The sequence below is a fragment of the Ruditapes philippinarum genome, unplaced genomic scaffold (assembly GCF_026571515.1).
Source record: "Ruditapes philippinarum isolate M1 unplaced genomic scaffold, ASM2657151v2 ctg4621_1_1_1_1, whole genome shotgun sequence".
Lineage (NCBI taxonomy): Eukaryota > Metazoa > Mollusca > Bivalvia > Venerida > Veneridae > Ruditapes > Ruditapes philippinarum.
In genome coordinates, this window is record NW_026852407.1 from 1 (window position 1) to 72,089 (window position 72,089).

Genomic DNA, 72,089 nt, shown 5'->3' on the forward strand with positions numbered 1-72,089 from the left:
ACATAAAATAAAAATTAGGTAAAGTATGATATCGTTTTATTGTTGTCCCTAATAATTAGAATAACTAAGGGGTCTAGCACAAAGCCGGGGACCCCAGCAGTGATATATTTACTTTCAGAATAGAAGGAACTAACAAAGCCCTTTTCATTTAGATTACTTAGATAATTATTAATACATTTTAGAATCTGACCATTAATTCCGTATTGTTTTAATTTGAATATTAGTCCTTCGTGCTATACTCTATCGAAGGCTTTTGAAATATCACAAAAAACATACATGTTGGGATTTTACTATTAAAAGAATAACAAATTTGATGGTAGATGTCCAGTTATTGATACACAGTCGAATGCTCTAGCAAAAATCCAGACTGATTTTCGTAAATTTATTTATTTGCGTGTAAATGGTTATAGATGTGTTAAACATAACTCTTTCCATATTTTTTCCAGTACAACTAATTAATGTAATCGGTCTATTGTTCGAAGGGATATTTTTATTACCTTTTTTAAAAAGCGGCTTGACAACAGCTGATTTCCAAGAGGCCGGATATATACCTTCAGACAGTGAACGGTTTAATAGAATATTAAGAGGCTTGCAAATAGAGGTTTACATTCTTTTAGCATACGATGACTTACTTCATCTGGGCCTGATGACTTATTAATTACAAGGGATGATAATATATCTCAAAAATTTGAAAAGATTGTAAGACATTATTCGTTTTAGTAATAAAGTTTGGAAGACTTGCATTAGCGGCCTCAATTGTTGATATAGAAACAACATAATCATTCAAACATAGCTTTTTCAGTATCGGAAGAATAGATAAAATCATTTCCATTAATTTCATTATTTAAGGGGGGTATAAGTAAAAACTTTCATTAATGCTTTATACGGATAGCTACAATATCGAGTTTTCTTAAGCAACCTCTGAGTGCTGTTATAAAAATACCGATCTCCGCGCGGTAAGCACTTAAATCATTCATTACCTAAACGGATACAGGCTTAATACTAGTAAGATTCTTTGTTCATAGATTCTTAGGGTAACTAGTTTTATGGGGCGTTTCTTTACACGCGAGCAACTGGGCCGACGATGAGCCCGGGGCGGTACCTATATAGGTCGGAGTCGTTTTTGCCTAGAAATGACGAAGACAGTATTTTAATTAATAACAAATTTATTACGTCCAAAGTATCGCATAAGAATGATGCATGTATTATTACAAATAATTTTAACACAAAAGTTTATAATGCATATCAATTAATACATAATGATAATGTCAAGTTACATGTATCTTATACCATGTTAACAGATCCTACTAACCTCCTACAAATGTAAACTTAAACATACTGTAACATAATGCCTTGTATCGAAAATGAAATTAAAAGACCATTACTTTACTACTAAAACTCTAAAGCATGACAATTTTGTTTGTTTTATGCCAGATATAAATACCAGATACAGATACCACCATTATTAAATAAATAAAATCAACTAACTTTAGATATGCAATGCACAGTCAGAATTTTAATGACGTTGAAAACTTTTAATAGATAGATGGTCCCTTTTTACAGCCTAAAAGATTCCGACAGCACATGAGGACAGACAGTTGTGTTCATTCTGAAACCACAAGACCAATAATCTGAATTTCTTTTTCACAACTCTGTACCACTTTAAAGATAGTGCAAGACCCATCAAATTGTTTTTCAGCTCGTTCAATAAATCCATTATTGAACCTATATTCATCTGTTAAATAATAATATCATTTTTAAACTTATCTATTTTGGCATATGAAATCAAATTTTCCTTCCATTTGGTAATTTTCACAAAATTTGTTTTCACATAAAAAAGACAATTTAACTTAAGCTAGTCTTTTATATCACGGATCGTAATTATAGATCACTGTCAATGATAAATAATTCGAACATGGATTTTTACCTCGTTGGGTTTGAAATCAATAGTTCTCTCATTGATTTTAAATCACCCCCTTTATGTGTCAGTTTACCAAAGTTGCCTTGGTGCGTCGTTAAACAAAACAAAACAAACACACAAAACAAAACAAGTTGAAACTTTGCGTAAGTGAAAAAGTAAAAAGAATTGAAGAAATATTTTGTTATTGAAAACAGATATACTTTTTGAAAAAAGTTGAATTTCAAACCTGATACTTAAATTAATCAACATTGAAAGGTAATGTTTATCAATCATTAAATTTTTTATTGTAGTTAAATTTGTTTTAAAATGTTTTATATATTTATTTCATATTTTGCATAATAATTCGTTCTGAGGCATTTCGGACTTTTATTACAGTCATTAGGTTTTCTATTATAGTCATAAGGTTTTTAACATTTATTTATATGATCATTTTTATTTTTTTTTGTTTATTGTTCCGTATTGTACTGTACCATGAAAATTGCTTGAACCACGACAGCAACGATTTATGCCTTTGTCTCAAGAGAAGAACCCGTCCAGCCAGCACATTTTTGTAGTCAGATCAGGTTATATACTACAGCTGCTGGCTAAGTGTTTATCTTTAAATGCCAAAATTTATAATAGATGGTTCCGCTGTTTGGGCTTCTGCTTGTATCTCCCATCTCCCTTGGGTATCTTTTCGACTGAACCCGACATTTAAAAAAAAATAGTCCCTATATAAATACTGAAAGACCCCGTTTTGTTTTTGTTTTTCGATGGATAATTCAATTTCAGTATCAGTTTTAATAATATGCGATATAAAAACTTACTTTCAAAACAATCAGCATTGTCAAAAATGTAGTATTGATGTTGTATTCAGATTGAATAATTTGCTGATTATATAAAATACTAGTAATGTATTCTAGAACACTTACAATTTGAAACATATCACAGTGCAGGCTTTTAATAACATTTGTTCTCTTTGATAATACAAAATACCTCTTTACAGTAAACGAATTTTCATTGCACAACTTGCACACCAAAATAATAATTTCAATCTCTTTAACGTCATCAATAAATATGATATAGACTTCACATCATCTTAACTTTTCACCGATCAATCTAGTGTCTGTGTCACGTTATCTGAAAATGTATTTCTTAAGTCAAGCTAACTTCATGTGGGTGTGTTCCAAAAGTATTGTCTCAGAGTTTAAAACTCGTTCTTATGAGCAATGCAACAACTTAAATCATTATACATATGAACAATTGTATTATAAAAGATCAACAAACTTAAGTATATTAACTCTTTGTAATTCCCATGTACAATTATAGATAATTGGGTTAAAGTCAGGTATCACATGAGACCTGTTATGCAGTTGCGACCGCAAAATGCAAGTGACGTAAATATATATCATAATGTAATATATTGATATATTTTTATAGTCCATGATAATCATAAATCTTAAGATATTTTGCAGCGTTTCTCATAGTTTTAAAATATGATTAGCATCTACTACGTACATATTATGCATTAACTTAATAATTTATTTGCTGATGGTGATTTATTTGTTGTTCAACATGTTTAAGCAACAACCACCGACACAAAAACTATTTAGCTCCGACAACGGAAAGTGTTTTAAAGTGTCACTGCGAACTCTTTTAGTCCTTAGTGGTCTTACACCCGGTTTAAAGGTCGTTGACTTCTAACCACTTACCCCTCACCGCTGTGGGTTCGAATCCCGAAATGTACGGGGTCTTTGGATTCTTTCATGTGAGGATTCAGTTAGCTTACAGAGCGCCGGTGGTTCAACTTAGGTGCCCGTTCGTGTCTGAAATAATGTACGGAAGGGCACCTGAGGATTTCCTCCACCAGTAATGCTGGAACGTCACCACATGACCTACACTGTGTTGATGTGAGGTAAAACCAAGTCAAACAAACAAACACCCGGTTTTCATCTCATTAAACGGTAGGCCTTAAATCATATCAAATTAAAAAAATTAATCACGTGTCATCACAGCTTGCATATTTTTCATTTTAAAAATGTAGCAACTATTTGCAACAACAACCATCACATTATCGCACGTTATACCGTCTCAAAATAATGTCATCCATACTCAATACACAGCCTGTGCTGCATAAACCACTTCTGGAATACATCATCCAACACTAAGTTGTTAGTCAAGATTATATGCATTAGGTCTTGGTCTTCAATTCATGAAGTGAAATTTAACATTGGACCCATGTGATCTCTCTTTGATACAAATACTTAATATAACTGAAACTGTATTGTAAAACAAACTGAAGCCATGGATTAATGTAATCGAGGCAGTTTTAAAACACTTTCGGATAATTCTTCTATGTATGTTTTCGTTAAAATTGTATATCTTGAACTTTTATCTTGAAATAAAACTACATATACTGCTAAAATGATTTTAACCTATGATAGATAACATGTGTTCAGATAATGCAAGACCAAAGATGATACAGAATATTTGCCTTGACATCTTAATGCTGTGATTGTCATTAACGTTACGTTCCATTTTAATTTGTATAGGCTAATGATGGCAAGCAAATACTATCCACAACAGAAATATTCAGGCAACTTAAACAACGATGGTAAGAATTTCACCACAGATGAAACAAATCAAATCCTTGACGAAGTAAACCAAATTTATAATGAACCTTCAGATAAAGAATTTTGTCTTCCCTCTGCTCAAAAAGGCAATTATGAGAAAGAATTAGAGGAGGAAATACAAAAACTAGATGATGAAGAACAAAGAAGCTGTGCAAGTTGTTCGACACATACCAGAATAACGAGTACAACAATGTTTAAAGCCGGACAACATATTGCTAAACCTGGAGATTATTTAAAAAAATATATTGAAGTTTTCAGGAAGTAGGTATCCCCATATGATCACCACATGATTGTGAAATGTGTTGAAAGTGTTTCAGAGAATAGAGCTAAACTGAAGTTAATTCATTTCAAGAAATCAGACGAGAAAGAAATCAAGATAACTGAATCAACAGAAACCTTTGATTTAAGATACGACGAAGTATACCTTGTTGAATATCGTTTTCCTCTATATTCTCCCAATGAAATTATTAAACGAGCCGAATCAATGCTGCCTAAAGAATGTTCGGAAGACGCCAAATTTAAAAAATATAACTTGCTTACTGGAAATTGCGAACATTTTGCAGTATGGTGCGTAACTGGTCGTAAAGAAAGTATCCAGATTCAGGGTTTGTTCGAAAAAATTAAAGATGGGGCAACATATATTTTCGGACCTACCAGTGCAGTTTCAAAAGGGGTGCAAAAGATTATTCTGAATAGTGTAGATGAAATTGCGGCTGAATTAAAGAAAGCTGTTCCAAGTATTGTTGTTTCTGGGATAGCTGCTGTGTACCTTATTTATTGCGTCATTATGACAGCTGTCAATATCAAATATTATACGGTAGACAAAACGCTTTGTTGGTCTTGTCTAAAGAAGAAGTTGCTAAAATTATGGCTGTCGCTCGTGGTATTTGGAATCACTTCTGGGATTCAACTTATAATTTATACTTTTGCCTTACCATTGATTTCAAGTCCATTAAGAATTCCATTTATGATACTTATTATACTTTTATCTGTCGGACTCCAAATGTCAGTACCTTCACTTATACGCCCTTTACAATCTCCAATATTTGGACATGATATATTCCTGAAAAGTACTGATGAAATAAATGTGGGCGATTTACTGGAGTTGAAGTATTTCAAACTTCCTCACATTATACTTGTGACAGAAGTTCACAGCGAGAAAGTGAGGGCTATCCATTATGCAGCACCGAGCCATCCCTTTGCAAGACGAATAGTTAAGGAAGAGTATTTCAGCATCAACAGTTCTAGTGTCAAAAAGAAATATATGCTGTCAAAATGTTATCCACCCAATGTCGTTGTTGAACGCGCTCGAAAAAGGCTCGGAGAGACAAAATTCAACATGTGGTCAAATAGATCATCTCATCTCTGTAACTGGGCAAAAGTTGATCTACGAGCTGAGTCTGTTTCAGGTGTAGATGATCATTCACTCGACAGACCAAAGTCAAACAACAAAAGCTCATTGAAAGTTTGCAACAGAGAAGTTCACTTGGTAGATGAACTTGAAGAGGGAGACGTAGTGATACTTGACAAGATAAACATGCTTCCATTTTGGGTTTCAGACAAGTTTCCATTTATGTCCCCATTTATGGTTCCATTTATACTTATGAATACATATGTTCAGGGAATTGTTTTGGATATAAAGGGCAATAGAGAGGAAAGCATTACTCTTGAACTCTTGATTCACATAGGTGTACAAGTGTGCAGGGTACGGGTTCATATTGATCTTAAAACGGAACGACTTTTTGTATGTAAATATTTGGAGGGACATTGTAAATCCATGAGAGACAGAGTCACAGCGGCGTTAGAAATGGCAAACAAATGGCAAATATTCTTTACAAACAAAGCATTTGTCGAGGCTTGTGTCATGCGTCACCCGGAATAAATTTACGACTTTCTCAGAAATTGAACATTGAAATAGATTATATAAAATCATCTTTCTAATTTAATCAGACACAGGACAATTAAAAAATTCTAGAAAATAGAAATGATTTAATCTTTTATATATTTTAGATTGATCAAACAAGGAATAAATGACAATCCAATTGTCATACATGTTAAACTACAATGAACGCAAGTTATATCTGTTACAGCGTTTTCAATTTCCTGAGATTTTTCACGAAAAAACAGTGATCTAAGACAGCAATTATTAATACTAATATCAGTTTATACTATAATTATTGTAAAAACAGCCTCGTGTGTTTTCATTCAAAATAAGAAAAAAAACGTACTACCTTTCGTAAAGACATAGAATGTAAGTCGGATGATAATGTTTCCATTTAAAATGCGTTTGCCACTTTAATTAATCATCTGTAAGCCAACGTCAGACGACGCTGGCTATTTCCAAGACAACAAAAAACAAGGATTTTGTAGGGAAACAGAGAAGGAAGACGCAATGATATTTCACATGTCTAATGAGAGAGGATTATTTTCTGAATATCACGTGTAATATAGTAAAAGACTGTTTTATTGTACGACAAGAGAAAATGATAACTACTTCTCGCAAACGTAGAATAAAATCATAGCAGCAAATATATTATTAACATTTTTTCACGTATAACAGATAATAATAGAGTTTTAATTATTAAATGTGTTTGATTTAATGAGTATATGTAACCTTACATATTTTTGGAAATTAAACCATTTAAGCAATGCATGATATATATATATATATTTAAATCATAGTTAGATAATGATTTTATTTATAAATGTTTTCACCTTTATTCATTGAAAAGATAATCATGTACTTGGTTAGTCAGTGTGACTACGGAAGCTCCTCGAATATGACAAAAGAGTCGTTCACTTCAGAATGGGAACCTGAAAAAGGAGGATATAATGGTAATGAATATGTTAATTTATCATTTATATCATGGGCTATAGAGAAATACAGGTTGCAGTAACATTATTGTAAATATAAAATTTAATTATTTATTAAATGACAGGAGGAATTGAAAAATGTTTCTCATATAGTTTAAATAAATAAATAAAAAAGGAACAAAATGTATCATGTTTTAACGTTTTATTGATATAAGAATTTTATTTACCGTTATTGTGTTTTTCATGTAATAAATATATAATAAAAAACTAATATACGTTCTCATTGATGGAAGCTAATCATTCATGGTATTATTATCCGAGTGTATTGTCAACTGCGCTGAAACTAAAGCTCTTGTGTTCCAGTGCCTGTATTGCCATTTTTGTTTTTCATTATTTTCCTTTTTTTAGAATATCTTAGTGGTCCTTATGAGATAGAAAAAAAATGTTAAATCTTATTGTATAAATATTTTAGTCATTTATAGGCTCAATTCTATTAACAATTATTGAATCTGATATTTTCAAAGCGTATTTATATAAAAACTGGACGGTCAAAGTACTTTTTAATTTACAAGATCAACAAAACTTCGGACTGCTCCTGAATTTTGTAGAACGAAGCCAAGAATAGTCAGTCACGCACTCACAATTGGCGATATTGGGTAACATTTTTGATTGATACATATTTCAACCACTCTGACAAGGAACAATCATATAGCACAGTTCAGTTCAGTTTATTAAGCAAATCGGCAGAATAGCATGCCTTTGGTTAATTAAACATTTACAAAGTGAATAATATGACCAAGTCAACATAAACAGATATACAGATGATGCTGCATATTAAAGACGCCGGGAAATGACGTGAACAGTCACAGGTAAGGTACAAAACCAGCCTTGACATATGTTCTCCATTACGGTCGAATATCCGAATCACTGATCATTCGCTAATCTTCATTTTTGGTATATGCTCGTTATTCAATAATAAAGCTGCATATTTTATTGAAAATGGTTGGTATACTTAAAAATGATTAAAGACAAAGACAGAGGTAACAACAAACAAACATATTTTATTTTAATTTATACTAAAAAAACAAGTTTCAAAGAAATTTTATCAAAATTAACTCTTTTTCCCTACTGGTAGCCAAATTTTTAGTCGAAGTACAAGAAGTCTTTAGCTGAAAAATAAGATCGACAAACAACGTTCAAAATCACAGTGGCAAGTAAATCATGTTTGGACCACCCACCCCTACTGCCCTGGGAACCCATACATACAACCCGAAAAAAATAAATAATCACACTTTTAAACTTACTATAAGTACCAAAAAAATACCACCGATAAATTATTATATAAAAAATTTTTCCATATGCTCAAAATAAGTATATGAAAGGTGAAAAGCCACTATATTTCATCTTGCCAAACAATGTGAACACGGTAAAACGTCGTTTCGGCGACTGGGGCGCATTCCGGCGGGAATTTGCTGCATCATTTCATTTAACATCAATAATAAAGAACTTGATTCCACATGCTTATCTAATTCAAGTCATACGATATCACTTCATTCCGATTTTTTGTTCCGCGTATTTAAATGTCGCGCCATTTTTGCAGTACCTACCGGTTGAAATATAGCGACTGATTTCGGACGAGCCAAATTGGACGTCAGCAGATCGAAGCATAAAACACAGGTATAAACCCAACATGGCAACGACAATCAAAAATTACCGTGAAATAGGAAAAAAATCTTATAGAATATTGATATTCGTTAGACTTGAATAAGTAAGCTGTGGGAATTCAGGTTCTTTTTATTGTATTGTTTTATGTTTTATTCATGCAGCTATAAATTGCCGTTTCGTAATGCTTGCCTTCAGTTCGCCGGAATTATCGACTTGAGTTTTTTCCCGTTGTTCCACATGTTTCAAAATGAACATATAAGTAAGGTTAAGCTATAATTCATAGTGGAAACTTTTTTTTATATAATACCCATTTCATCGTGTTTCGTCTTTTTCGTACCTCTATACGTAAGTCCTAAAGTGGAATATTTAAATTTGTTCAGGTTGTAGTAGCGTGTCCAGGGGAGATAGGTCGGGGTGGTCCAAACACGATACTACCACTGTGCGTTAAATGGCGATAAAATTATTTATTTTATTCAAAAACACACAAACAATTCTAGGAGACGGAAAAGTCAAACCATCCCACCTAAATTCTGCTCCTTATGGCGAATCTATATTGGACAAGGCTTTGTTTAATATAAGCTGTCGTCATTTTAAAAAGTTAGCCAGTCAAGACTGTTTAAAGAAAACGAGTTTGGGAATCAAGAAAAAAGTCACATATTACAGGGAATCTAGATCTCTTAAAACAGTCTTCCTTACCAGTCATTGGTTTATAAATAAACATATACATGTATAGCCAAGTAGTGATTTATTCCTATGAAATATGTACATGTTATGTATGCCCTTTTAGGATAAGAGAGAAAATTAATTAAATATACTATTTCTGAAATTGCATTGTAAAAAGATAAAAATAAAATACATTACAATGTAGAAAATTTACCGAAGTACGTAGAGTTCTTGTTGTTTAGAGGATACAATCATTATCATTCCCACGTTCACTTTTTACTGGGGCATGGCACGTTGCTAGGCCCATTTATTAGTGACATAAGAACTTAACAGGCTCCATACAAGGACAGGAGGATACAATTGGACATCTGCAACTCAACAGAATCATCAATCTTTCATCTACAAAAACTAATCAATACGTTCGCCTGAATTTGTTTACTTGTGCTTAAACGCCTATTGCTGTGACATTGTTACATTAGGACATAGTATAGTCAAGTAAATTCATTGGATGAGTGAACGGTTTCCAATGCTTTTTTAAAAAAATTTGTAATATCAGACGAGGTTGCAAGTTAACGTAATGTGAATGAATCAAGTGGATGTTTTTCCCTGACAGTTTTTCATTCGATTTATGTAATATTTAAGAGCGGAGGGTAAATTTTAAGACTACTAAAGCCCTACACATAACAAACGTTACCTTGTTTATGTAACATTACAAATAAGGGGAGCGTACAAAGTCGTTACAAGCAGCTAAGAGGCGAATTGGAGGTCGATTAACAGTCATTTTGGTGCCTCGTGAGACTGGGAGTCCCCATTAGCAGACTAATTTATAGCATTGCTCGGGGGACTAAAAGCGCCGCATATGATAGGGGAGTCCGTTTAATTAAGCTGGTCGTTATGCAGTAAATCGATTATATTTTCACGGGAGAAAATAATGTGTTTGATTCAAAGATGGGATTCATTGGATTGTTATAATACACATATTAAAGAAAGGAAAACTTATTTAATGGAATGTTTCATGAAACTTAAATAATTGCGACATCTTATTGTTATCCACATTCAAAAAGCGGCTAGAAATTAGGAAAACATGGAATTGTTGAAAGGCTCTGTCTCATATGGTACGCCATCGCGCACCTGCTGAATGCTCTCCACTCGGACCATTTTTTTGCAGAGAAATCCGTCGAATCGAAGTAAAATACAATTTCATTATGTAGAATAGTAAGAGTATTAGAGAATCATGTAGCGCACCAAAGAATGGCTATTGTACTTGAGATAATAGTCAAAAAAGTTTATAGATTTATTGCCTGGTTTAGGCCTGAAAAAAGGGATAAGTGTTTTTTGTCGGGGTTTTTTTCTGAATGCTCCCACTCGGACTTTTCGCAAAATGTTTACGAAATAAGGTTGAAAACCTTCTTGAAAATTATTTTCAAAGTACCGGAGCATTAACCGAGTCATGTTTACACATTTTTCTAAATTGGTTTCAAATATTTCTAATCAAAACGTATTGTTTAATTATTTTTAAAAGATTAAACAATTTTATTAAACACAGGATTGCATATTTGTTTACAATTAACTCATAAGCACTTGATGGCAAAATTTTATTTTGATCTTCCACCCGTTGTGACCGACTATTCGCAATGGATTTTATTAACTTATTTATAACACAAACACTTAAATGCCATTTGTTTTAGTTGGTTTGTAGGGATCAACGCTGGTTTCCTGGTAGCTAGACGAGATTGACCCCTATAGCTTTCAGTTTACTGCAAACTTGAGTTGCAAGCACTAACACCATCTGCTTCCCAAAATCTTCTTAGCCCAAGTTGGCATGTCCGCCCGTTCGCTTTTTATGTCCGGAATATAAGTTTGAAACAACAAGAGGTATCAACATGACACTTTGTAAGTAGATAGATCTCATTGAGTACGTGTGCAGTGCACGAGAACTGTAACTCTGTCTTGCCTAATTTTTGAAAAATTGCCTTTTGTTTATTTTTTGTCCGGGACATAACTCTAAACCTATAAGAGGTATTAACATGAAACTTCGTAGGTAGATAGATTTCATTGAGTGGGTATGCAGTGCACAAGAACCGTAACTCTGCCTTGCCTTATACTTGAATTATTGCCCTTTGTTTATTTTTACACTTTGAACTTTGTCAGGGACATAGGACTTTTGTCTAAAACTGTAAGAGGCATCAACATGAAACTTTGCAGATAGATAGATCTCATTGAGAATTTAACTTTATAGATCTTGCTACCTTTTTTATATTCAAATACAGTGCGGTAAATGGAAATAAAGGTCTCTCAGCTAAGATACAACAAATAATAGCCCGTCAAGAGAACTCAGGAACACACTAACTAACTAACTAACTAACTAACTAACTAACTAACTAACTACTAAATAACTAACTAATAATCATACTTTAAATTAATTTACATGCAGTAAAATAAACCATTTATTATGGTAGAAAATCATTGAAGAGTAGGCATGACGTCTTTTAGAGAGTATCATGAATAAAGTAACATTTTATATGAACAAAAAAGTTTTACTCTTTCCTAGTTACTGTAGCACAAAAGCGCTGAAAACTGTTTCCTTGAACGGCTTTCAGCGTTATTAGTTCTTGCTGATGAATGGCTGTCGTTGTTATCATTAAAAAGAGGCGAACGTTACTAAAATTTTGATGACACTCACATTTAAATACCCTATAACTTTAAACATAAAAGCATTTTTGTAGGTATGGTTTTGAATATTTAATGACGAAATGTTTACGTTTAAGAATCGTGTGATAAAAGGATTTTTATTATTTTGAGAAAATATAAGTTTTTGTGACTTAAAAAGAAAAATGCCGCATATCATCGGCTAGTGACGTTATTTTCTGTCAAAATTCACGTCCAGTAAAGCTTGCACAGGGCCTAAACTTTGTTAGCATGCTCCCTTGGATGTTGACTATGAATCCATAACATTTATTTACTCGAACACGGTTGGGATATGTTAAAAATAGATAAATACTTACGTCCGTCAATTGTGTATGTATATACTGGTACAGCTGTCGACATTTGAACTGCTGTCTGCTCATTTGATTGTACGGTATGATGTTATAGTAATCGACACACTATAGAATGGACAGCGGCAGCCGGAAAATATAGCAATCTTTAAACAGAAGCTTCAGAGCAATTACGTCACGTTGAGAGAATCATCGTTCACTCAAGTTACTATTACGTCACAACAGTAAATGATATAGCCCTGGTTAAAGTGGACACGCCTTTTATCCTGAATAGTGACGTCAGTACCGTCTGTCTACCGGACAGAGAACCTCAAGCTGGACAGTACGGATTTGTTACGGGATGGGGAGAGGTTTTAGGTAGGCAATTTATTTAATTTCAGAAAAAAAAAGAAATTTGATAAAACATATTACAATTACAAAACCGGAAAATCAGCTACGCAAGTTTTTTTATAATTGCTTAAATAGATTACATTTAATGTGTATCATCAAATCGATAAATGACATGTGGTTTTAAGACGGGATCCACCGAGGCCCAAAGGTCTAAAAACATAATTATTAAAGTTTGAAATTCTTTCATTTATCAACTAGAGGGTGGGCCGTAAAAAAATATGTAAAAGATAAAAAAGAAATTAACTTGGAATCAAATTGAAAATAGATAACCAGTGCATTTTTATGCCCATTTCTAGTTAAAGGGTATAAAGCTATTATCAATGATATATTTTTATAAAGTTTATAGACAGTAACATTATATTGTTTGCACGGTAATCACGTATTTCAATTCCATTCAAACTATACTGTTAGTAAACCTCTAAATGCCTTTCATGGGAGGGTCTGTGGACTACTAGTGCTTAAGGTGGGTGCCTCTCAAACCAGGGATCATGGGTTCGAGCCCTACTCAGGTCACAATCATGTTTCCTTAAATGACACCAGGTCTAGTTAATTCCAGGAAGCGGACTCGAAAGTGATAAATATAAGTTGCAAGAACTTGTTTCGTAATCGAGCTAAAATAAATATGTTTATATGTTTAATAATGCCTTTCCTGTCTTTAAGGAAATTTTATGTAAGCGAAACTGGATTGCCGAATGGTATATTCTCCAATCGAGCATTCCTACAATGTATATAACTGCTTTAAAAGAACATCATTTTGAAACAGTGTCGAATTACACTCACTTAGACGATATTGTCTTAACGAGCAAGACGCAAACAAAAGTATTGCCTGAAAATATTAAAATAAAACAAATATCTCATATATGGAATCAAAAGACTGGTTAATTGAAAACTGAAAGTAAATGGGAAACCTTACTTCATTGTACTTAATATGGAGTTACCATGGAGTAAAATATGGTGCCACGTTTATGATTATTTTTCTTCATGCAAAGCTGTACAATTTCAGTGGAATTTTTTTACACAATTTTATTTATACAGAACACAAGCTGTCTCTTATGAATTTATTTGACGGTAAATGTTGTATATGTAAATCTCACAGAAAAAAAAATTTGTTTCATCTCTTCTGGGAATTTGATTTTTCAAAGAATGTTTGGACATATGTAATTCAAAAATTTAAGTCCGCTAAAATCTTGTAAAATGATTTTTCAAATTTTCAATCTACTGCACTTTTTGGATCTTTTGAATACGCAATTAATGTAGAAATAAAGACGATTCAGTGACAGAATTTTTAAAATATTTGTAATTTGTATGAATATTACCTTTAATGTATGGAAGGTAACTCAAATGAAATTATAGATTTAATTCATAAAGAGTTAACTTGTCATTTTTCGTTTTTTCGGACAAGTAAATGATACCTTTGCGAAATGTATATTTTTCACATTATCTGTACTGCTTCTTATTTTGTAAGAAATCAAATATATACTTGTATTATTGTATTGCTGATAGGAGGATGCCCCTCGACCCCTAGTATGACAATGACGGAGAAAATAAATGGGGGTACCCCTTAACTGGGCGCCCGAAACTGAAAAAAAAAATAATGCCTTTCCTTTTTAGATAATTTTGCATAATTTGAACTATTTTTCATGACAAACAGATTCAGCAAATAATCTAAAAGTTTGCACATAATTTATTGGTCTAAATCTTTATCAAATGGTACAAAAATTTCGGAAAAGAATGTTTCCAGTCCGGTCACGTCAAATAGCCTCATTGGAGTTTCTTTTATACCAATTGTATCACAGTTTGGGGACCTTTCAGTTGAAAATGTGTCCGAGTTAAATCGTATACATATACATGCACCGTGCGTTAACTGGAGTGCAGGTATTAGTTACCCGCACTCCAGAGTATGCCCATTGATTGGCTCTTTTTTGCTGGGGTTTACTTATTGTGACTGAAGAGAAAGGGAAAGCGACAGAAATGTCATATTTAGATGCTCGTTCATTGGTTACTTTTCTCCGGTGTTTCATATTGTGACAACAGGGAACGTGTTTTTATGTTCGACTATGATACAAACGAGAAAGAACATCAAAACACTCGGCAATCTGATTAGTACTCGGGGGGCTACGCCCCCTCGTACAAATCAGATAGCCTCGTGTTTCGATGCTCTTTCTCTTACATGGACCATTGAATTGAAAATAATTAATGAAATCAACTTATACAGAACCGCTTTTGATTATTTATGTCATACTGTAAAGATTCAACATTAAGAACTTCATTCGAATGTTATCAATAATTGTTTTATAATTCTAAAGGGCAGTACCATTTCAATTCCTTTAAATATATTTAAGGAACGTGTTGCCCGGATGTTCTCAAGCAAGTCATGTTACCTATTGTCCCAAGAAGCGTTTGTATTCAACCTGATCACCTAGGAAACCAGGTGACTGACGAAATGTTCTGTGCCGGATATGAACAGGGTGGTCAAGACGCTTGCCAGGTGAGATTTACTCATTTGTATAACTGGGGCACGTTATTAAACTGAGTTCATTAAACTAAAACAGAATGAAGTTTTAATGTCTCCAAATTCTAAATAAATCACCATGCTATATCAAAATATTGAGTTCTGCTTCAAACGGTGCCATGGGGCTTGAAACAAAGCTTGCACTAACCATCGCACTCTATGGACAGACTCAAACAAACCGACATTGCAATATTGTCAGTTATTTTGCCATGTTGGGCGATCTTTTATGTTTACATTATTTTTATTTTTAAGATTCACCTCAAAAGCTTGAATACTTATTAAATATTTGAAGTGATAATACATGTTGATATTGATAATTTAATTAATTCCAATTCGTTATGAGCTTCGCCAATGTATCACATTAATAATAAAATTAATGTAAATTATAAACTAAATTTATATATCCTTCTCAGAGACTACTTAAGGTGACAACAGACCCTTTCCGTGGTACTCACATAAATGTCATTTAAACCAAGTTATTTTAGTAATAATTGTTATTCATTTAATCTTTGTGCATTAAATGTCGTTGATCATCATAAAAAATAACATATTTGAAAAAAAATGCCTTTGTAAATGATTGATTTTGAATAAAAATCCTAAAATTTTAAATCGTCATATCAAAGTCATTTTTTATTTTTTTGTCATCAAACTTTTGGAAAATAACCATACTTATATTATCTGGGGAACTGTGTCTCAAATTTTTTATATCTTTTCTCAAAAAAATATATCGTAACGTCAAACAAAATATGCGACTTTTTTCAACATACATATTACGTAATTAAAGATAATTAAGTCGCTGATTGAGCAAACAAAAATCCCTGACACGGTTCCCTCCGTAAATGAATTTCCTTTCATGTGCTTTAAACCGCATGTTAATTGCTTGATTATTAAAAAAGTTATGCCGATTCAAAGTTAGTCCGACTCGCATCAAACGAAGTGTCATAAATCGGTTGTTCTCTCTCGGATCCCTACGTTTCACGCTAAATAATTGCATAATACACAAATATCGCACAAGTTGCGGTAACATACTCTAACAACATTTTATGACCCAGTGACATCTGACCAATTAAAAAGCTGCTGATTAATATCAGTTTATAGCCGAAATTTCTTCAATTCTTAACATGATTTACTGTTCGTCTGGTATCTGTCGCACATGTCACGTGACTATCGGTAAAATTTGAGGCACTCAGTGGGGGCAAATGGAACGCATTTGCGCACCGCTAGCGGGGTATTTAATTGTTTCCTACGAGTATTTGAAGTTTATTATTATTATCATCAGCATTATTATTGTATTATACCAGTGTCACTCTGCCTGTGTATTCGTGTATGAAATTCCGTTAAAATATAAAATAAAATAACAAAAAACTGAGCTTCTGACAGTCTTTTAAAGTCCATGGTAGATGTACAAATAAGAACGGGATAGTATATATTTTTTCCACCAAATTGATAATGCTTCACATATTTTAATAGAAATAAAAGGCATTACTCGATCATTATGATGTGGCCTTCTTGACTTCTATTATCATGAATATCGTCTATGCACGGCATAGAGATCCAGTTTCTACCGGGATAGACAATAAATTTCATACTTTGTCCCAGATTTATTAGTACTGTGTCGGATTTACTGGCGAATAATTTATTTTCACTAAGAATATATTTTAATATCTTTTTTTATTCATAGAGAAATAATCATCCTGAGACAATCTAAAATGGTTTAGAAATATGTCAGGGACACCTTACCACAAGTCATATATAAGCGTTCACATAAAAAATGTTGTCTGTTTTTGTTGTTGTTTTACTTCACATTGTTAGAAAACGAGGTTGAATGTAAAGTAAGCCCTTGAATCCGTACAAAAGTCTATCAACTCAATGTTATATATATCAGATTAACGGGATAGACAAATTATTTTCACACATTATGGATATTTTAGCAACTACATTTTTAATCAACCCCGTGGTCGTGCGATTTGCCGCTATGCTTAATTATTTATGTTTCATACATTATGTTACGTACATTGGCCGACAATTTCTTAATTCATAAAAAAGGCTAACTGTTGAGATATTCATAAAAGATGTACGGTAGATGAACGATACATGTATTACGAGAAGTATGGACCAGTATGGACCTGTAATTCACGGATATATGGAACTACCGATTTCCCTCATTGATGCCTCAACAGGGGGCGGAGCGTTATCGATAATCGACAGGTTACGCGAATAGCAGATACAAATAGTATAGGTACCGTTTTAAATCGTTTAAAAACACATTTTTTGGACTAACTGCTTCCAAAATTAAATCACGAATGTGTTCAGAAAAGCTTGATAAATCTACTTAGCAAAAAATCTCATTTTAGGTATTTTCAGTGATAATTGACTCCGTTGTCACCTTAAAGCAGGAAACGTCCGTGGCCGAGTGGTGAAGGTAGTTGACTTTAAACCACTTGTTCCTCACCGCTGTAGGTTCGAATCGTGCCGGGGACTTTTGATTTTATGTCAGGAAGCTTTCCAGCTAGCTTATGGATCGTCGTTGCCTGCTCGTGCCTGAAACATATGCACGGAGGGGAACTTGAGGTATTCCTCCACCAGTTAAGTTGGAAACTCGAATCTCGCCATATGACCTGTATGGTGTTGATGAGATGATACCCACTCCCCCACTCAAAAAAGAAAAGAAAAGAATAGTAATTACTATAATATTAAAAAAACAGAAGTGTTCTTAATAATACGGCGCGATGATTTTAGATCTTAATAGTTTAACTGTTTTGCAGGGTGACAGTGGGGGACCTTTCGTTGTAAAAGAGGCAAATGTTTGGCATATTCACGGAATAACATCATTTGCGTCCCTTTGTGCAGGTAATTTTCATTGTTTATAACATTGTAAAAACAAAACAAAAAAACAGGCGTCGGTGTAGTGGGGTGTGGCGGGTGCTGGAATTTTTTGTTGAAGGTTTTGGGAAGATTTAGGCCGTTTTGACAACGTTTTGTACCTTTAGATTTACAACTGAAATGTCAATAATAAAAATATAAGATTTTGCTTAATTAGATATATTTTTATTATAATTATAAAACAACTCATTAAGACCCACTGTTCTGTTTTCATTTTCAGCACCAAAATCTCCAGGTGTTTATACGAAAGTGTTCAGTTACATCAGTTGGATCAGAGAGAAGATTGCAGCTAATTTTTGAAATGAAACTAGTTTACATTGCATAAACCATTTTGACATAAATGTACTTAATACTTTATCTTAATTAAATTGCCCGCCCAATCGGAACATCTCGGCTATTATCGATAATAACCTCGGAGTTAATGCGGATTGAAAGTAGTTCTACCACGTGGTCTAGATGTTTAAAAAACAGAGTGTCCAGTCAATTGATTTATACGATTGTACATGTTTGACATACAAATTTCGATTTTGCTAAAATTATGACTGAACATATGTCTGACAATCACAATCAATTCAAAAATGCCACTAATGTACAATTATAATCAAATCCAAATTAATGTAAACAGGTAGACATTTTGTACTTTATGATTCTTTAACCATAATAATAAATATGTAATGTGCTATTTACGGTTTTATCTGTAATTTCATTTACTTAAGGTGGACTTATACTCGATTCATTGTTATAAATTTTGTTTTCAAGTCCTAGCATTAAAGATATATGAGCCGCGTCACGACAAAACCAACGTAATGTCTGATCAGGATCCATGCTGTTGGCTTACAAACCCTATTACAAGTAGAGAAACTGATAGCTAACAGCATAAGTCCTGATCATATTATGTTTGAAAATATTGATGATTTTGCTACACTGTCTTTTTGTAAATATAAATTCAATATGTTTTGACTTAACACAGTAGGTATTTATGTTTTAAACTCTACACACTAGGAGGCTGCAATGTCAATATATAATAGTGTCATTAAAATAAACTGGCAGTTTTTTTAAGAAAAGATAGTTATAATGCAAACAAATGTTTGTATACGGCCATATGAAAATAAAAAAAATTAAACAACGAATTCGTTACACAGCAAACTTCGAGAAAACTTCATAAATGTACAGTAGCTGTGTAAATAAGCTACATAAAACATGATTATCAAAAGCTACGTTACTTCAAGACGTTTTTGATGAATTCTGTTCTGTTAATAGACAAAATGAATATATCTTTTTTAACAGTAACACGTAGGTTTTATAAATATAAGTGTGGGTCAATTTAGATGCACCCCATGCCGCCGGTCTAAACAGAAACTTAAAAATGGATGTAAAGTGAATGAAATAGTTAGTTATACACCACTAGGCAACAAATAGCAAGAATCTTTGGCATCCAATTACCATTTTCAAACGTGATTTGAAAATGAGAAAGATCTGAGCTAGATGGATTCCACTAACATCAATATAATTATAATGAATGCCTTTCCATTAAACTTAGATTTTGATATATACGTATTCTTACTTATTTTCGATAAAGTAGGTATTCCATTCAAGCTTTAAATACCTTTATCTTCTGTAATACATAAATCATTTCAAATAAAGTTATAAATTGTCAATCCAGTCCTCAGAATCATTACACGTGATCATGAGTTTATTTCCTTGACAACTATATTTGGAAAATTGTATCCTCTCTTTGAACTAGTTCAACATTTGTCTTTTGTTTTAATTATAATGCAATAAATTTACCAATCTGACATGACAGCTTTTGTTTACGTGTAACAGTGATATATAACAATTAACAAAGTTTTTTTTGGACAACTTTATTTCTGGCAATCTAAAGTGATACAACAGAAACAACACAGTATGGTTATTATTTCCTAATATTTCTATATGCGATGTCTATCGTAGAATAAATACTGCATTTTCTTTAATAAAGAATTTATTATGAAAACTGAAGATTTTTCTTTTTTTTAAACAATCATTGTCTCTAAAGTTGGCATTACACCCCGTCCGTGCCTTGTCCTTGTGCCCTGTCCTGTTTTTGTTTGGTGTTTGCTGGGCAGCCTGATGGTGTTCCAATGTGACTGGTTTGTGTTTGGAATGCGTTCATTGGATGCCGCCTTTACAATGTCATGTTAATCTTGTTTTTTTTAAGGTAAATGAGAAACAATAAGTCTTCTTTCGCAGGTTTTCTATTTTATCACTTCAAACTGCTTTCGTTTTGTCCATTTCTTCTGTCCATCTGCAGAATGTATTTAATGATAACACATAAACGTAAAATTATATAAAGCATATCATCTTGGTCTATAAAATTGCAAAAACAATGTTATATAGAACTGGTTATATTCTGTTTATATAGCTGTATTTAACTATAGCATGACTAAAAGTGATAAGTCTAGCCAAGCCATCCTGAACATTTGTGTATTAGCATATTAGCATAGAGCGTTAAAGACTGCTAATATACTTTAAATATTGACTTGATACATGTATATCCTGAAACATCGATAAATCACGGTTTCAAAAACTGAAAAAGTGGTTTTTGACCATAACAACATGAAGCATATTAAGTGTTAAATTGGTGATATGTACTATCTTAGGATGCCATACAATCTATCACTAGTATTAATTACGCATGAAATCTTGAAAACTAATTACAGATATGGAATAATTTGTATAAAAAGTTTCATTACTAATAGACAAGCACTTCACAAAGGTGCATATATGTTGTTACGTCTCTTAGAGTAATTCTGACATATTGAGCTTCCACAGGATGAAATGCAATGAATTCATCGGGGCCTATTGGACCAGGTTGGTATGCTACTACTGTCCAATCACCGTAAGTTATTGCTACAGATACCTCAACATTTTGCGCTCTTTCCACTACAATAAGAAATTGTACTTAAACCCAGAGCAGTGGCAAAAACAATACATTGTATAGCAATGACATTTAGGCTATCTTGAGAAGTTTATGGGAACTTTGGTATAAGCATTCAAGCGACCTTCGACTTCGGACTCTTTAAAACAAATAATTATGGTGTTTCATAAGTGAAGTTGGTATGATCGACAATATTTTTGCTTTTTATCAATAATGATTTAGTTGGACAATTGAATAACATTCATAGCACATATGAACATGTTAAATAATCAGTGAAAGCTACCTACCACAGCAGTCCAGCCTGTTCTGAATGAAAACGTGACCTAAGCAATATACATCAAGAAGGTTGACTTCCCACCAGGGGTTTAATTGGTATTGTGTATGGAAACAATGGTTGCTACTTTGAATGCCATCCCCGTTATCACCATCATTGCCTTTGTCTGCGCTCTCGTGTGCGAGATAAGTGCTGCTTTGAGCCGAAGGTTTTTCAAGAGCCCGGTTGACGTAAGCTGAAGCAAACAAATGCCATTACACTTAATTGATATTAATGACCTTTCAATGATGCTGGATGAAAGTTTTGTCAATTTATTTATATATTCATTACTTTTTTAAAAGATTCAAAAAAGGTCTTATAACTACATGTCTAGCTTTCAAACAAATTAAAATTCTTAAGTGATAATTAATATTGATCTATCAATGATGCTGGCTTAAAGTTTTGTTAATTTATTTGTGTATTCATTATTCTTTAAACGATACAAAAAGGTCTTGTAACTACATGTCTAGCTTTCAAATAAATTAGAATTCTTAAGTGATAATTAATATTGATCTATCAATGATGCTGGCTTATAGTTTTGTAAATTTATTTATCTATTTATTATTCTCAAGTTATACAAAAAGGTCTTGTAACTACATGTCTAGCTTTCAAATAAATTAGAATTCTTAAGTGATAATTAATATTGATCTATTCAATGATGCTGGATTAAAGTTTTGTTAATTTATTTGTGTATTCATTATTCTTTAAAGGATACAAAAAAGATCTTGTAACTACAATGTGCATGTCTTGCTTTCAAACAAATTACTATTCTTAAAGTTCTTGTAACACAAAATTTTTATGGTTTTATATTAAATAAATTATGATCAAATGAAGATTTATCAACATTGTAAGTTCTAACAAGCATTATTTGTAAAGTTATCACCGAATTTACATTTTCAGGGAGGTAATTGGAAATTAATTTTCTCTAAAGTCTAAAACAAATTTTCAATATGAAATGAATGCATATATTTTAATGATTGCATATAATGTTGAAAAAATATTTGCAGCACATATTTTACATATTCTTGGATGTTTGGAAATTATTTTAGAAGCATAATTATATACATATATAAAATTTCACTTAAGGGAGGTAATAACCTTAATTACAACAGTGATAATTAATATTGATCTTTCTTCAATGATGCTGAATGGTAGCTTTGTTAATTTAATTATCTATTCATTTCACTTTAAACGATACAACTACATGTTTAGCTTTCAAAGAAATTAATATTCTTGAAGAAATCGTTGTTTTTCAAGATAAAAAAAACACTCGAGTATGCATTATTTACGTAATTGTCGATGGCAAGTCTCGCAGAATTGTCCAGTATATTGTCCTGTACAAGTACATGTTACATGATTTATTTCATCGATGCATGTCCCGTTGTTCAAACATGGCAAAGATACACATTCATCAATATCTGTTAAACAACACAATTGAATGGTAAGATATTGTAATTGTAATTATATTTCAAAACAAATGTATCTTGAAAAGGTATAATTACTCATGTATTAATAGTATTAGTATGTTGTATACGATTAAAAGCAATTTGTCAGAATTTGTTCGAGAAGTGTGAAAAGTTATCATACACTTCTAAGAAAAGAATAAGAAGGTGCATTCCTTAATATTGCCTATCTCTTAAAGAAAATTACCTGATAATGGTAGCTGAAGGTACAGTACAGTATTTGGTTTCTTTCAAGAATGTTTCCATGTATTTGTTTGGTTGGGGGGGGGGGAATTTAATCAGTGACATTGACTTTATCAGAGTTAAATCCCATTTCAAACGGACATTAGAATTATTAGGTTACATATTATGAGCACCTTTAATTGTTTTTTTTTATCAATAATGATGTAAAGGTTTCTTTGATGTGATCGTATCTATAAACCGAGACATTTTATGCCCAAAAAACACATCAAAAGTACAAGTAGTCTTTAGGCAGCTTATTCTTAGAGCACAAATATCTGGAGAAGGAGAAACCCCTTATCGACAAAAACAATCAAATGGGCCAAATCAAATCTGTAGACTAAGTTTCAGTATACGTGTTCATTAGAAAATTTAAAATCACACTTTTAACAATGGCTTAAGCAGTTTTAAAAGATCAACAAAATCAAAAATAAAAATAAATGATCCTTAACGACTCCAGAAAAATATAACAACACGGGGCAACCATCACAGCTGCCACAAAACACTAAAAAAGACAGCTGCAAGATTAACGATTATTTAATTAAAATTAACTAATCTGTCAATAATTTCTTACTAATAATCGTCTATGATTTAACCGAAAATTTAAATACATTTAAATACAAGTTTGACCTGAAACTCATTTCAAATTAAAAACAAACCACGTATCAACGTTTACAAAAGAAACGACAAAATGCTATCACACAGAGCCACCGCAAACGTATACAATCAGACATTCTGGGGACTTGTGAACAAGAAATTTTGACTCTGGTGTGTTCATAAATGGTTCTTTGGCTTTACTTTTGGTCCTGAATGTTGGCACATTTTTGAAGCTGTCCTAGACATAATTTGTGAAACTCTCCGGCACGGTTTGACGAAGATCTAATCAAACCTGTGATCCATAGACAGTTCAAAGGCAAATTGTAGAAAACAGACAATCGACAAAAACCGGGTAACCGATCGAACTTATCACTTCAACCATGAAGACTGTATCAATTTTTTAACACTTATTCATATATAGTGCTAAGCAATCAAGAGAGTTTTATACTCTTAGTTGAATATGTGTCAAGTGCGTCTAAAGCCTAGGTCACAAATTCAAATAAATTTTGTTTACAAATTCGCAGTCACCAAAGCATTTGACGAACATTTTACTTTGCAATATTTTGTTATTGTTTTTTTTTTGTCAAAATACATTCTACAAGTTTAATAAAACATATTTCATTTCAGTTAGATTTTTGACAAATCGTTTGTTTAAGTGATTTTGTGAGTATATCAAAGTTAGATCATCACTTCAATTTTGTTGTGTCTTAAATTGATGCGTTCATTGAAGGTCACTGTCTTGTTTGTGCCAAATTCATCCATGCGGTCAAAGAAAAGTTGGTGGGGGCAATCATTCAATTTGACCAATCCGGTTTTTGACTATCATCGTACTTTTTAAGTTTTGATTGACATTATCAGGACAATCATTCTGACAAAAAGTTAATTTAGATCAAGAATAATGTTATAATTCAAGAGTTTCAAAATGTATTCTTGTAATTTGATCTGGGTCCAGGTTATAAAGAATTTTTCTAAGGTATTTAATGGGTCGATTGGTCAGAAACAAGCACAGTATATATTTCAACCTAAGAAAATTCTGAGATTCGAGACACTACTCAGATAAGCGTTTCAAACCACGAGGTCTTGTGACTTGGTTTTTACGTCAAATGACCATTGTATAATCTGGATCTTGAATCATTAAGACTGTTTTTTATGTTCCTTTCTTTTTTAAACTGAGATTTTGTCTACTGGGAAAAGTTTGGATATAGCCATCAGGACAGTTCCGATAGGAGGAAATGAAGAAGGAACAATAACATAGTGTCAAACCTTCTAAGGCACAGTCCCAAATAAATAAAGAGGATAGTTCATGCTCATACATTATCGAATACATACCAAAGGGCAATCACTAAAAACACAAAGCCAAAACAGGAGCGGTATTCTGCCATGAGGTTTTAAAATTGATATCTTTTAGCGTTTTAGCGTTGTTAACTTAACAAAAAGAATTCAAAAAGAAAACAACTAAGATGAGAAACTAATGGAGTGCAGAGAAAGTGATGTTTTGCTTTGCATCAACACCTTTTTGAGTTACGGCCCTTGCAAATTAAAAACAAAATGGACAGTTGTTATTTTTGGCAACTTGGCAACTGCATTGCTACTAAAGAATTTTCAAAATAGTATCTCTAAAATGTTAGAAGTTAAGTCCGGACAACGAATATGCAAGAAAAGAAACAACTGGCAATGCTTTTAAATAATGAAATTTAATATATTATTTTTCTGCGCTTCCCTCTATTTAAAGGAGATTTACCAATTTACAAACGCAAAATTGTGAAGTGAAGAGTTACAATTCTTGTAAACTGTTCACCTCTTCAGTTTTGTCTATCCGCGTATCAAGTTTAAAGCAGAAATCGTTAGTACTTTCTTGTTAGTCTTCGGAAAAATAAGAAAGGGCAATATTCCAAAAAATATTCTGAAAATAAGTTATCATAATTCTTATGCACATAATTACTCCTCATTGAGATCTACTTTTCAACCAGATTTCAAACTGAGTACCAACATTCCAAATTATGCGCTCGGCCACACTGTGGGACGAAAAGACAACGGAAATTCTTAACATGTATAGTACGCCGCCTTTCCACCAGAACAATTTAAATAATGCATTTGTATGTAAAAGTCTAAGCAGGCTTTCAATAAAAAAACAAAAGGGCTATATCGCTCACCTGATTATAAATGCATTAATAACATTGTAAACTAAATGAAAAGCATATATAAAATCTTAAAATTTAAATTTCACCAAGAAAATGTGAGTAAGTTTAAAAAGCAACACAAAACAACAACATTTAAGTTGAGAAAAACATGTACTTATGGCGCAGTTAAATTCGGTAAACCCGGGCTCACAGTCGCAAGTGAAGCTGTTGATGCCGTCATGGCATGTTCCTCCGTAAAAACATGGATTATCAAAACAGTCATCGATATCTAAATGTTTTATCAACAAGAAATAATTATAGAAATAATATATATTACAAAAATAATAAATTTAATATAAAATAATACTATAATCGCCTGCTTATAAAATATTTAAATAACATGGAATAAGTAATATTGTAAACTTTAAATGAAAAACAGGTATAAAATCAAAATTTTAAAACGGTATATTAAAGTTCATATTTGTATGCTTTTGAAAAGCATTACCGGTTGCTAGGAAAACAACAGTTATTAAATAAGTCACTGGTTGCTATACAAAATCAATGGTTTCCTTAAGTCAGTGGTTGCTATGAAATTCAATGGTACATTCACTCATTGCTATTGAAGTAAATGTTTGCTATGGAAGTAACGAGTTGCTATGGATTTACAGTTTGTTATGAAAAGTTAATGACTGCTATAGAATGTCAGTGATTGCTTTGAAGGTCACTGGTTGTTATGGAAAGCCAACTGTGTACTCAGGTGAGCTAAAAATTTAAAAGACAACAGCATTTAATAGAGAGAAAAGCATGTACTTATGTCACAAGCCTGTCCGGTAAATCCGGGGACACAGACGCAAGTGTAGCTGTTGATCCCATCAATGCATATTCCTCCATTTAAACATGGCGTGTTAGCACAGTCGTCGATATCTAAATATTTCATCAACATGATATAAAACATAAAAATGATACATGCATATGATACAAAAATAATACTTGACAAAATTGTAAATTTCTAAGATGTTAAGACATAATGAAAGCCTATCAATTTTAAATTATTCTTAGGCGCCTATTTTCTCCTCAAATCAATAATGTTTCAAACTGATTTATCAAAAAAATTTCTTATTATGCGCTGGCCACACTGTGGACCAAAAGGATTGACATTCTTAATGTGTCCACGCCGCCTTTTTGCCAGGACGTATGAAATAAAATTGTGCATCTGTATCGAAAATTATACATGCAGGCTTAAAAAACACACACACACACACACACACCAAAACACACACACACACACACACACACACACACACTAATTGTGTCTACGCCCCTTTTTGCCAGGACGTATGAAATAAAATTGTGCATCTGTATCGAAAATTATACATGCACGCTTATAAACACACAGAGATATACAAGCACACAAACAACATCATTTAATGATAAAAAAAGCATGTACTTATGTCACAAGTCTGTCCGGTAAATCCGGGTGCACAGACGCAAGTGTAGCTGTTGATCCCATCAATGCATATTCCTCCATTTAAGCATGGCGTGTCAGCACAGTCGTCGATATCTAAATATTTCATCAACATGATATAAAAAATAGAAATGATACATGCATATGATACAAAAATAATACTTGACAAAATTTTAAATTTCTAAGATGTTAAGACATAATGAAAGCCTATTAATAAGGCGCCAATTTTCTCCTCAAATCAGTAAAGTTTCGGGACGTATGAAATAAAATTGTGCATCTGTATCGAAAATTATACATGCACGCTTATTTATCAAAGACATTTCTTATTAAGCGCTGGTCACAGTGTGGGGCAAAAGGATGGACATTCTTAATGTGTCCACGTCGCCTTTTTGCCAGGACGTATGAAATAAAATTGTGCATCTGTATTGAAAATTATACATGCACGCTTATAAACAAACACATACACGCACACGCACGCACGCACACACACACACACTTAATGTGTTCACGCCGCCTTTTTGCCAGGACGTATGAAATAAAATTGTGCATCTGTATCGAAAATTATACATGCAGGCTTATAAAAACACACAAACACACACATAAACAACGTCATTTAATGATGAAAAAAGCATGTACTTATGTCACAAGTCTGTCCGGTAAATCCCGGAGCACAGATGCAAGTGTAGCTGTTGATCCCATCAATGCATATTCCTCCATTTAAACATGGCATATCAGCACAGTCGTCGATATCTAAATATTTCATCAACATGATATAAAACATAAAAATGATACATGCATATGATACAAAAAGAATGCTTGACAATATTCTTAATTTCTAAGATGTTAAGACATAATGAAAGCCTATTAATTTTAAATTATTCCTAGGCGCCTATTTTCTCCTCAAATCAATAATGTTTCAAACTGATTTATCAAAGACATTTCACATTATGCGCTGGCCACACTGTGGAGCAAAAGGATGGACATTCTTAATGTGTCCACGCCGCCTTTTTGCCAGGACGTATGAAATAAAATTGTGCATCTGTATCGAAAATTATACATGCAGGCTTAAAAACACACACACACGCGTGCACACACACCAACGCACACACAAACACACACACACGCACACACTAATTGTGTCCACGCCCCTTTTTGCCAGGACGTATGAAATAAAATTGTTCATCTGTATCGAAAATTATACATGCAGGCTTATAAAAACACACAAACACACACATAAACAACATCATTTAATGATGAAAAAAGCATGTACTTATGTCACAAGTCTGTCCGGTAAATCCCGGAGCACAGATGCAAGTGTAGCTGTTGATCCCATCAATGCATATTCCTCCATTTAAACATGGCATATCAGCACAGTCGTCGATATCTAAATATTTCATCAACATGATATAAAACATAAAAATGATACATGCATATGATACAAAAAGAATGCTTGACAATATTCTTAATTTCTAAGATGTTAAGACATAATGAAAGCCTATTAATTTTAAATTATTCTTAGGCGCCTATTTTCTCCTCAAATCAATAATGTTTCAAACTGATTTATCAAAGACATTTCTTATTATGCGCTGGCCACACTGTGGAGCAAAAGGATGGACATTCTTAATGTGTCCACGCCGCCTTTTTGCCAGGACGTATGAAATAAAATTGTGCATCTGTATCAAAAGTTATACATGCAGGCTTAAAAACACACACACGCGTGCACACACGCACACGCACACACAAACACACACACACTAATTGTGTCCACGCCCCTTTTTGCCAGGACGTATGAAATAAAATTGTGCATCTGTATCGAAAAGTATACATGCACGCTTATAAACACACACGGATATACAAGCACACAAACAACATCATTTAATGATGATAAAAAGCATGTTCTTGTGTCACAAGTCTGTCCGGTAAATCCGGGGGCACAGACGCAAGTGTAGCTGTTGATCTCATCAATGCATATTCCTCCATTTAAACATGGCGTGTCAGCACAGTCGTCGATATCTAAATATTTCATCAACATGATATAAAACATAAAAATGATACATGCATATGATACAAAAATAATACTTGACAAAATTTTTAATTTCTAAGATGTTAAGACATAATGAAAGCCTATTAATAAGGCGCCTATTTTCTCCTCAAATCAGTAAAGTTTCAGGACGTATGAAATAAATTTGTGCATCTGTATCGAAAATTATACATGCACGCTTATTTATCAAAGACATTTCTTATTAAGCGCTGGCCACACTGTGGGGCAAAAGGATGGACATTCTTAATATGTCCACGTCGCCTTTTTGCCAGGACGTATGAAATAAAATTGTGCATCTGTATCGAAAATTATACATGCAAGCTTATAAACACACACACATACACGCACACGAGCACGCACACACACACCGCCTTTTTGCCAGGTCGTATGAAATAAAAGTGTGCATCTGTAACGAAAATTATACATGCACGCTTATTAACACACACACACGCGCGTGCGCGCACACACACACGCGCAAACACACAAAAACAACATCATTTAATGACGAGAAAAAACATGTACTTATGTCACAAGTCTGTCCGGTAAATCCGGGTGCACAGACGCAAGTGTAGCTGTTGATCCCATCAATGCATATTCCTCCATTTAAACATGGCGTGTCAGCACAGTCGTCGATATCTAAATATTTCATCAACATGATATAAAACATAAAAATGATACATGCATATGATACAAAAATAATACTTGACAAAATTGTAAATTTCTAAGATGTTAAGACATAATTAAAGCACATTAATTTTAAATTATTGTTAGGCGCCTATTTTCTCCTCAAATCAATAAAGTTTGAAACTGAATTATCAAAGACATTCCTTATTATGCGCTGGCCACACTGTGGGGCAAAAGGATGAACATTCTTTATATGTTCACGCCGCCTTTTTGCCAGGACGTATGAAATAAAATTGTGCATCTGTATCGAAACTTATACATGCACGCTTATAAACACACACATACACGCACACGATCGCACGCACGCACACACACACACACACACACTTAATGTGTCCACACCGCCTTTTTTCCAGGACGTATGAAATAAAATTGTGCATCTGTATTGAAAATTATACAAGCAAGCACGCTTATAAACAAACACATACACGCACACGCACGCACGCACACACACACTTAATGTGTCCACGCCGCCTTTTTGCCAGGACGTATGAAATAAAATTGTGCATCTGTATCGAAAATTATACATGCACGCTTATAAAAACACACACATATACACACACACAAACAACATCATTTAATGATGAAAAAAGCATGTACTTATGTCACAAGTCTGTCCGGTAAATCCCGGAGCACAGACGCAAGTGTAGCTGTTGATCCCATCAATACATATTCCTCCATTTAAACATGGCATATTAGCACAGTCATCGATATCTAAATATTTCATCAACATGACATTAACATAAAAATGACATATATTAAAAGAATATTTTTGATATAAAATAATATTATAATCGCTTGCTTATCAATGCTCTTAATAACATGGAGCAAGTAATATTATAAACTATAAATGAAAGGCAGATATAAAATCTAAATCTTAAAACGGTATCACAAAGTTTCCATTTAAAGAAGATTTACCAACTTACGAACGCAAAATTAAACCTAAGAAAATTCTGAAATTCGAGACAATACTCAGATAAACGTTTCAAACCACGAGGTCTTGTGACTTGGTTTTTACGTCAAATGACCATTTTATAATCTGGATCTTGAATCATTAAGACTGCTTTAATGTTCCTTTCTTTTTTAACTGAGCTTTTGTCTACTGGGAAAAGTTTGGATATAGCCATCAGGACAGTTCCGATTGGAGGAAATGAAGAAAGAACAATAACATACTGTCAAACCTTCTAAGGCACAATCCCAAATAAATAAAGAGGATAGTTCATGCTCATACATTATCGAATACTCAGGTGAGCTAAAAATGCAAAATACAACAGCATTTAATGATGAGAAAAAGCATGTACTTATGTCACAAGTCTGTCCGGTAAATCCGGGGGCACAGACGCAAGTGTAGCTGTTGATCCCATCAATGCATATTCCTCCATTTAAACATGGCGTATCAGCACAGTCATCGATATCTAAATGTTTCATCAACATGATATAAAAAATAAAAATGATACATGCATAATTATGATAAAAAAATAATACTTGACAAAATTTTTAATTTCTAAGATGTTAAGACATAATGATAGCCTATTAATTTTAAACTATTCTTAGACGCCTATTTTCTCCTCAAATCAATAAAGTTTCAAACTCATTTATCAAAGACATTCATTATTATGCTCTTGGCCACACTGTGGGGCAAAAGGATGGACATTCTTAAAGTGTCCACGCCGCCTTTTTGCCAGGACGTATGAAATAAAATTATGCATCTGTATCGAAAATTATACATGCAGGCTTAAAAAAAAAACACACACACACGCACTTTATGTGTCCACGCCCCTTTTTCCCATGACGTATGAAATAAAATTGTGCATCTGTATCGAAAAGTATATATGCACGCTTATTAACACACACAGATATACAAGCACACAAACAACATCATTTAAAGATGAAAAAGCATGTACTTATGTCACAAGTCTGTCCGGTAAATCCCGGAGCACAGATGCATGTGTAGCTGTTGATCCCATCAATGCATATTCCTCCATTTAAACATGGCGTGTCAGCACAGTCGTCGATATCTAAATATGTCATCAACATGATATAAAAAATAAAAATGATACATGCATGTGATACAAAAAAATTACTTGACAAAATTTTTAATTTCTAAGATGTTAAGACATAATGAAAGCCTATTAATAAGGCGCCTATTTTCTCCTCAAATCAGTAAAGTTTCAGGACGTATGAAATAAAATTGTGCATCTGTATCGAAAATTATACATGCACGCTTATTTATCAAAGACATTTCTTAATAAGCGCTGGCCACACTGTTGGGCAAAAGGATTGACATTCTTAATGTGTCCACGTCGCCTTTTTGCCAGGACGTATGAAATAAAATTGTGCATCTGTATCGAAAATTATACATGCAAGCTTATAAACACACACACATACACGCACACACGCACGCACACACACACCGCCTTTTTGCCAGGACGTATGAAATAAAATTGTGCATCTGTAACGAAAATTATACATGCACGCTTATAAACACACACACACACGCGCGCGCGCACATACACACGCAAACACACAAAAACAACATCATTTAATGATGAGAAAAAGCATGTACTTATGTCACAAGTCTGTCCGGTAAATCCGGGGGCACAGACGCAAGTGTAGCTGTTGATCCCATCAATGCATATTCCTCCATTTAAACATGGCGTGTCAGCACAGTCGTCGATATCTAAATATTTCATCAACATGATATAAAACATAAAAATGATACATGCATATGATACAAAAATAATACTTGACAAAATTGTAAATTTCTAAGATGTTAAGACATAATTAAAGCATATTAATTTTAAATTATTGTTAGACGCCTATTTTCTCCTCAAATCAATAAAGTTTAAAACTGAATTATCAAAGACATTCCTTATTATGCGCTGGCCACACTGTGGGGCAAAAGGATGAACATTCTTAATATGTTCACGCCGCCTTTTTGCCAGGACGTATGAAATAAAATTGTGCATCTGTATCGAAACTTATACATGCACGCTTATAAACACACACATACACGCACACGATCGCACGCACGCACACACACACACTTAATGTGTCCACACCGCCTTTTTGCCAGGACTTATGAAATAAAATTGTGCATCTGTATCGAAAATTATATATGCACGCTTATAAAAACACACACATATACACACACACACAAACAACATCATTTAATGGTGAAAAAAGCATGTACTTGTGTCACAAGTCTGTCCGGTAAATCCCGGAGCACAGACGCAAGTGTAGCTGTTGATCCCATCAATGCATATTCCTCCATTTAAACATGGCATATCAGCACAGTCATCGATATCTAAATATTTCATCAACATGACATTAACATAAAAATGACATATATTAAAAGAATATTTTTGATATAAAATAATATTATAATCGCTTGCTTATCAATGCTCTTAATAACATGGAGCAAGTAATATTATAAACTATAAATGAAAGGCAGATATAAAATCTAAATCTTAAAACGGTATCACAAAGTTTCCATTTAAAGAAGATTTACCAACTTACGAACGCAAAATTGTGAAATGAAGAATTATTATTCTTGTAAACTGCTCTCCTCCTTAATCAAATCTATCCACGTATTACGTTTTGAGCTCATATCTTGAGCATTTACTTGTTTGATACCAAGAAAAATTAAGCAGAAAAAAACAAAAGGCAATATTTCAAAAATATTTAGAAATAGAGTAATTGCTCTTAGGCACCTATTTCTCCTCAAATAAATAAAGTTTCAAACTGATTTATCAAAGTCATTCCTTATTATGCGCTGGCCACACTGTGGGGCAAAAGGATAAATACTCTTAATGTGTCCCCGCCGTCTTTTTGCCAGGACTTATGAAGTAAAATTTTGCATATGTATCAAAAAATATATATGCACACTTATAAATGCACACACATACACACACGCACGCACGCACGCATCGCACACACACACTTTATATGTCCACGTCGCCTTTTTGCCAGGACGTTATGAAAAAAAATTGTGTATCTGTATCGAAAATTATACATGCACGCTTTATAAACACATACACACACACACATAACACAAACATCACACAACATCATTTAATGATTGAAAAAATCAGGGTCTGTACTTATGTCACAAGTTTGTCCGGTAAATCCGGGTGCACAGATGCAAGTGTAGACTGTTGATCCCATCTATGCATATTCCTCCATTTAAACATGGCGTGTCAGCACAGTCGTCGAAATCTAAATATTTCATCAACATGACATTAACAATGTTTTAAAAATGACATTTCAGACAGTAGTATGTTAAAAATGTATCTAAGATAGGGCCACATAAAAAAAAAAATATATTCAGAGAGTTTTTTCTTTTGTTCCTTTTTTGGGTTTTTGACGCATGTGAAAAAGTTATCTAAGTTCTATCATTTTCTCCTTAAAAAAAATTTTCCCCCAAAATACCTTTTGACTTATGTGATGAATCTTTTTTTATATTTAAATTTCTTAGTGGGGGAGGCGCGATGTTTGAATATACTGAAATTAGGGTTTGTGGGCGATTTTTTGGGTTTTGTCACAAAGTCTTTTTGGGGGTTTCAAAAATTTTGGGTTTGGTTTTTTTTTCCCCAAAAGTAAAATTTTAAAAAATGTGATGCAAAATAATCATACAGCAGACTAAATTAATTTTTTTTTCGGATCATAAATTTGTTGATTGACCTATCCACGAAAACCACAAAAATAGTTCCTCACGAATAATAATGATATTGCAGAAACATAATTTATTGGGTTCATAAATAAACTCATTTCTTACTTATTGTACAGTTGCTGCCGGTAAACCCCGATCCTGAACAGTTACATTGTGTCATCTTGCCTTCAAAGTAACACTGGGTCGGTTGAGCACATGAACCTAACAAAATAGAAATAAGTTGTTTTTTGTTTTTTGTTGTTGTTTTTTTTAAATATTATACGTTAGTCATTACATAACTCGTTCAGTTGCAACTTACATTTAAGGATCAAACAAATAAGCGTTTATATAATTTAGAACAACATAATCACTTGCCTTTTCCTATTATTTATGGCCAGTCATGAATCATAAGAAAAAAAGAATTCAACACTATTTTCAAAATCGTCGATTTCTAAAACAAACAAGATAACATTTTAAAAAATGCTATGCCATCGCTTTAATACTAAACAATAGCGGCGGCGTGGCCGACTGGTTAATGCGCCGATCTAGTAATCTAAGGAATGTTGATTATGGGTTCAAGCACTGTCAGGAGCAAGCCGTGGTTTCCTTGAGCAAGAAACTTTACATTCATTGTTTAGTACCGGTTGGTTCCAAGAACGGACAAATAAGCTTAAAGCACTTAAAACACAATCAAACTAAATTAAATTTGTATAAACTAACACTTAATAGTAGGAACAGAAATATATTTTTTGTTTCTATATAATTAAATATCGCCATAATGCAGTAGTGTCTAGTGAATTTGGGGGTCAATGTCATATTTCAGCATGTCAAATGACAATGTGCAGATTTTTTCTACTGTTCAGATACAAAGCCCATAGGGCAATAATTGATTCAAAATGAAAGTAGTCTTACATGACAAACATTTAGGTATTTACTGTATTGCATATCTGTATTAAACTGAAAAAGGTTACAATTATATTTTATTAAATACTAGCTTTTCAATCAAGCATTACATGTTTCTTAAAACATAAAAATACGATTTAAAATCAACATGATTATATACACAGTGTGAATCATAATCACTAGCCGGGTTTCCTGCCATACTGCGGTTAGCACAGGGGCAGGTAATCCAGATTTATATTGTTACATGATTTTTGAACAAAGAAATTCATTTGTACAATATTGTTTCTTATATATGTATATAATAACTTACATGGGTAACATTTCTTCGAAGCCCCTTCATTTGCCTTTCCAAAACCCGGCAGCATACATGCACTTCCGGCAGGACACTGCAATAATAAAATAAACAAATAATGATAAGAAGGCCCATTAGGCCTAAAAAATATATAATAAAGCATTTAGGCATCAATTTAACGTATCATAAGAAAAAACTTGAAAAGAAATGGAACCTATCTATTGTTTTCAAGCAATTCAGAAAACAAGCACTATTTTCTTAACAGAAATAATGTCTGTTTCCTGTTATAAATTACATCACAACTACTTTTATCTTATTTAAGTGTCTACTTTTTTTGCCTTCTTGAAGTACCTACAATTTTTGTCTTTTTTAAGTAACCACAACTTTTGTCTTTAAGTTATTTAAGTACCTACATTTTTGCCTTCTTTAAGTACCTATAACTTTTGTCTTATTTAAGTACCAACTACTTTTGCCTTCTAGAAGTTCCTACAACTTTTGTCTTATTTAAGTACCTACAACTTTTGTTTTATTTAAGTACCTACAACTTTTGCCTTATTTAAGTACCTATAAGGAGCAGTCAATATATATCAGTTGTTTCGGTGCTCTCGGTATTTATAAGTATGTAACAATTATAGTTTAAATGACTTTGTCAAAAAAATAAATTGCTTCAGTATTGGAGCAATGAAAGTATCACAATTGAACAAGACAAAACAATCTCTTACATCACCATGTTCAACACAATTTCCCCACGCAGGATGTTTTCCTAGTGACTTTAGACTGCTTGATTCCGTTGTCTTTATAACTGTTGAAACCAACAAACACACCTGACATGATAAAAAATTGTCAGAATCTTTGAAAAAGGAAGGCAATGGTAGGTATACACGATCTGATTGGCCGTTCAATTCGGCTCGTCCAATCAGATCGCGTATTACAACGCAGGTATCTGACTCCAAAATGGCTAAGGCGAGTCAAAAGACCGTGAAACAGAAAAAAATCGACAGAATATTGATACTCGTTGGACTTGAATTAGGTAAGCTGTGGAATTCTAGTTCTTTTTATTGATGTCAATGACTGATGCAGCGTTATGCCGCCGGAATACGCCTGAATCGCCGAAACGACGATTTCACGTTTTCCACACTGTTTGGCAAATGAGCATAAAGTAGGCTTTACACTTTTCTATAACAATAATTTTGATAGTGGAAAAAAAACAATTATATAATTTTAATATAATTTTATCGGTGGTTTTGTATTTGGTAATATATAGTAAGCCTAACAGTGTTGTTTTTTCAGGCTTGTAGCATTGTAACACTGATACTACCACTCTAGTTATTGACCAGACTCAATTATTTACTTTCAGAAACAGTGACTTTGACCTTGACACTAAGTTGCAACCTTAAGCTAAGTCAATACATGAACTTGCTATACACAATAACTTAATAATATAAAGTTCTAGTTATTGACCGGCAACCATCTGTTTGACGTTCGGACGCCCGCTCAATCTTACGTTTATCTAATAATCAGGAAATTTAAAATATAAAAACTTGTTAAAAATCAAATTATTTTCTTACCAGTGTGGCATATATTAACATCGACATCTTCGTCCAATTGAAAATATCCACAGAAAAAAAAGGATGAAATCAAATATCTTTACTGAAAGAACATAAAGTATCATCATTTTAATTTGTACAAATATGTGAACGACATACCATGGAATATTATCTTAATATCACAACAAACGACAACAATAACAGTTCATTGGCATTTATGTTAAAACAACATTTTAGCTGACGTAAAGTGTGTTACAAAAACGGTCGACATGAACGACGTAAGTATATTATTACTTTTTAATTTTATTTAACAATGTAAAATAAAGAAACTTTTCCTAAATTTACTCCAAAAAGTCATTGTTCTTGTTAAAATCGTTTAAAGGTCTATTAAGCCTTAGTACATTACTACCAGCTTTACTTTTATGTTTGGTATTTTGTTAAGTTTCCAAAAAACATTAATTTGCCATACTGTATAGAAGAACTAAGTTTAAATTTGCTTCTTTCGCTCTATTAGCAATATTTTGGTATATTTTTAGACAATTAGTACATTTTATACGAAAGTCAAAATACTACTTTGTTTACAATTTGGTACTATTACAACACATTACTTCAAGTTCAGCGCTATTTTATATTGGTTGATAAACATCAAGCTTGCTTCAGGTCCATTATTAAAACATTATTAAACACATGTTTGATATTTCAGATAATATATTTCTGAGCCATTATGTACTTTAAATTACGTTTAATGCATGTCATTAAAAAACCTACTAGATTGATAATTTTTCCATAATCAGAAAATATTACAAACACAATTTATTTTTAATGGGCTTTTGACAGCTACATATATAAAAGAAATAATTAACGCGTAAAAGTTGATCCCATTATCGAGCTATCTGCCTTAAAATTTGACAAAAATATTGCACAGAACTTACAGTCAATGTAATCAAAGCCTTTCTGTTTTGTTTCCTCCTTACCTAAACCAATGCCTTTTTTTTAATGAAATATTTCTAAAGAATGTTCAGTCACTACTTTAACTCGAAAGCACATGTATTTAAAGAATTCCATGACATTTTGTATTCTTACTCAGGACAAAACTAAACGAAATAGTAAACATAAAGTTTGTTACACATATGAAAATGTATAAGTTATCTGTTATTGAAATGGCCTGAAATAACGCTAGCAAAATGAAAAAAAAATGAAAAAAAAATAAGGTGAATTAACTCGGAAAAAAAACAGATCTGATGGCTTCTTTTAGCTTAACATTTTCTGTTTTTAAATTTTAAGCCCATGCAAATTTTAAATAAATAAGACTATATTGTTATCAAAATGCCTACATGAAGTTGATTTTAAAAAAAATTATTTTATTGCCAACATAAAATTTGAATTATCTGTCACAAGTAAAAGGGCGTATGCTCAGTAATGTTGGTCGTACGAAAAACCTTCGGATTTTGGCACGATCATCACGGGTATTGTAAACTTTATTATTAACAGAAAACGTGTGCCGAAAATTACTAAAAAGTCATTGGTCAAAACCGCCGTCCTCATTGACGGAATCTGAAACATTTTTTTTTAATCTGAAATAATTTTGATGACCGATTTTGTTCATCAATTTATCAATCCTTACATAATGTAAAAATAAGACAATTTAATTATAATTAATTAATATTTCCGAATGAAATGTAAAGCGCATGTCTTTAACATGTTGGCGTGTGTGTGTCTGTTTCTTTCTTTCTTTCTTTCGTTCTTTCATTTATTTATTTATTTATTTATTGGTTTTTTGGTTATGTACTTTTTTGTTTTGTCCTGTTTTTCTGTTTTATTATCAAACTGTAAGACTAGCGTTAAAGTTATAAGGAACATGCTTGACCGTCTTTTTTCGCCATTTGTACAATACTTGTAATGCAATCATAAACTTATTGCCAAATGCAATAAAAAATAAACTACCCTTTCATTGAAAATTAAACAAAAATACATTTGATTAAAAAATCAAAAGTGAAAATTGTTAAGTTTGTATTAAAGATGAATATAAACAATAAAATAAAATAAAAACGTACTCACCGTTTTAACTTGTATTGTGTATTGTTATATTTTCCAAGCTGAGTTTAGTTTGATACTTTTCCTGGATATACTTTTGAATCAAATAAACCTATGTATTGTGTATTGTTATATTTTCCAAGCTGAGTTTAGTTTGATACTTCTCCCAGATATACTTTTGAATCAAATAAACCTGTGATGTTTGACAACTCTGAAAAATAAAATATTAATTTGTAACAGATGTTATAAGATGATTAGTTTTGGTTAAGACTATGAACTCTGAAATGTACTACAATATTCTGATACTTAGAAATTTAATGAATACTAATGAGACACTAACTTGTCAAAACATCGACAACTGTTACATTATCTTTGTCAGATCTAAATCATGTAGGGAAATTCGAATTTTGTTGAAAGAGCAACAGTTGTTATATATTCATCAATACGCCTATATGAATTTGATTTTAAAGGAAAAACAGGTAATTTGTAACTTAAAACTTGAATTCTCTGTTAGTCATAAACCAGTCGCAAATTTTCGGCCTTTTCCGTCAGTTTTCGGATAAAGACCTCGAACACAACAGTATGAAAACACAAAATACATTGTAAGTACGTGACAGACGCGTTATATATGATGATGAGGTTTGGAAAACTTTAAACTCTGAAATATACATCAAATGTTCTGATACGTAGAAATTTAATGAATACTAATGAGATACTAACTTGTCAAAACATCGACAACTGTTACAATATCTTTGTCGAATCTTAATCATGTATAGAAAAAAAAGCAACAGTTGGTATACAGTTATTAATACACCTATATGAATTTCATTTTAAAGAAAAAAAGCAAAAAATTGGAAACTTAAAACCTGAATTCTCTGTTACAAGTAAAAGGGTGTGTCAGTAATGCTGGTCTCACGGGAGCCTGCGAACTGTGGCAAGATAATTACGAACTTGATGTTTAAGAAAGAAACAGTTCATTGGTAACTTAAAACTTGAATTGTCTGTCACAAGTAAAATTGTGTATTTTTTGGTAATGTTGGTCTCAAGGGAACCTGCGAATTTTGTAAATTTTGTTGCTCCGCGCCTGCAGCTATAAGTGTTGGCCAGTTATTGTGCCCACGGTCTTGATCATTTACTCCTTTCGATTTACTACTGTCGGATACAAGATAACGAAACCATCCTCTAGATTTCCTTCACGTTATGCCATCAGAATGGTTCCCGGCGTTACTCCTATAACGTTCATCTCATGTAACAGAAAGATCGGTAATCAAATGTGGTATATAAACCAATCGTAACTATTCGGCCCTTTCCGTCAGTCTTCTGATAAGGACCTCGAACACAGAAGTATTAAAACGCAAAATACATTCTTAGTACGTGACAGACGCGTTATATATGATGATGAGGTTTGAAAAAACTTTAAACTCTGAAATGTACTACAATATTCTGATACGTAGAAATTTAATGAATACTTATGAGATACTAACTTGTCAAAACATCGACAACTGTTACAATATCTTTGTCAGATCTTAATCATGTATAGAAATTCGATTTTCGTTGAAAAAGCAACAGTTGTTAAACAGTTATTAACACGCCTATATGAATTTGATTTTAAAGAGAAAAACATCAGGTAATTGGTAACTTAAAAATTGTCATGAATTATCTGTCACAAGTAAAAGGGTGTATTTTTGGTAATGTTGGTCTCGATGGAACCTGCAAATTTGGCACAATTATCACGAACTTGATTTAAAGAAAAGAAATAAGTTTATTGGTAACTTAAAACTTGAATTCTCTGTCAAAAGTAAAAGGGTGTAATTTTTGTAATATTTGTCTCGAGGGAACCTGCATATTTTTGCACAATTATCACATGTTTTGTAAATTATATTGCTCTGCGTCTATAGCTATTTTTGTTTGTCAATTGTTTTGCCAATGGACATGATTTTGATCATTTACTCTTTCGATTTACTACTGTCGGATACAAGATAACGAAACCATCCTCTAGATTTCCTTCACGTTATGTAATCAGAATAGTTCCCGGCGTTAATCATATAACGTTTATCTCATGTTACAGAGAGATCGGTAATCAAATGTGGTATATAAACCAATCGTAACTATTCGGCCCTTTCCGTCAGTCTTCTGATAAGGACCTCGAACACAATAGTATTAAAACGCAAAATACATTATTAGTACGTGACAGACGCGTTATATGATGATGAGGTTTGAAAAAACTTTAAACTCTGAAATATACATCAAATTTTCTGATACGTAGAAATTTAATGAATACTAATGAGATACTAACTTGTCAAAACATCGACAACTGTTACAATATCTATGTCGGATCTTAATCATGTATAGAAATTCGATTTTCGTTGAAAAAGCAACAGTTGTTATACAGTTATTAATACGCCTATAAGTATTTGATTAAAAAAACCAGGTAATTGGTAACTTAAAATTTAAATTCTCTGTCACAAGCAAAAGTATGCTCAGTAACGTTGGTCTAACGGGAACCTGCGAATTGTGCCACGATTATCAAGGGTATTGTAAATTTTATTGCAAATATATCATCTCGAAATGACAAACATAGAAAAAGTGTGTCGAAAATTACAACAGAGTAATGGTCATCAGTGATATCACTGAAACATATTCTCTATAATCTGATAAAATTTTGGAGAATGATTTAGTTCATTTATTAATCAATCCAAACATAATGAGGAATAAAACATTTCAATTATAATCAATTAATTATTCGAAGATTATTTTCCAATTAAAGTGTTAAACACATGTCTTAAACACTTTGGCTTGTTCTTGTTTCTATTTTATTTTATTTTTTGTTTTGTCTTTTTTTCTGTTTTATTTTCAAACTGTAAGACTAGTTATAAGGAACATGCATAGCTGTTATTTTTCGCCACGTGCGCCATACTTGTAATGTCATCATAATTGCAATAAACAATTGACTTTCCCTTCATTTTACAATGTTGTTTTTAATTGACAATTAAACAAAAATACATTTTATTAAACAAATCAAAAGTGAAATATTGTTAAGTTTGTATTAAAGATGAATATAAATAACAAAATAAAAAAATAAACGTACTCACCGTTTTAACTTTTGAGGCAACTAGGCGGTGTATCGTTATATTTTCCAAGCTGAGTTTAGTTTGATACTTTTCCCAGATATACTTTTGAATCAAATAAACCTGTGATGTTTGACAACTCTGAAAAATAAAATATTAATTTGTAACAGATGTTATAGGATGATTAGTTTTGGTAAAGACTTTAAACTCTGAAATGTACTATAATATTCTGATACGTAGAAATTTAATGAATACTAATGAGACACTAACTTGTCAAAACATCGACAACTGTTACAATATGTCAGATCTAAATCATATAGAGAAATTCGAATTTTGTTGAAAGAGCAACAGTTGTTATATATTCATCAATACGTCTATATGAATTAGATTTTTAAGAAAAAAACAGGTAATTGGTAACTTAATACTTGAATTCTCTGTTACTCATAAACCAGTCGCAAATTTTCGTCCATTTATGTCAGTCTTCGATCAAAATAATATGAATATACAAAAAACATTGTAAGTACGTGACAGACGCGTTATATATGATGATGAGGTTTGGAAAAACTTTGAAATGTAGCCCGGGGTTCTATGATATCACGGGACTTAACGTTTATCGGAAAATATTTAAATATAAATATCATAAATGAATGAGATTGTTTTTCCATCTTATAATTGAACCTTTTCCAGAACTGTTGATCAAAAAATCATTTCAAAAGAACCAATAGAAATGACATTTTTTTTAGAATATTTTAAAGGTCTGCCATTTTGGGTAATTTCAGAGGAGGTTACTACGGTATCAAGATAATCCCCAAAAAAGCAAGTATGGAAGGATATATCTATAGATGGGTCAAAACTTACAAGTTAAGTTGTGAAAAACTTCCAACAGCTAACTTAAATAAAATTAAAACTATCTGAACAGACTATATGTCAGTACATGTATATGTGTTTATAACATATTTTAATTGACGGTGTAAAACCATTAAGGAAAATGGTAGTCAAATATGAAGGTTTTATAAAATAGTTTTCTTGACACAAATACATTCATTATTCACCAAATTAAATTAATTGGCAGATGAAAATGAATCTAGTATGCAAGTTTTACAAATATTAGCATCATCAGGTGTTGCTTTTACTAGCAGTCACAGAAAATTTAAATACTTTGATATCATAGAACCCTTGATATCATAGGAACCGACTATACATCAAATGTTCTGATACGTAGAAATTTAATGAATACTAATGAGATACTAACTTGTCAAAACATCGACAACTGTGACATTATATCTATGTCGAATCTTAATCATGTATAGAAAAAACAGTTGTTAGATATTAATACGCCTAATATATGAATTTCATTTTAAAGAAAAACAAGTAATTTGTAACTTAAAACCTGAATTCTCTGTTACAAGTAAAAAAGGGTTTGTCAGTAATGTTGGTCTCACGGGAGCCTGCGAAACTGTGGCAAGATAATTACGAACTTGATGTTTAAGAAAGAAACAGTTCATTGGAACTTTAAAACTTGAATTGTCTGTCACAAGTAAAATTGTGTATTTTTTGGTAATGTTGGTCTCAAGGGAACCTGCGAATTTTGTAAATTTTGTTGCTACGCGCCTACAGCTATTAGTGTTGGCCAGTTATTTTGCCCATGGACTTGATCATTTGAATTTACTCCTATCTATTTACTTCTGTCGGATACAAGATAACGAAACCATCCTCTAGATTTTCTTCACGTTATGTAATCAGAATGGTTCCCGGCGTTACTCCTATAACGTTCATCAAATGTGGTATATAAACCAATCGTAACTATTCGGCCCTTTCCGTCAGTCTTCTGATAAGGACCACGAACACAATAGTATGAAAACTCAAAATACATTAATAGTACGTGACAGACGCGTTATATGATGACGAGGTTTGAAAAAAACTTTAAACTCTGAAATGTACATAAAATGTATTGCTACTTAGAAATTTAATGAATACTAATGAGACACTAACTTGTCAAAACATCGACAACTGTGACAATATCTATGTCACATCTAAATCATGTATAGAAATTCGAATTTCCATGACGAAAGCAACAGTTGTTAAACAGTTATTTATACGCCTATAAGTATTTGATTAAAATAAACCCAGGTAATTGGTAACTTAAAATTTGAATTATCTGTCACAAGCAAAAGTATGCTCAGTAACGTTGGTCTAACGGGAACCTGCGAATTGTGCCACGATTATCAAGGGTATTGTAAATTTTATTGCAAATATATCATCTCGAAATGACAAACATAGAAAAGGTGTGTCGAAAATTACAACAGAGTAATGGTCATCAGTGATATTACTGAAACATATTCTCTATAATCTGATAAAATTTTGGAGAATGATTTAGTTCATTTATTAATCAATCCAAACATAATGAGGAATATAACATTTCAATTATAATCAATTAATAATTCGAAGATTATTTTCCAAATAAAATGTTAAACACGTGTCTTTAACACTTTGGCTCGTCTCTGTTTCTATTTTATTTTATTTTTTGTTTTGTCTTTTTTCTGTTTTATTATAAAACTTTAAGACTAGTGTTAAAGTTATTAGGAACATGCATGGCTGTTATTTTTCGCAACTTGTGCCATACTTGTAATGCCATCATAAATGCTATAAACAATTGACTTTCCCTTCATTTTACAATGCTGTTTTTAATTGACAAAAATACATTTAATTAAACAAATCAAAAGTGAAATATTGTTAAGTTTGTATTAGAGAAGAATATAAATAATAAAATAAAAAAATTAACGTACTCACCGTTTTTACTTTTGAGGCAACAAGGAGGAGTATCGTTATATTTTCCAAGCTCGGTTTAGTTTTATACTTTTCCTCGATGTACTTTTTAATCAAATAAACTTGTGAAGTCTTCCAACTCTGAAAAATAAAATATTAATTTGTAACATATGTTATAAGATAATTAGTTTTGGTAAAGACTTTAAACTCTGAAATGTACTATAATACTCTGATACGTAGAAATTTAATGAATACTAATAAGACACTAACTTCAGAACTTGTCAAAACATCGACAACTGTTACAATATCTTTGTCAGATCTAAATCATATAGAGAAATTCGAATTTTGTGGAAAGAGCAACAGTTGTTTTATATTCATCAATACGTCTATATGAATTTAATTTTAAAGGAAAAACAGGTAATTGGTAACTTAAAACTTGAATTCTCTGTTACTCATAAACCAGTCGCACATTTTCGGCCCTTTCCGTCAGTTTTCGGATAAAGACCTCGAACACAACAGTCTGAATTCACAAAATACAGTGTAAGTACGTGACAGACGCGTTATATGATGACGAGGTTTGGAAAAACATTAAACACTTAAATATACTGATCTGTTATGATACTCAATGAATACTAATGAGATACTAACTTGTCAAAACATCGACAACTGTGACATTATATCTATGTCAGATCTTAATAATGTATAGAAATTCGATTTTCGTTGAAAAAGCAACAGTTGTTATATAGTTATCAAAACGCCTATATGAATTTGATTTTAAAGAAAAAAGAACAGAAATTTTGTAACTTTAAAATTGAATTCTCTGTCACAAGTAAAAGGGTGTATTTTTGGTAATGTTGGTCTCGAGGGAACCTGCGAATTTTGGCACAATTATCGAATGTATTGTAAATTCTTTTGCTCTGTGTCATCAGCTATTTGTGTTTGCAATTATTTTTTTGCCAATGGACCTGATTTTGCTCCTTTCGATTTACTACTGTCAGCTACAAGATAACGAAACCATCCTCTAGACTTCCGTTACGTTATGTCACCAGAATGGTTCCCGGCGTAACTCATATAACAATAATCTCATGTAGCATACAGATCGGTAATCAAATGTGGTACATAAACCAGTCGCAACTTTTCGGCCCTTTCCGTCAGTTTTCGGATAAAGACATCGAACACAATAGTATGAATACACAAAATACATTAATAGTACGTGACAGACGCATAATATGATGACGAGTTTTGGACAACTTTAAACACTTAAATGTTCTGAACTGTTCTGATACGTAGAAATTTAATTAATACTAATGAGACACTAACTTCAAGTTGTCAAAACATCGACAACTGTTACAATATCTATGTCGGATCTTAATCATATATAGAAATTCGATTTTCGTTAAAAAAGCTAACAGTTGTTATACTGTTATTAATACGCCTATATGAATTTGATTTTAAAGAGAGAAAAAACAGGTAATTTGTAACTTAAAAAATGAATTTCTGTGTTACAAGTACAAGTGTGTATTTTTGGTAATGTTGGCTTCACGGGAACCTGCATATTTTGGCACAATTATCACGGTTATTGTAAATTTATTGCTCTTTGTGTTTGCCATTTGTGTTGCACATGGACCTGATTTTGCTCATTTAATCATTTCCATTAACTGCTGTCTAATAAAAGATAACCATCCTCTAGATTTCCTTCATGTTATGTAATCAGAGTGGTTCCCGGCGTTACACTAATAGCGTTGACCTTATGTAACATAGAAATCAATGATCAAATGTGGAACATAAACCAATCGCAACTTTTCGGCCCATTCCGTCAGTCTCCGGAATACACAAAATACATTAATAGTACGTGAGAGACGCTTTATATGATGTTGAGGTATAGAAAAATTTTAAAGTCTTAAATGTACTGAACTGTTCTGATACTTAGAAATTTAATGAATACTAATGACTTGTCAAACATCGAATCTACGTGGGATTCTAGTAATGCATATGGATTCGAATATCGTTGAAAAAGCAACAGTTGTTATATATTCATCAATTAGACTGTTTGAAATTGATTTCAAAGAGATAAAAACAGATAATTGGTAACTTTAAATTTGAATTCTCTGTCACAAGTAAAGGGGTATATGTTCAGTAACGTTGCTCTCACGGGAACCTGCGAAGTTTGGCACGCTTATCACGGGTATACAGTATATCATCTCGAAATGAAAAAAACATAGAAAAAATAAGACGACAGTTACTTAAGAGTAACTGGTCAAAGCCGTTGCCATCATTGATGTAATCTGAAACATTTTCTTTAAAATGTGAAATAATTTCGATGACTGAATTTGTTCGTTTATTAATCAATCCAAACATACATGTAATGTAGAATAAGACAATTCAATTATATTGTAGTAATAATTTTTAAGATTGTAGTTTAGTGCAAGTCTGAAACATTTTGGTTTATTATAATAATAATAATTATTATTATTATTATTATTATTATTATTATTATTATTATTATTATTATTATTATTATTATTATTATTATTATTATTATTATTATTATCAAACTGTAAGACTAGACTAAGTGTACTGTACGTGTAGAAATGCGGTCTATAATTTCGTCCCACCAAGACGAATAGATAAATATGAAAGACACTATTGACATCAAACCTAAGATGGATTCAAATTATCAAAAAAGTAAGTACAAATGAGCCGCGTCACGACAAAACCAACATAATGGGTTTGCGACCAGCATGGATCCAGACCAGCCTGCACATCCGCGCAGTCTGATCAGGATCCATGCTGTTCGCTTACAGGCCCTATAACAAGTAGAGAAACTGATAGCGAACAGCATGAATCCTGATCAGACTGCGCGGATGCGCAGGCTGGTCTGGATCCATGCTGGTCGCAAACTTATTATGTTCGTTTTGTCGTGACGCGGCTCAAATGTTATAAGTATGAAAATCGTGAAATAAGTAAATATATATAATTATACTAATTTATGTGTTAGCAATATAAATTAAGGTTCGAACTTCTCCGAATATAATTATAAACATGTTGTTTGTTATTGTTCGCGCCATTTATTGCTCCGCGCCTACAGCTTTTTGATCATTTACCTCTTTTCGATTTACTTCTGTCGGATAACGAAACCATCCTATTGATTTCCTTCACGTTATTTAATAAGTATGGTTCCCGGCGTTAATCATATAACGTTTTTCTCATGTAACAGAGAGATCGGTAATCAAATGTGGTATATAAACCAATCGCAACTTCTCAACCCTTTTCGTCAGTCTCCATATATACAGAATGAATATAGTATTTCGATCTAACCTACGCTAAGAAACAAACCATGTAAAGAAATAGTAATTTAATGATAGGAGTTGTTGACATTTTTTTTCCAAAACATCAAGTAAAAGTGCACCTAAAATAAATGAAATCTTAGATACAAAAGCAAACAATGCATTATATTTAATATTATATTATTATGGTTGTAGAAACCGAAAGAACAAAATGCCACCTGTTGATATTAAGTCGGATTCTTTTCAAATTGTACATCAGTGGGCATATTTTTATTTTTGTATGCATGGAATTACGACTGGCTTAGATGTAAATAAGTTTAAATATCATCATGATATCTAAAAAAAAAAGGTGGAACATTACCACGCAATTAAGATTTTTTATACAAAGAATAGTCCATACTATTCAGTATGCGAACAACTTTTGTAATTTAGAGTTGTAATCACAAGTGGAGGTTCATTAAGTTCCGCCCACAATACTATAGCAGGTCAAGCTTAAAAGCAGTATTTAACCTGCTATTTAACCTATTTTACCCTGCGAATTGTGCCACGATTATCACGGGTATTGTACACTTTATTATTAATAGAAAACGTGTGCCAAAAATTACTTAAAAGTGAACCATCATTGACGGAATCTGAAACATTTTTTTTAATCTGAAATAATTTTGATGACCGATTATGTTCATCTATTTATCAATCCTAAAATTATCTAAAAATAAGACAATTTAATTATAATTAAATAATAATTCGAAGATTTTTTCCGAATAAAATGTTAAGCGAATGTCTTTTTGTGTTTCTATTTGTTTTTAGGTGTGTGTGTTTTTTTTTTTGTTTTTTTTTTCTTTGTTGTTTTTTCTTTTCTTTTTTGTTTTGTCCTGTTTTTCTGTTTTATTATCAAACTAGCGTCAAATTTATAAGGAACATGCATAACTGTCATTTTTCGCCATTTGTACCATACTTGTAATGCCATCATAAACTTATTGCCAAATACAATAAAAAAATAAACTTTATTTTACATTTTTCTACCCCTTTATTTTACAATGTTGATTTTTATTGGAAATTAAACAAAAAATGCATTTAATTAAAAATTCAAAAGTGGAGGATTGTTAAGTTTGTATTAAAGATGAATATAAATAATAAAATAAAATAATAAATGTACTCACCGTTTTAACTTGTATTGTGTATTGTTATATTTTCCAAGCTGAGTTTAGTTTGATACTTTTCCTGGATATACTTTTTAATCAAATAAACCTGTATATTGTGTATTGTTATATTTTCCAAGCTGAGTTTAGTTTGATACTTTTCCTAGATATACTTATTAATCAAACAAACTTGTGAAGTCTTCCAACTCTGAAAAATAAATTATTAATTTGTAACAGATGTTATAAGATGATTACTTTTGGTAAAGACTTAAAACTCTGAAATGTACTACTATATTCTGATACGTAGAAATTTAATGAATACTAATTAGATACTAACTTGTCAAAACATCGACAACTGTTACAATATCTATGTCAGATCTTAATCATATATATAAATTCGATTTTCCATGACGAAGGCAACAGTTGTTATAAAGTTATTAATACGCCTATAAGTATTTGATTAAAAAAACACCAGAAAATTGGTCATTTAAAATTTGAATTCTCTGTCACAAGTTAAAGGGTGTATGTTCAATTGTGCCACGATTATCAAGGGTATTGTAAAATTTATTGCAAATATATAATCTCGAAATGACAAACATAGTAAAAGTGTGTCGAAAATATAACAGAGGAATGGTCATCAGTGATATCACTGAAACATATTCTCTATAATCTGATAAAATTTTGAAGAATGATTTAGTTCATTTATTCATCAATCCAATCATTATGAGGAATATAACATTTCAATTATAATCAATTAATAACTCGAAAATCGTTATCCAAATAAAATGTTAAACACGTGTCTTTAACACTTTGGCTTGCCTCTGTTTCTATTTTATTTTTTGTTTTGTCTTTTTTCTGTTTTATTATCAAACTGTTAGACTAGTGTTAAAGTTATTAGGAACATGCATGGCTGTTATTTTTCGCAACTTGTGCCATACTTGTAATGCCATCATAAATGCAATAAACAATTGATTTTCCCTTCATTTTACAATGTTGTTTTTAATTGACAATTAAACAAAAATACATTTGATTAAACAAATCAAAAGTAAAATATTGTTAAGTTTGTATTAAAGATGAATATAAATAATAAAATAAAAAAATAAACGTACTCACCGTTTTAACTTTTGAGGCAACTAGGAGGTGTATCGTTATATTTTCCAAGCTCGGTTTAGTTTTATACTTTTCCTCGATGTACTTTTTAATCAAATAAACTTGTGAAGTCTTCCAACTCTGAAAAATAAAATATTAATTTGTAACAGATGTTATAGGATGATTAGTTTTGGTAAAGATTTTAAACTCTGAAATGTACTACAATATTCTGATACGTAGAAATTTAATGAATACTAATGAGACACTAACTTGTCAAAACATCGACAACTGTTACATTATCTTTGTCAGATCTAAATCATGTAGAGAAATTCGAATTTTGTTGAAAGAGCAATAGTTGTTATATATTCATCAATGCGTCTATATGAATTAGATTTTTAAGAAATAAACAGGTAATTGGTAACTTAAAACTTGAATTCTCTGTTACTCAGAAACCAGTCGCAAATGTTCGGCCTTTTCCGTCAGTTTTCGGATAAAGACCTCGAACACAACAGTATGAATTCACAAAATACAGTTTAAGTACTTGACAGACGCGTTATATGATGACGAGGCTTGGAAAAAACATTAAACACTGAAATATACTGAACTGTTCTGATACGTAGAAATTTAATAAATACTAATTAGATACTAACTTGTCAAAGCATCGACAACTGTTACAATATCTATGTCAGATCTAAATCATGTATAGAAATTCGATTTTCGTTGAAAAAGCAACAGTTGTTATACAGGTATCAAAACGCCTATATGAATTTGATTTTAAAGAGAAAAAAACAGGTAATTGGTAACTAAAAAATTGTCATGAATTCTCTGTCACAAGTAAAAGGGTGTATTTTTGGTAATGTTGGTCTCGAGGGAACCTGCATGTTTTGGCACAATTATCACGAACTTGATTTTAAAGAAACGAAATAAGTTTATTGGTAACTTAAAACTTGAATTCTCTGTCAAAAGTAAAAGGGTGTAATTTTTGTAATGTTTGTCTCGAGGGAACCTGCATATTTTGGCACAATTATCACATGTTTTGTAAATTATATTGCTCTGCGTCTACAGCTATTTGTGTTTGTCATTTGTTTTGCCAATGGACTTGATCATTTACTCCTATCTATTTACTACTGTCGGATACAAGATAACGAAACCATCCTATAGATTTCTTTCACGTTATGTTATCAGAATGGTTCCCGGCGTTACTCCTATAACGTTAATTTCATGTTACAGAGAGATCGGTAATCAAATGTGGTATATAAACCAATCGCAACTTTTCGGCCCTTTCCGTCAGTCTCCGGATAAAGACCTGGATCACAATAGTATGAATACACAAAATGCATTAATAGTACGTGACAGACGCATAATATGATGACGAGTTTTGGACAAACTTTAAACACTTAAATGTTCTGAACAATTCTGATATTTAGAAATTTAATGAATACTAATGAGACACTAACTTGTCAAAACATCGACAACTGTTACAATATCTATGTCAGATCTTAATCATGTATAGAAATTCGATTTTCGTTGAAAAAGCAACAGTTGTTATACAGTTATCAAAACGCCTATATGAACATGGTTTTTAAAGAGAAAAAAAAACAACAGGAAATTGTCACCTTAAAAATTGGATTTCTGTGTTACAAGTACAAGTCTGTATATTCAGTAATGTTGGTTTCATGGGAAGCTGCCATTTTTGGCACGATGCACATAAAACTTTATTTTAAAAAAAACAGTTTATTGGTAACTTAAAATTTGAATTCTCTGGCAGAAGTAAAAGGGTGTATTTTTGGTAATATTTTTTTCAAGGGAACCTGCATAATTTGGCACAATTATTACGGTTATTGTAAATATTATTGCTCTAGGTGTTTGCCATTTGTGTTGCACATGGACCTGATCTTGATCATTTGATCCTTTCCATTAACTATTGCCTAATAAAAGATAACCATCCTCTCTAGATTTCCTTCATGTTATGTAATCAGAGTGGCTCCCGGCGTTACACTAATAGCGTTGACCTTATGTAACATAGAAATCGAAGATAAAATGTGGAACATAAACCAATCGCAGTTTTTCGGCCCTTTCCGTCAGTCTCCGGATAAGGACCACGAACACATTAGTATCAATACAAAAAATACATTATTAGTCCTTGACAGACGCGTTATATGATGACGAGGTATAGAAAAAATTTAAAGTTTTAAATGTACTGAACTGTTCTGATACTTAGAAATTTAATGAATACTAATGACTTCTCAAAACATCGACAACTGTTACAATATCTACGTGGGATTCTAGTAATGTATATGGATTCGAATATCGTTGAAAAAGCAACAGTTGTTATATATTCATCAATAAGACTATATGAAATTGATTGTAAAGAGATAAAAACAGATAATTGGTAACTTAAAATTTGAATTCTCTGTCACAAGTAAAAGGGTATATGTTCAGTAACGTTGATCTCACGGGAACCAGCGAAGTTTGGCACGCTTATCACGGGTATACAGTATATCATCTCGAAATGAAAAAAAAACATAGAAAAAATAAGACGACAGTTACTTAAGAGTAACGGGTCAAAGCCGTTGCCATCATTGATGTAATCTGAAACTTTTTCTTTTTTATGTGAAATAATTTCGATGACTGAATTTGTTCGTTTTAAAAATCAATCCAAACATACTTGCACATGTAATGTAGAATAATTATATTGGAGTAATAATTTAAAGATTGTAGTTAAGGGCATGTCTGTAACATTTTGGTGTGTCTCTGTTTCTATGATTTTATTATTATCATTATTATTATTTATCATATAACGTTCACCTTATGTACCAGAGAGATCGGTAATAAAATGTGGTACTTAAACCAATCGCATCTTTTCGGCTCTTTCCGTAAGTATTCGGATAAAGACCTCGAACACAATAGTATGAATACACAGAACGGATACAGTATTTCGGTCTAACTTACGCTAAGAAACAAAACATGTAAACAAATAGTAATTTAACACTGGGAGTTGTTGAGACGTTTTTTACCAAAACATCAAATGAAAGTCCACCTAAAATAAATGAATTCTTACATACAAAAGTAAGCAATGTATTATATATTATATTATATTATATTGGTTGGAGAGAGAAAGTACAAAATGCCACCTGTTGATATAAAGTTGGATTTCTTTAAAATTGTACATCAGTTGCCATATTTTAATTTTTTATACATGGTTATATGACTGGCTTGGATGTAAGCATGTTTAAAATAATTTTACTATTATACGCAAATATGATGTCTCCGATTTTAAAATATTGCAGTGGAGTGTATGGTTTTGTAAATGATTTATCAATTGAAAGGGTGCATTGCATTTACAATTTTGTAAAAATATTTTGGGTGTTGCAAAAACAACCCAAAATAACTTTATTTGTTTGTAGAGAATAAGGTCGTGTGTCCTTTAAAACTGTGCATCCTTTTCAATATTGGTTAAATATATTACATTTGGGATCAAACAAATGTTTTTTCATTATGTACTTGTTGTTAAAAGATGATTTTGAACAGCATGAAAATAGGCGAAATTGGTGTTCCATGTTAAAAGATTTGTTATGTTCACTAGGTTTTGTTGATATATGGATATATCAAGGTGAATGTGATGATAAGATATTTTTTCCTTAGTTAAACAAAGATTAAACGACCAGTTTATTCAGAATTTAATATACTAAAAAGACACGTTTGATAGTGTTCTCTCATAGATTACAAGTAGAAGCTGGTAGGTGGACCAAACCTACCAGAATACCCTTAAACGATAGACAATGTTTAATATGCAATACTCTTGAAGATGAATATGATTTTGATTTTGAATGCTCATTTTATACAGAATTAAGAAACTCTTAACGAACAGACCAAATAAGTATAAATTTATAGAATCATTTAATTCTGAAAATAAATAATTATAAGAAACCTTTGAATAAGAATATTTGTTGAAAATCTTTTAAACTTAGAAATTCTATCAGTTAATAATGTGTTGTAATTAGAATTATTTTTGTTAATACCATAAGTAGAAACAAATAATAACATAGAGCCTAAGTATACTGATATTATGACATAACTGATCTCATTTCATGAGAATTTACGGTTGAATTTTCTGAAAAGAAGTAAAATATCTTAATTCTATGAACTATGCATACTATTTAAGTCATAACATATTTTTAGAAGATGATTGATTTTTTTTGGTAACTTTTAATAATTCATAATTTTCTTTTGCCACTATGGCGAAGGAGCACATGAATAATGTTAAAAATACATTGTGTGGTATGCATCTTTATTTCTTTGTATGTGATGAGCTTCTTTAACATCATATCAATGAACAAACAAAAACACTTCGTTATAGATTGTGTGTTCACTCATAGTACAGCTTATTTCGTTATAGATACAATAATTAAGGTAGAGAAAAAGTATCTCCCTAATAGAAATAATTACAAAATGTTTACCTTTTATTGTCTACAGGCATTAGTGAAATGTCAGTTATGCATGTATCTCCCTTACAAGATATAATAATTATTTGAATAGCCGTTTGAAGGGGTTCTATAATATATTCATAATATTTATAACGTTGGTTTAAACGATATTTATTTTTAATAAGTTGTTAACATAATTTAGCACATACCCGTACCGTTTTTGCGACTATATGTAAATATGGTATTGCACGGCCGTGCACGTATTTTGACGTGGCGTCATTTGCGTTATACAAACATAGCGTTAAATGTTAGCGTTGCTCCATAGGCGCATCAATGAAAAATTGTTCTTTTTCACTTCAAACGGTCTTGAATAAATAGAATATTAAATTCGTGTACGTTCATCAATGAATTTATTGAACTCGTTGAATAAAATAATATTACGCTCGCCAGAGGCTCGCATATTTTGATTTTATTCAGCTCGTTCAATAAATTCAGTATTGAGGGATTGAAAATTAAAAGAAAACTACAATGTATACAGAAATAAATAAGTGTACTTTACAGGTAATCTATCAGAGAAGAGGAAAAAGCTAGAAGCTATTAATGATCAGTTATAATAATAATTATACAACGATATGTAAAAATATGTAAAGATCCCATATGTAGTAGTTAAGGGTGTAACATACAGTTAACTGGAAAAAATACATATCCGTTTCCTTCCAACACATCCTTTTAAGTCTGACAGTGTTTTGTTTTTTCACTGTATTTTACTGTCGAATAAAGGCTGTTTCCCCTAGCCCAAAATAGGTATAGTTTCTCCTAAAAATGCCAATATTTTCCCCTAAAATGACTCGTACTTTTCCTCACCAGAACCATGACTTAACAGCATCTGACTTATATCATCTAGAAGACAGAAATATGTCCCTGCTATATACCATGCAAATTAAATTGAATTGAAATAAAAAAAAAAATATATATTTATAAAATATGTGGGTAAATTCCATTTTCAGTTGTTGGAATTTGATTTCAGGTTTTCCCGCTTTTCTGATTTATTGCGCTATATTTCCCCATTCAGAAAGCCACAGGTTATTTTGAAAATTGGAAAAAATCATTGTTAGAAAAAAAATACATGTTTTATTTATTTTGAATACGATTTAAAATGAAACATATATATTTTTTTATAGAAACATTTTCCAAAACTTTATCAGGGATATATTTCTAAATTTATAGAGTTATGGCGGAAATTTCTACAAGTTCTTGTGTGTAGAAATAAATATAAGGTCCATATATTGTGAACAGTTAATTGGAGGTTACTAGAGGATTTGCCTTAAATACTGTGTAACACAAACATCCAACATTTAAAACACAATTTACCGTGAAACATGTAACGGGCATTTTGAAAAAAAATACGGTCGATATAAGTTGTTATTTTTCACTTATTTACAAATGGATTTTGATATTTCTTACCATGAATAAGTGTTTATTACCAGGTAGGAATTGGATGTAAGCATATTCTTTTATTTTATACCTGACCCATCTGTCATGGACAGTGCATTCGAGATAAGAATAATTTTGCAAATTTAAATGATTTTCAAAATATTCGGAATAAGGTCCAATAGTGACATAAATAGAAAATGACATGTGAGCAGGAATGATTTGGCAAGGTATCCATCATGAGCGCATTTTTGCGAGGACCTTTTTAATTGCTGTATTTACGTGTACCATACTTGCAATGTCATCATTAGCTTATTGCCATATCAAATGGTGTAAAGAATAAAATACCCCTAATTTGACAATGTAGTTTTGAATTAAAAAAAATAAAACAATGAACATCTGACTAAATAAAATCAAAAGTGAAAAATTGTTTATATTAAAGATGAATATTTATAATAAAATGAAAGATAAATGTACTCACCGTATGGACTTCTTGGGCACCTAAGCGGAGTATTTTTTATATTTTCCAAGCTCACTTTATTTTTTCTACTTTCCTCGTTGACACTCTGAATGAAATTAACTTGTGATGTTCTTCAAATTTTCACAATTTGTAACAGATGTCTTATGGTGACGTGGTTTGGTTAAAACTTTGGCCTATGAAATGTATTGATATCTAAAAAAATAATGCATAATAATGAGATACTAAAAATCTTGTCAAAACATCGACAAATGTTACAATATCTACGTCAGGTCTTAATTACTTTCCAGTAGAAATTCGAATTTCCATCAAAAACAACAGTTGTTACCGGGCAGGTCAGTAACTCTGTTTGATCGTTAATAAAGTATATAGACGAGTTAATTGACAACAATAAAATCCTATTTCATTTCAAACATAACATATATTTTTTCACTGATTAAAAACGGATAATATAGTGTCCCACTTGAAAGTTGAAACAACGTTTAATTGACATTGTATCGATCTTGCTTTGGTTTGCTTTGAAACAGTATGTTGATAGTAAAAAAAATCAATATCAACGCTTATATTATTAGTTATAAAGATTTTTTTTCACAGGTTATATGGCCTTATTTAAACGGCTGTTAGGAAATATAGTCCGAGCCGTTAGCCGTTATATTGCAAACAACCGTTTATATACGGTCGTATAACCTGTCAATAATATTTATAACGAAATCCTTTTTGTGCAGAATTTGCGACTCTGTATAAAAAAAAATGGTATTGCACGGCCGTGCATATATTTGACGTGACGTCATACAAACATAGCGTAAAGACGCTAAATGTTAGCGTTAAACTATAGGCGCGTCAATGAAAAATTATTCTCCCTTCACTTTAAACGGTCTTTGTTTTGGGTATGTGATAAAAAGAATATTAAATTCGTGCAAGTTCATTACTGAATTTATTGAACTCGTTGAATAAAATAATATTATACTAGTACTCGCCAGAGGATCGCATAATATAATTTTATTTAACTCGTGCAATAAATTCAGTATTGAACTTACACTCATTCAATATCCTCTGTATATTTTATGTTGACGAACAACAGATGGTTTATATTTTTATTTATTTTTTATCGTTAGTTTAGTTACCCCATACCACGTCAACATAAAGTTGTAGCTGACTCTTTTATCGGAAGGCTAAGACAATTTTACGTAAAAAAATCATAGTTGCTGTTTTCAATGGATTGAGAGCAACAAGACAGGTCTTTGTCCAAGCATGCATTCGTTTGAGGTCTATGTTAAGTTAGCTGCGGAATGTGGGTTATCTACGACTATAAACAAACGTGTATCATCTGCAAGTTTGATGTAAAAAGACACTCCGCTAACAATATCATTAACGTAAACAAGGAACAAAAAAGGACCAATGATTGAGCTATGAAGGATATCTGCAGAAAATGGTGCTCATGTAGAGGAAATATTTTGAATTGAACTCTTTGTCTCCCAGAATACAAATACAAATAAGAGGACAACCATTGAAGAAGTGATCCCTATACACATAAAGAAGAAATTTTGTTGAGGAAATCATGACGCTAAACGCGATCATAAACTTTTTAAATGTCGCAAAATATAGTCCTAACCTCTTTAACTTGGTCAAGGGCTTAACAAATATCGTTGTAAAAGTACATTTAATGATTAGCTTAAGTCTAACCTCTTATAAAACTTGATTGTGGAGGGGTAAGCATTTTTTACTTACAAACTGATTACGCAACTGCATCAGTTTTCCTATACAACTTTACAATGAGATAGGACGGTTTTTTAAGGGACTAGGGTCTGCCCGATTTTCTAGAAATTGGAGTTACATTAGCGAGTTTTAATGATGCAGGAAAAGAAGAACTAATAAATTTGTTAAAGTATGCGGCAAGTGGTCTTGCTAGGTCTCGAAGAAGTTTGGGATGTAAATGGTCGGGTCACATGATTTAGCTATTATAGTCTGGTCTATGGAAGAAATAGACAAGAACATCTTGTGGCGTGATATTTATGTTTATATGACTAGTGAATTTGTTCCCAATTTTCCGTCCGTGCCACCACTGTTGGTTAAGATATGTGTTGTATCTAATGGTACCCGCATATTTTTCCTACCATTTACATACAATTGATGTCGAAAACAATTTTAGCAAATGTCTGTTTAGACAGATGTAGGTTGACTTGTTTTATTAATACATAATTATACAATCACTTTTTTACTCTTTTTTCCAATAACTCTTATACCATGTCATATATTCTGGTAAAGAAAACACGTTGCATAAAACAAAAAGAGGTCCGAGTTTTTCGTAAGAAATTTAATATTTCGTCAACTTATACACAAACACCAGGAAGAACTACTGTATAGCTTTCCAGTCCAATCTGAAGCCGGTGTATTCATCAGAGTCGTCGGATGTGAATGTCACATAAGCATGATCTCCGGGTACTGTTAACTGTCCTGGTGAGACGTTTCCACAGAACGGACCTTTAAAAAGATAGGCATCAGGCATGTATTAATTTGTGTATCTATGCTTGATTATTTAATGTATGTATACTTTCTTGAATGAATGTTTCTCAGTTTACTTCAAATTGGTGGAGATACACTTGTGCAAATTATTTTAAGTTCGGGTGTTAAATGTTTTGTACACGACTATGTGGGACAGCCTTCGTTTATTCAAAAATATGATAGATAGAACATGAAAAACTAATTCGCTGTGTTTCTTGAGCTTTGAATGAAATTTTCTCCCAGGGTCCTGTATTAAGTATTCTTACTTTTTGATACTTTTTTTGCAAAAAAATGTAATCTTATACTTTATTGCTTGCTAGTGTTTTTTATCAGCAAAGTTTTTTTTCTTCACGCAAAATAACCAAAATAATGTTTTACACTTATTATTATTATTATAAGCGTTTAAGCCTAGGTAGTATATTATATTCCAATACAATAGTAATATTATAAAATTGTGTTTTACACCTCGGGCCACAGTTAAATTCGTGAACTAAACTAGTGTTAAAAAATGAATAAAATAACAAATTAACCATGTGCGGATGCCATGCCGTCACCACTGATCTTAACAAAGTCGAAATCACATGAAGTGTCGGGCTCAATATGAAATTGGTCATCAAATTTGAATGCTATACTCTGTAAAATATATATATATAATTATATACATGTATATATATATCTATTGATATAAATATACAAGCAAAAAGAATTGTCAATAACTTTACAGTTATTTTTTTTATCTTAACTATAATATAAATGTTATTCTTGCTTGTTTTAATTATTTCCTCGCTTACTGTAAATATGAGAACATGTGTTTTATCGTGTCCGGTCAGTTATATAGCCCGTTTGAAAGACAAAGTTGAAAATGAATGAGGTAGAATAAAATTATGTCATAAATTTGTTTACTGAGCCCTTTTTAGATTTTATTTATGTTTGAAAGATCTGTAAATGTATATATTTCAAAACTTCAAAACCAAACCATTCTGGAACCAGCTTTAACATTAATTATTTTTTTTTAGAATAAAAGAAATTCAGTCAAATCAGCAGTCAAGTATCAATGCATATATCTCTCCCTACATGACCATAACCTGTCCGATTCGTCTTACCAGATTTGTGGACAACAATAAGAATTTCACCACAACGTTCTTATTAACAAAAATAACACATGCTTATGTTTGTGGTTAAATCAAAATTGGTATTTATATAAAATGTAAGAGAAGGGACCTGCACTTTGTGGACATTACAACGTTATAATAACATGGTACTGATACTTAATATATAAAGACAGATATTTATTTGTACCTTGGTTCCTGGTGGAGCTAGTACAATGTATGTACAATGAGTGTCACTCGGGTACGACGAGGGGAAACCAGGGCTAGTGATGGTACCAGCAGATCCTGTGATGTTTTGATTCCCACAATTTGAAGATCCTGTTTAAAAGTAATAGTTTCATATCAACATTATCGAGATAATGGATTACAATCAGAAAATATTGGCACAATCTTACATTCGCTATCTTGTGTTTGTTTGGAGTTACGGCGAACAGACATAGTATTGGTCCCAAAAACAATCACTGTCTGTATGATGATAGATTGTATATATAATTACAACAGTGCCCAGACCACGTGACTATCTTTGATCTGCGTTTGGCAAAAACCTCAACTAATGTACAAATCACTGCCTTGACATGAAAATGTAAAGCCCGCCCATTTTTAGTGACTAACCCCTACATAAAATGTTTCTGAAGTAAATTTTTCGTAAAGTGAAACAACATGTTTGAACCGTCTAAGATGCAGGCATTTTTACTTTATAGTCTATTACGGTTTTAGTCCTAGCCACAGTCGTAAAAGTCGAAGCTTTGATGGTCCTCGTAGCTGTTCTCGTAGTATTGAGTATAAAAAGTCTTATTTTCGGTGTGAGCTGTATTCGGGCTATATATGTCGTACTGACAATGAATGATACCTGAATAAATTAGTTTACTATATTAGTATAATATGACTAGAACGTCTCGATTTAGATCTAACAATTGCATAATGTTTGCTTATTTGTAATTTTCTCGACACAATAAAGGTTAAAAGGTTATAACGTAATTTTCCTTATCAGACTTTTAATCTATACAAATACATATGTTGAAGTTTTACTCTTAGCGCGGTCTGTAATCTTAACTAAGAAAGAAAAATAATTTATCTACCTTCTAATAAAGAAGGCATTAATTGTACTTCATATACAAAACCCACCTCTTACAATACGGAACAAGAAATAATGTCATGCGTTTCATGCTCCAAAATACTTGAATTTATACCGAATAACGCCCCCGTTTTCCGTTATTCACTTATCTCCTAGTTTCACTTTGTCCTGAACAATATTTTGATGAAAATACTACCAATATCATAATTGTCACTGGGTTTATTTTCTTGGCCTCTTCAAATTATCAAAGTATATCATTGAATTATATATTTTATAAATGAAGGACATTACCAGTTCCGAGACAGTTAGTTGGTAATTCATCTGAATTATCGTTACAATCGTCATCTCCGTCACATAGCCAGTCACGTGATATACACGTCCTATCCGGGCATCGCCACTCATCTGCGGCACCTAATTATCATATAATTTTATGTATATCATTACGATGCCCTGCTATAATTATTTTAAGTGTTTTATTTGCCGCACACATCCTTATAAAAGATATGTTTTACGTCTTGGAAATATCATTTAAAGGTAGATGAAATGAAATAAGTAGACGATTCACAACGCGAAATTTAAGAATGCCATGAATTATTAAGTGCTAACGAATTAATAAAGCATAATTATGGTATTTTAAGTAAAAAAATTCACTGTAAGTAAGTTATTCTTCTACTGATGATGACAAACACTGCATTTTGTGGCAATTGTAATTTCAGCTGTTGTAATGAATTTTCATTTGCTTTCTATGAAACACCGGACTTGTTTCAAAGTAACTTTTACCATATGTTATGTCATTTTGCCTTGTACAAATACGATTGATGACGCGTAATTTAAAGAAAAAATGTTGTTGTCTTATATTAAAAATTGGTCTTTGGCAAAGGTTAAAAGTGACATTATGCTCATATTTTCATCGTCAAGTTGAACTAAATTGACATCATATTTAGAAAGATTAACTGTCATAATGATGATTGACCAACAGTCGATATTGGAAAACGTTTTTGATAGAATATATACCCTGCCTTAAATATAAAAAAGACTGCCCCACTTTTTTTATAAATTGACTGTTCAGGTAAATTCTAATAGATATATAGAGAAATTTTCTTTGGGCCATGTGTGTAATTTATGGTTCATGTGAAGTAAATTATACAATTGAAAGAGATCTGACAAAATGTAAACTTGTTCTGACTTTTACACTGTTCACTCACTATATACCCTTGTATGGGCGTAATGTCACTTTAACTGTAGACCATTATTGTAAATTTTAAGCAATACTGTTGAATTCTGGTTTTAAATGTTTTTACAAGTATAACCGAATACCCTTGTATGGGCGTAATGTCACTTTAACTGTAGACCATTATTGTAAATTTTAAGCAATACTGTTGAATTCTAGTTTTAAATGTTTTTACAGGTATAAGCCAATAACATGGCCAACAATAAACATTTGTATAAGTTCATATTTAGCAAACAACAGTTAAACGCTGTGACATAATCTGTCAAAGTCGTTAAAACGAACTTGTTATAGAGCACAATTAGAGAAAAAATTATTCATAACTTTACAACAGCCGTGCTTATTGTTTACATAAACACCTTGATTGTTCAAAATTGCTCTTACAAAGTCGCATTTGGCAATGGTAGAAAACTACGTCATCGCGCACATGCAAAATGCTCCCGATGTTTACACAAACGAACAATCCGATTGGGAGCATTTTGCAGGTGCGCGATGACGTACATGTAGTAGCCTGTCATTGTATGAATGGCTATATAAAAGAACAAACTAGCATACATCCAGTATTTGATCCTCCTGTACAACCTTGCTCATCACTGTCATCACCACAATCATCATCATTATCACATCTGTACGACATATCAATACATTTACCGTTTGCGCATTCGAATTGTGTATGGTGACAAGAGTCTGAAATGGAAAAAAAAAACTTTTCTTAAAAAAATACTGAAAGTTAAAAATTCTCACGTTTTTAATGTTTTAAAAATTAAAAGTTTAAGATATATTATGCTAAATTTGATAAAAAAACTATCGGTAATTGCTACACAGTCTCTTTGTAAATATTGACTTAACATGTATTGACTCACACAAAGTAGATAATTTATATTTAAAATTTTACGCACAATATGAATATATAACGTCATTAAAAACAGCCATTTTTTTAAAGAAAAGACTAACTTTACTTGACATTTTATAGAGAAAGCTGCTTCCCATACCTAGAATATTCATTGTTTCATTTTTAATTCAGACATATTCATTCAGAATTTCATAGGTTTAATTAAACTATTTTACTCGAGGAAGAGCATACTGTATCTGTAATTAAGAAAATGATTCATTTGGGATGCCTATCCAGGTATGTTATTAAGGTCTCTATTTTGACAATGAGTTAAAATATTAAACACCCAGGACCGGGTTGACACTAACCAATGTTTTAAACAACCGGATCCTGGTCTCTTAAAGATTTAAAGTAAAACATTTGCAATGTATGTGCCTTGGTTTAGATAAAATTGAAACTGAAACGATTTCAGTATTGTAAGATACAAATAAATATTTCACCGATTACAGTCAGATATAACAATACAATCTTATGTATATGTGTGACTGCACTGTTGAAAATTGAGTACCGATAAAGCCGGTGCAGTGGACGTGAGGGATGTTGCAAATTTTCATTATCCCTCATGTACAGACTCAGTCAAACCGAGTCTGCAATTTTCATGTAATTTTGTTGGTTTTAATGCTTCCGGGGGATTACCTTTTTCCAGATGTTCATACTCGGGAATGTTATCTACGTGTACTATTTCCCTTGATTATAAATATAATACATTAAGTATACAACATAAATGATGCAATAGTCACACCAACACTATAGAGGTCATATGACGACTTTCCAGCTTTTGCTTGGGGGGGGGGGGAAAGGGAAGATGTCAACTGAACTAGGTATTATTGAATTATCATGGTACATGTGTTTGTGTTTAAAACAACTGAAATACTGTTTGAAATCAAAATTAATTTTGTAATGGTACAAATAAAAAAAATCTAACTTTGAATATTGTAAAGCTTTTCCAAAGAGAGTTCTAGTATTTATTATCTACGCAATTTCAAACTAACCTTTTATTGCCTGGTATTACTTTTACATGATGTTATTTTGTGTTACATCAATATGGGTCAATGAATGTTATTTTAAATGACTGCTCTACATTGTTACTTGTAAAAACTTACGTATAACTTGCGTGGTGAAATTGTAGAACAGCTTGAACCCCTGGAGCTGAGTGCTGTCGTCGGTAATTAGCTGCATTGTTAGGAACCGTTGAGTCGAGGAGATTGGGTTGAATATATTTCCACAATATTTACCAAGGCTCGGTGAGTGAGTTGAGTTTCCATCGAAAATCTCTAAGTAATCATATGCACATCTGGTGTAATAAAGAAGATTATTTTTATAAAGAATAGTACTAGCCAATCTGCTAAATAACGCTACGCATTAGGAACATGTAATTAAGAATTAAGTAGATGTGAACTTGAATCAGGTAGATTGATTAATTGCAAACCTTATTAAAATGTTGGTTGTTATAAGGGCATTAGAAGAAATACTAAAAATGCACGAATAAAAATATAAAAGCATACATACGCGGGATCATCTTCTATGTTAAAGGCCTTGGCAACAAGTTCGACGTTCATGCCATCAGGTGCTTCGATTCTCCAAATACAGTTAAGGTTTTTGCCGTAGTTGTGTCCGGCGTCGAACCCAGCATGACTGGCAATTTCACCATTATTGTGTGTGAAGTAATCGTTGCTACCACATGTATAAGCTCTTTTTGCTGTGGAAAGACAATTGTGTTTCAATATAATGACAATTCTTTGCGAGAACATCATTAATATTACTGTTTACCTTTCTCAAAATTTTGTTTTATCAGAACAGTGCTGTTACTGATTCAATATAATACTTTTCATTCCTCGTTTTGAAATTAAGACATAACAAGAAATAGTATACTTTTGAAAAAACATAAATTGGTGTCTACTTGTCAGTCGCAGCGGGAATTTTTTTTCAGAATATTGACGGTGGTCCACCAAAGAAAGGCACGCCAGGGTGTAACGATATTTTTATCAAAGCGCTAGGAGTAAGAAATGCTTAACCTCTAAAACAAAGATTTTGCGAATAATTTTGAAAAACTGCGTTATAATATCAGAAACAGTACACTTTACACTCATCAGGTATCATTTTCCAGCAGTCATGTCGGTCCCAATATAGCTTGCGGGCTGTCAATGATCTTGTATACTTTATTATTTTCTTCTTTTTGAAAGAATGTGAAGAAAAAGTTGTCAATCAGTTGTGGTTAAGAAGAAAGTATCAGTGAAAATATGTTTTAAATTGAACCAATCATAAAGTTGATTATATGTAAGACGTCCATTTAGGTCACAAAGCCGATGTATATCTTAATCGTATAATTATCATATTAAATCATATTGAACTTTGTGAATCATTCCTTATCTTTGTACAATTTACTGAAGTTAAAAACTCGTGTTAAAATCAAGTATTTACACACATGATTACGAACACACTTCAAACCTCTTTTGGATAAAATGGCATAGCCATCTTTATGAGCAAATAATGTGCAAGAGAGAGATTCATACATCAGATTTATACGATTCGTTTCGAGAATCAAGTTTTCTGTCTTCTTGTCATATATCTATATCAAAATTATATTTATGCCGCGCAGCAAAGGTCGCTGACATCGAATTGTTTGCCCCATTGTTCGATTCTCACAAAAACTCACGCCCGTTTAACTCACAACGAGTGAAAAATGTCCATCGGTAAAAATGTTGTGAGCAACTTCCGTTCCTCGTTGTGAGCACCCATCTATGACGTGTGAAACGATAAACAAGGTGAGTTTTTCATAATTTTTGAAGATTACAGACATTTATGTAAAAATATCGGAATGCAGTTAGCTAGCGATGTGTTTTCCGAGTATGCACATGTAAAGATATTGCCTGTTGGTGGACAATTTGATGGAAATACCGTGCGACGCAGTCACTCGGGGTAGCTGGAAAACTAGAGACAAATTCTCTTTGGACCTAATTTAACATTGAAAACGTCTATTCTGGTGACGTTTTGTGCATTCTAACCTAAAACAGACGCCCACAAGTCTTCAGCGTAAATTATTACCTGAAAGTCTTCGTAGAAACGGAGATATACCCTTTTTTGCTTTAATCCTCGTTGTGAGCACCATAACCTCGTTGTGAGCAAGACAAGCGAAGTGCTTGTCTGGTTTTAATATGTAATTCAAATGGCGAGAATACAATTTTAAATCTACCAAACGCAATCAAAACGTTTTTGTACAATAGTTTTTCTTTGCAATAGTTCTTCTTTTTTTTTTTTTTTTTTTTTTTTTTTGAAAATTATTCTTCATGTTCATAGACATCAGATAAACAATGGAGCTAAATCAGGTATTTTATTTCTTATACTCTAGTGTGGCACGAGTGAACATCACGGGGAGTTTATGAATATTTCAACAATTTCACAGTCTGTGTGATACACACATACGTGTGTTTATCCTGAGCTGAAGACTGACCAAGGTATATAAAACAAGAACTGTCAAGGTAAGTTGACAATGCCCCTTTGATTTATGGACCAGATAGATTATTTGTTGTTGGACAATTAGATCTTCAATGTGAAGGTCTTTCAAGGTCAATGTGAAATAAATATAGGTCAGTTTGAAAGTCTTGTCCAAAGGGGGCATTGTGTCCAAATATGAATTAATTTTACTTACTAATAAAGAAGTTAATTATGACCAATGTTAAAGATTTTGGATGTTCTAGAATGTTATCCAGGGTACAAGGTAAAAAAAAACAAATCAGTTTGAACGTCTTGTCTAAAGGAGTGTTGTGTCAAAATATGAGTATAATCCGTATACTTATAAGGAAGTAATGACTAATTTTTAAGTTTTTGGACAATTTGACCTTCATGGTGAAGGTCATTCAGGGGTCAAGGTCAAAAGAATATAGGATAGTTGGAAGGCCTTGTCCAAAGAGGTGTTGTGCCTAAACATTATGCCAGGACATTATGGCCAATCTTAAATGTTTTTGGACAATTTGACCTTCAAGGTAAAGGCCATTCAAGGGTCAAGGTAAATTATACAGGTCCGTAGGAATGTCTTGTGCTAAGGGATGTTGTGTTCAAATATGAATCAAATCCGTTTATTAATAAGGAAGTTACGGCCAATGTTAAAGTTTTCGGACGGACTGACAGACGGACAGGTCAAAACTAATATGACTTCCTTTGGGGTATGCACAACGTCTTGCGAAGAAATGCTGCTGTGCAAAAACGTTTTAATTGCTTTGGTAGATTGAACATTACATTTTCACCATCTGAATTACATATTAAAACCATACACGCACTGCGCTTGTCTTGCTCACAACGAGGTTATGGTGCTCACAACGAGGATTAAAGCAAAAAGGGTATATCTCCGTTTCTATGAAAACTTTCAGATAATAATTCACGCTGAAGACTTGTGGGCATCTGTTTTAGGTTAGAATGCACAAAACGTCACCAGAACAACGTTTTCAATGTTAAATTAGGTCCAAAGAGAAGTTGTCTCCAGTTTTCCAGCTACCCCGAGTGACTCCGTCGCACGGTATTTCCATCAAATTGTCCACCAACAGGCAATATCTTTATATGTGCATACTCAGAAAACACATCGCTAGCTAACTGCATTCCGATATTTTTACATAAATGTCTGTAATCTTCAAAAATTATGAAAAACTCACCTTGTTTATCGTTTCACACGTCATAGATGGGTGCTCACAACGAGGAACGGAAGTTGCTCACAACATTTTTACCGATGGACATTTTTCACTCGTTGTGAGTTAAACGGGCGTGAAAACTCTTAACTCTTTCGCACGAAGAAGCTTGTTGGACGACATTCGTAACAAATCACATTTTTAACAGATATTTTGCATAAGTGATTGCATTTGCGAAAAGGGATTTTAGAACCATATACATGTGTATGTAACAAACTTTGCCATGAATATTATTTATTGATTGCCCGTTATCATCATCGTCGTCGATGATACGACATATCGGCTAGCGAATTCGATACAACCGCATATAGATGTTTCCAGTTCGTGGTCTCTGGCGGTAGAAAAGTTATATAATTGTCTTACCCTTGCCTATAATAGTGATTCAAGTTAAGCTAAATTAACTTTTAAAAATGCATTCCTTAGCTCCTAAACCTGGAGAGACGGGTGGCCCGGTTCAACTAAATTCGCATATCACACGGAGTGTCTTTGTTAATGGTAATGTTGCAAGATAGGGGAGTTTTAAGTAACTTATGCGACATAAAGCGGTGAAATATAAACCGGATTTTAACTGTACAGCTGTCCTTGCGCCTTGCAGTAGAGGTTTTGTTAACATCGAAACAATTCCTTCTTCTACTACTATTACTACTACTATCACTTCAATTACCATTACAACTACACAGTTCCTAAATTCCTTTTGCACAAACGATTTCCATAAGTTTTAATTTAATTTTGACTAATAAATATGTGCTTATCAGCTCAGACAAAAAGAAACAAGACAAACAGTTGACAGAAAGATTTAATTAAATATCGGCTGTCTGCATATGATATAATCCAAAGCAAAAGTTCAGACAATGCACAAAGTAGTTATCTCTCTTAAGTACTATCGAGCGACAAATATGATCCTTACTAACAAAGTAATAATTCATTTTTTTGCTCGCAACATTTTTCCTTTTATACCCCGAATCAAAAAGGATCGGCATCGATCACATTCGTAACAAAATATGATACATATGTCTTTTTTTCCGTTACACATTTGAAACAACAGTGTAACAAAGGTGATTCGTTACCAATGTGGTCCAACAAAGCTCTCGAAAGGTCGTTGTGTTTTTAAGTCTTCCCGATCGATTTATGAAATAGTGCACGAATAGCATTTAAGGATTTGTCCTCCTTCACCAAAAAGTTGAAGATTGCCATTTAACTGTATATGCAATAACCATATAACCATAATAATAATAATATCATTGTGTCTTTAGCACCAATAACTAAAAAAAGAAAAACATTACTGATAACAAACAAAATAGACCTCGGCAACTTCATATAAATAATACATATCACTTACTATTTGTTGCATTTGCAGCCGCAATGCCTAACAAAAGGCAAACAAATTTAAACATGGCTGAAATCTTCGTAGAGTACTAATGTGGCCGTTTACTTCGTGACTACTATATGAGTTTATAGTAAACCCTGTATAGATACTAACAGCTGGAGATTTCTCTAAAGGGAATCACTAATGTGGGTCATCGGTCATCAGAATAGTTTTGATAAGCAGCCTTCATTGCGTATATATTGCATATTTACATGTAAGTATAAGGTGACGTATAACTATGTCAATGTCAGAAAATTATAATGTCGAACTGTAAAAAAGTGTCAAATATTTTAAGATACACAACAATGTCAGATTGTAATAATTTTGCTATCTTAAACTGTAAAGGTAATGAAAAACTCAACTTTTTTAATGTGTCTGTTCTTATTCAAAAGGTTAACTTACTACAGTTCAAATGTAATATTTATGCCCTTGATATTACATGTAACCAAAAGAGGGAGATAAATCATAATTTCTTTTCTTTGCTTTTTACTTTAGGACTGTTTCCCTTTGTTATCAATAATATACAAGAAAAGCATTGATGCAAAGCATCAAAGGGCGTCCAAGCAAGAAATGCAGCAAGTGAAGATGAACTAGTACACATATGATGACAAGATATTCTTATAAACTACCAGAAATGTATATCACTTATGAATGAGCGGACGAAAGACATTGTTCATTATGAACTTTGATTGGCATGCTAGAGATTAGAATATTACTTGTTATTTCTTTATGATCGTGGTTATTAATAGCAACGGATATACATGTATGCAATCATTTATAATCCATTTGTGTAACGCATGATCAAAACGTACCACACCTTTGTAATTGTCCCTATCGCTATTAGCGAAGACCCCCTCTTAGGGTATCTGTTCACACTTTGCTATTTTAATACTGAGTTTTTACTACTCTTTTTTTATTAAAATTGTAAAATAAATTTTAAGAATTCAATTGTCATATTGACCGACGATTATAAGTCAAAGCTTAACTGGAAAAAGTCAGTAAATTATGGTTTATCTTTCAATATATAATACTGTTTATTCTTAAACCATGTACATGAACATTTGTATTTTTCTTTATCATTTTTTAAATAATCAATCAATTGAATAATTCATAAAATCTAATTTGTAACTTTGAATAATTCATCGGCATCTTTACTAAACACGGATAACAAATTAAATAAAATGTTTCAAAGTTGATAATGTCATTTTAATACCAGAAAATGTACCTTTTTCTCAATTATTGTACATATCACGGATTTATATTACATATAAATCCGTGTACATATTTATAGTTTTTATCTCATATAGATAAAGTGAATCATGCTATTGTTGTTTTTTTTCTAATTGTAACGATATCAAACATCTACTCCAAAACCGGGAGAGACCGGACAATAAACGTGTGGTACTATTCGCTGGTCACTAGTAAATCCCGGTCAAAATAGACCGGGAGAGACCGGTAATTACCGATAGGAGTGATAAATAGATATATCTATAAATAGATTTTTGGAATATTTAGGTCATCAACTGATCATTCTAGGATACATGTGCAACAATAACATACCATGATAACCCACTGTGTACTACAAAATGATAAATAAAAAACCCCGAAGAGCGCGATTTATTGACGGAAAATGTTATTTCATTTGAAAATGTTTGCATTACGAAATTCTTCAGTTCGCTATTCATTGTAACATATCGCGGCATTTCATTCTTAATTAATAATCAAGCACCCTCATACCGATCGGAATGATCGGCTTTTATTATGACCGACTAAAAGGCTCGAGAAGTTGCTGTCGCCCTTTCACAAAATCTGATTTCATTCCATAAGGGCGCCGCGCTTCAGCGCGGACGC

The 72,089-nt window shown here is 32.2% G+C and overlaps 3 protein-coding genes and 1 pseudogene across 3 annotated transcripts; 2 read left to right on the plus strand and 2 right to left on the minus strand.

Annotated features, from left to right (window-relative positions):
• Positions 1 to 4,461: 4,461 nt before the first annotated feature.
• On the plus strand, positions 4,462 to 7,516 carry LOC132759422 (uncharacterized). Its single transcript, XM_060751188.1, has one exon. It carries the CDS (start codon positions 4,820 to 4,822, stop codon positions 6,413 to 6,415), a length of 1,596 nt encoding a protein of 531 aa, XP_060607171.1. The 5' UTR covers positions 4,462 to 4,819; the 3' UTR covers positions 6,416 to 7,516.
• On the plus strand, positions 7,314 to 19,138 carry LOC132759411 (serine protease 1-like). Its single transcript, XM_060751177.1, has 5 exons — positions 7,314 to 7,368; positions 12,822 to 13,028; positions 15,404 to 15,549; positions 18,339 to 18,423; positions 18,677 to 19,138. Exons 1-5 carry the CDS (start codon positions 7,314 to 7,316, stop codon positions 18,754 to 18,756), a joined length of 573 nt encoding a protein of 190 aa, XP_060607160.1. The 3' UTR covers positions 18,757 to 19,138.
• Positions 19,139 to 20,313: 1,175 nt separating this feature from the next.
• LOC132759445 (fibropellin-1-like) lies at positions 20,314 to 39,946 on the minus strand (annotated as a pseudogene).
• A 19,737-nt stretch (positions 39,947 to 59,683) lies between these two features.
• On the minus strand, positions 59,684 to 70,371 carry LOC132759430 (tolloid-like protein 2). The gene is made up of 8 exons (XM_060751199.1): positions 70,212 to 70,371; positions 65,703 to 65,892; positions 65,297 to 65,487; positions 63,857 to 63,988; positions 62,365 to 62,484; positions 61,189 to 61,316; positions 60,420 to 60,522; positions 59,684 to 59,868 (listed from the first exon to the last, which is right to left on the minus strand). Exons 1-8 carry the CDS (start codon positions 70,264 to 70,266, stop codon positions 59,741 to 59,743), a joined length of 1,047 nt encoding a protein of 348 aa, XP_060607182.1. The 5' UTR covers positions 70,267 to 70,371; the 3' UTR covers positions 59,684 to 59,740.
• Between the last annotated feature and the right edge of the window lie 1,718 nt (positions 70,372 to 72,089).

What these genes read in the sequence shown, in the direction of transcription:
- LOC132759422 (XM_060751188.1), top strand. Translation starts at nt 4,820, where the DNA reads ATGATTGTGAAATGTGTTGAAAGTGTTTCAGAGAATAGAGCTAAACTG.
- LOC132759430 (XM_060751199.1), bottom strand. Translation starts at nt 70,266, where the DNA reads ATGTTTAAATTTGTTTGCCTTTTGTTAGGCATTGCGGCTGCAAATGCA. An exon ending in AACATAGAAGATGATCCCGC is followed by an intron (nt 65,488 to 65,702) that starts GTATGTATGCTT and finishes TTATTACACCAG; the next exon opens with ATGTGCATATGATTACTTAG. An exon ending in TAGCTCCACCAGGAACCAAG is followed by an intron (nt 60,523 to 61,188) that starts GTACAAATAAAT and finishes TATATTTTACAG; the next exon opens with AGTATAGCATTCAAATTTGA.
- LOC132759411 (XM_060751177.1), top strand. Translation starts at nt 7,314, where the DNA reads ATGACAAAAGAGTCGTTCACTTCAGAATGGGAACCTGAAAAAGGAGGA. An exon ending in TGAAAAAGGAGGATATAATG is followed by an intron (nt 7,369 to 12,821) that starts GTAATGAATATG and finishes ATAGCAATCTTT; the next exon opens with AAACAGAAGCTTCAGAGCAA. An exon ending in ATTTGCGTCCCTTTGTGCAG is followed by an intron (nt 18,424 to 18,676) that starts GTAATTTTCATT and finishes TTTCATTTTCAG; the next exon opens with CACCAAAATCTCCAGGTGTT.